The sequence below is a fragment of the Salvelinus alpinus genome, chromosome 20 (genome assembly GCF_045679555.1).
Source record: "Salvelinus alpinus chromosome 20, SLU_Salpinus.1, whole genome shotgun sequence".
NCBI lineage: Eukaryota > Metazoa > Chordata > Actinopteri > Salmoniformes > Salmonidae > Salvelinus > Salvelinus alpinus.
Genome location: NC_092105.1, coordinates 6,463,121 through 6,535,209, shown reverse-complemented (window position 1 = coordinate 6,535,209; position 72,089 = coordinate 6,463,121). Strand labels below are relative to the sequence as shown.

Here is a 72,089-nt window from a genome sequence, read left to right as displayed (position 1 = left end):
AATATTCAGTGAGATGTTCTCTCACTTAAATGTCTGGAAGTAGCTAGCATGTTAGCTTGGGTGCTTGACTGCTGTTGTTAGTAAGTCGCTCTGGATAAGAGCGTCTGCTAAATGACTTAAATGTAATGTAATGTAAATGTTAGTACAGAATGCTTGGATCAACCCTTAAAGAGATGGGTGTGGCTTAAGAGGGTGTGAACTATGCTGAATGGGTGTAGACAAAGAAGAGCTCTCCAGTAGGTACCAAAGCATTCAAAGGCCATTTTCTCAGAAATGAGTTTACAAGTTAATCAACTTTCAAAGCAGAATTCCTTTCCCAACTGTAGTGTATGAAATACCATTTTGTAGCTCGGAGTCTCTACTTTTATCCAATGTAAAAAAAAAAATACAATTTCAAATTTTGCTACATACTGTAAGACCGATTTGAGCCAGTCGGTTACAAATGCTCAGATGTTGACACTGGCTTCTGTCTTTTGACTGAGATGTGAAACTGATAGCAAACAGAAATAGATTGTTTACTTCAGGATCAGTTCCGCAACAGTGCAGATAGTTTAACCACTTTAACCACTTCCCTCTGATGGCAAGCAGCAGTATGAGTAAGCTCTTGTTCAAATCAAATAAAATGTTATTTGTCACATGCGCCGAATACAACAGGTTTAGACCCTTACAGTGAAATGCTACTCACGAGCCCCTAACCGAACAAAGCAGTTTAAAAAAAGGAAAAAAGAAAAGACGAATAAGAAATAAAAGTAACAAGTAATTAAAAGAGCAGCAGTAAAATAACAATAGCGAGACTATATACAGGGGGGGGGTACCGGTACAGAGTCAATCTGAAGATCCAGTTTGACTCTTTTTCCAGACAAAGTACGACTTATTTTTTACTACAGTAACTAATATAACACTCAATGTCGATAGAAAGTATTATGAGTAGATGCAATGAAAAACACATCTCACGGTTAAATGTCATTTTTATTCAATGCGAGCTGAAAATAAAAGATTTTCAGTTGCTAGAAAGACCTGTACAATAAAGTGGGTGGTGGTGAGCTCTATGTAAGCCTTTAAACCTACTGTATGTGCATATTTACTATATATACATAACCTTCTAGAAGGTTCTCTCATCTCCACAGAGGAACTCTGGAACTCTGTCAGAGTGACCATAACTCTAGGAAGATGAAACTACAGAATAACTAGCTCTCTGTCTGTCTCAATGGTGTGAAACAGATTGATCAAATCATAGGTATGAAACTACAGAATAACTAGCTCTCTGTCTGTCTCAATGGTGTGAAACAGATTGATCAAATCATAGGTATGAAACTACAGAATAACTAGCTCTCTGTCTGTCTCAATGGTGTGAAACAGATTGATCAAATCATAGGTATGAAACTACAGAATAACTAGCTCTCTGTCTGTCTCAATGGTGTGAAAAAGGGGGTAAATCTTTTTCAGATTGATCAAAGTCGACATCAAAAGTGTAAATATGCCGCCTTTTCGCTGCATCATAGAAGGAGACCTGTCCCTCCTCTATATCCAGATAGACCCCTACCTTTGAGGGTACAACCTGGTTCAGTATAGTGACTGGTGCAGTTGCACCCGTCATGAGTTGTCCAAGCTGCAGACGCAGAGTCCAGTAACCTCTCTTTGGACTCAGGTCAAAAAAGCCTTGTCATGTTGCTGACTCTCTAACCACCCCTATCCTCCACTCTGCCTTGCCCCTGACCCCCACCTCCCAGTAATGCCTTCCTGAGTTAAAACCTTTTGTCCCCAGTACACACCACCAACCATTGTACATTTTGGGAGTCATTTCATGGCAATCCCAGGGGTTCTCAATGATGGTGTTAATTTTCACTCTTTTCCTGTCAGGGGACAGTAGGAGACTTGGGTTGGCTGTTTTTTAATCCCGTGTGATCTTAGCTGGAAGGAGATAAATCAAATGAAGTTAGAAATTAGAAAGATAGTAGCAGGAGAAACCTTACTGTTTGTGACAAGATTTTTATGATGGTAATAAAAAAAAACTTCCTAGTTATATCATCCTAGATACACAGGCAACCAATTAAGTTTCTGTTCATACTAGAACACTGAAACTAGTTTTTGCATGTTATTAACTCGTTTGAATAAATATTTGCGTTGGCAATGAACCATACCAACCTGATGCTTTCAAAATCCATTTCCAAACTAATGAAACAGACAAGACATTTAGAATCATGTTAGCAATGAACAACTACAAAAATTATGTTTATTAAAAGAAAACAGACGTTATAACTGTGGAATTTGACGTACCCGAGTCAGGAATGTGATTCAGAGTCACTAAGGGAAAAATATTAAGAGAAAAACAAAACATATTAGATAAATTAACTGATTAATACAATGTATATGTTGACTTCTATAATAACACACAATGGTAGCAGACACTAACCTCTGCTTCTGAACCACTGCTTTGCAATAGAGACCTGTAAAATCGACAGCCATGTTATTCTACAGTTCAACAATGGAGCCCTGTAAATCAACAGCCATGTTATTCTACAGTTCAACAATGGAGCCCTGTAAATCAACAGCCATGTTATTCTACAGTTCAACAATGGAGCCCTGTAAATCAACAGCCATGTTATTCTATAGTTCAACAATGGAGCCCTGTAAAATCAACAGCCATGTTATTCTATAGTTCAACAATAGAGCCCTGTAAAATCAACAGCCATGTTAATCTACAGTTCAACAATGGAGCCCTGTAAAATCAACAGCCATGTTATTCTATTGTTCAACAATGGAGCCCTGTAAAATCAACAGCCATGTTATTCTACAGTTCAACAATGGAGTCCTGTAAAACAACAGCCATGTTATTCTATGTTCAACAATGGAGCCCTGTAAAATCAACAGCCATGTTATTCTATGTTCAACAATGGAGCCCTGTAAATCAACAGCCATGTTATTCTATGTTCAACAATGGAGCCCTGTAAATCAACAGCCATGTTATTCTATAGTTCAACAATGGAGCCCTGCAAATCAACAGCCATGTTATTCTATAGTTCAACAATGGAGCTCTGTAAATCAATAGCCATGTTATTCTATAGTTCAACAATGGAGCCCTGTAAAATCAACAGCCTGGTTAATCTACAGTTCAACTTTATATAAATGTCACTCATAGAGACATGAAACATGTCTGGTCCCTGTTGATCTAGAGTTTCCTCACTTCTGTCTCTTGTGAATTTCCCAGCTGGTATCTAGTAAACAACAGGTCAGGTGATTTATTACAATACTCTCTGTTTGCATTTCCCAACAGTAAATCACGTGTTACTTCCTCAAGAGCAACTGACTGTCAACACTGTTTGCACATGATGTGTGCTGTGTACAGTATGACTGTTGTATTAAAACCGGTTCCAGGTTTAGCTGGGCGGTTTCCCCGGATACAGATTCATTTAAATCCTGGATCTCCATGGAATATTATTTTTAGTCTAGGACTAAAATGTATTTTGTGTCCGTTTTAATTGCCCCATGGTGTATTTACCTGTCCAGTCTGTGGTGACTGCCCCGTGATGTATGTACCTGTCCAGTCTGTGGTGACTGCCCCGTGGTGTATTTACCTGTCCAGTCTGTGGTGACTGCCCCGTGGTGTATGTACCTGTCCAGTCTGTGGTGACTGCCCCATGGTGTATGTACCTGTCCAGTCTGTGGTGACTGCCCCGTGGTGTATTTACCTGTCCAGTCTGTGGTGACTGCCCCATTGTGTATTTACCTGTCCAGTCTGTGGTGACTGCACCATGGTGTATTTACCTGTCCAGTCTGCGGTGACTGCCCCCTGGTGTATGTACCTTTCCAGTCTGTGGTGACTGCCCCATGGTGTATTTACCTGTCCAGTCTGTGGTGACTGCCCCATGGTGCATTTACCTGGCCAGTCTGTGGTGACTGCACCATGGTGTATATACCTGTCCAGTCTGTGGAAACTGCACCATGGTGTAATTACCTGTCCAGTCTGTGGTGAGTGGTTCAGTTCCTCAGCCCACTGCAGTATGAAGTCTTGACGCTCCTCTTGACAAGATCCTTCCTCAGTCACTCTGGTCAGAAGGGAGATGTTTCTGATCTGTGAGGACTGGTACAGGACAACTGATTATGACTCATGACCATGTAAGATAAGGTCACATACGTTATTTTCACTACACAGAGGGACATACCTGAACTACCCTGCTCAGTTCAGCAGCAAGTTCTCTGTTGATTAATTTTGACTCATCAAAGGTGAAAACATCTTTCTCTTTGTCAGTTCCCTGGGGAAAGAGGGACAGTGATTGTGTGTGCTGAAAGGGATTATGTGGCAGTCTACTCCCCATCATTGTGATACTGCTGTGGAAGGTCTACTTTGTCTAAGCAGTAGACAAACCATGTATTTAATTCACCTTACCTCTCTGTGTGCCAACAACTCAAGCACTTTACGCCTGAGGCCTTCCTTCACCTTTGAAAACTGTTGAATAGAACCAAGTACGGGCATTACAACGCCGACTGCGTTGGACAAACAAGACGTAGCATACAGACAGAGCAACATAGAACAAAAAGCAGCAAGACAAAATTCATAAAAGCAACAAAGTGTTTCCACACCTCACAAGTTACTTCTTAGATTGCTTCAGAAAATAGTGTTTGAACTGTGGAAGGATGTCCAGATACTTGACAGGAATAATCAAAGTATTGACTAATAGAACAAAAAGAACGTTCTGCATAGTGGAGCTCCTTCATAATATATTAATGGTCATTTAAAGCTACGTTATTACGGCCCAAGTTTCAATGACCTTTTTAGTGGGGTTCCTGTTTCTGTCAGATGAGACCGTCATGACCCGAAACGTTGGTTTCGTGTGACCCGTGTCAAGAAAGGTGCATCGCATATCTGTCCGTTGAATCAAAACTTGAAATTGAAACCTCCCCATACCTGTTTCTGACAAGAGTTGTTTACCAGACACACACAGCACATAATGACAGGGTGAGGGCATGTCTGAGCATCTAAAACACATCAAATCTTATCTATGACACAGACTAATTTTAATCCCTCTTCAGCTGAGAAGTAATGCTCATTCTACTGAGATGCACAGTGCACGCATAGGCAGTTACAACTAAAATGCAACCCACTATGAGGGGAATTTCTACCACAAAATGTGACTGCGATATTCAGGTCCAAGACGACGACCGGCAAGTTCAGCATGGTGGCAGCACTTTAACTTTATGTGTTTGTTTTAAATGTCACTGGAAATAATTGCATCTGCAATCTAGATGAAAGAATAGTAAATTCTCAGCAACTTCTCAGTCACACAAACACTTTTGATGGAATTCAGCACTTCTTATTTGAAAGGAATGCTATATACACTAAACTTTCATAGCACCTTGGCACAAACCAAAACGATCATCGAAGGCCCGTCTGATATCGCAAATTAATGGTGGAGATCTTATAATAACTATATGCCTTCTCTTATCAGGGGTGATATCCATCAATTCCCCTGGACCTCACTTTATCACCAACCCCATCAAACGGCCTGGACCTCAGTTTATCACCAACCCCATCAAACGGCCTGGACCTCAGTTTAACACCAACCCCATCAATGCCCTGGACCTCAGTTTAACACCAACCCCATCAAACGCCCTGGACCTCAGTATAACACCAACCCCATCAATGCCCTGGACCTCAGTTTAACACCAACCCCCATCAATGCCCTGGTCCTCAGTTTATCACCAACCCCATCAAACGGCCCGGACCTCAGTTTAACACCAACCCCATCAAACGGCCTGTGCACCCATGTTCCTCTTGCGAACGGTGGATAAAGAGTAACAGAAAAGCTTTCGTGTGTTATTAAATGTGCGCAGTGGATTCATCTAAAAATGCAGCGATCCTAGCTTTGGACATGGGGTCAATGAAGCTTACCGTTGCTGTCGGTGTGCTGTACCCGCGGGGGGTGTCAGCATTGAAGGTGGAGTTGGACCAGAGGACTTACCGAGGGTGGAGAGTGCACCGGAGGAGGGGGGGTCCACAGCGGAGCGGAGACCACCAGAGGCGAGTGACGGGGTACACGGTGGTGAGGTAAAATTAGTAGCACCTGGGGAGGGGTGTTCCATGGCAACAGAGAGGCCACCTGAGGCAGTGCAGTGGCAAGATGGTAGCGCAGTGAGAGGCGAGTTACAAGTGGATTGGGAATTCAATGAGGCCTTTGGGAAGAAGGGCCTACATTTTGTGCACTTCAACGGCCGAAGCCTACTACCGAAGATCGATGAGATACGCCTGTTGGTTTGCAAATCAGAGATGGGTGTCTTGTGTTTTATGGTTGGATTCATCTGTTTGTGACTCAGAAATTGAGATAACCTTTTCTCAATAGGGGGGGCGCTGTTTTCACTTTGTAAAAAATCGTTCCCAAATTAAACTGCCTCGTACTCAATTCTTGCTTGTACAATATGCATATTATTATTACTATTGGATAGAAAACACTCTCTAGTTTCTAAAACCGTTTGAATTATATCTGTGAGTAAAACAGAACTCATTTTGCAGCAAACTTCCTGTCAGGAACTGAAATCGGGGGCTCTGTTCCAGGGTCAGCCTATTAATTTGCATGAGATCTATGAGTCTACATGCACTGCATACGCCTTCCACTAGATGTCAGTAGGCAGTGAGAATTGGAATGGGGTGTATAGCTCTATCTGAGGCCGAACAAGAGCTCTTGGAACCGTGGGTCTAGTCTTTTCACCGTTCGGCTTGGCGCGAGACGGACCTCAGGATTGTGTTCTGAAAAGCTTTCGTTATCGACGTTAGATATATCCGGCTCTGATTTTATTTGATATATGTGTTAAAAACATCATAAACTAGTTATTTTAAACCGACTTATATCAGTTTATATCAGTTTATTGCGATTTTCTGGAATTTCTTTGTCTTGCGTTATGGTGATTTGGACACTGCTGCGCCACATGGCTAGCGTTGGCTGCAAAGTCTACAGATGAAGAGGGCATTCTACAACCAAACAATGATTATTCTGGACAAAGGACCCCTTGTACAAGATTCTGATGGAAGATCATCAAAAGTAGGAACCATTTATGATGTTATTTCGTATTTCTATCGAAAATGTGTCGTCGTAATTTGGGCGCTGATTTTGGGTGCTGTCTCGCTATAACGTAAGCTGTATGTCGTACTAAAGTTATTTAAAAAAAAATCTAACACAGCGGTTGCATTAAGAACTAGTGTATCTTTCATTTGCTGTCCAACCTGTATTTTTTAGTAAAGTTTATGATTAGTTATTTGATTAGGATTAGGTGAGTATCAGAAATATATCCGGATAATTTTGTGCAGTTTGGCTACGTATTCACATTGTTCAACCACGAATTGTACCGCTAAATATGCACATTTTCGAACAAACCATATATGTATTGTGTAATATGATGTTATAGGACTGTCATCTGATGAAGTTTATGAAGGTTAGTGAAATAATTAATATCTTTTGCTGGTTTTGTCGCCAATCGCTACCGTTGCCTTGAATCAATGCTGTTGTGTGGTTGGATATTGTAGTAAGCTAATATAATGCTATATTGTGTTTACGCTGTAAAACACTTAAAAAATCTGAAATATTGGCTGCATTCACAAGATGTTTGTCTTTAATTTGCTGTACAGCATGTATTTTTCATAAATGTTTTATGATGAGTATTTAGGTATTTCACGTTGGTCTCTGTAGTTATTCTAGCTGCTTTGGTGAGATTTTGTAATAGTGGCTGCAATGTAAAACTATGATTTATACCTGAAATATGCACATTCTTCGAACAAAACATATGCTATACAATAAATATGTTATCAGACTGTCATCTGATGAAGTTGTTTCTTGGTTAGTGACTATTTATATCTTTATTTGGTCGAATTTGTGATAGCTACCTATGCGGTAAAAAAATTGTGAAAATATGCGGTTGAGACTTTTGCTATGGCGGTTAGCTAATAGAAATACATATTGTGTTTTCCCTGTAAAACATTTTAAAAATCGGAAATGATGGCTGGATTCACAAGATGTGTATCTTTCATCTGGTGTCTTGGACTTGTGATTTCATGATATTTAGATGCTAGTATTTACTTGTGGCGCTATGCTAGGCTATGCTAGTCAGCTTTTTTACTGATGAGGGTGCTCCCGGATCCGGGATTGTGACCAAGTAGAAGTTGAGATAAGTAACTCTGTTGTCAGGAAGGATCGGAACGGTGCGTTTGTGCGTTTGTAAGATCAGACATTACTTTTAACGTCAGATCAGATTTAAACGCTGATCTGGAGATTGTCTGGCTGGATATCTGCCTTCCCAAAACCAAGCCGATTGTGTTGGGGGTGTGTTATAGGCCGCCGAAGCAGAATGCATTCTATGAAGGTCTTGAAATTGTGTTGTCAAACTGTAATGATTCCCTGTTGAAGGAAATACTTATGTTAGGGGATTTCAATACTGATGTCTGCAAAAAGAATAGCCCGACCCACAATGTCTTTATGCACTGTTGTAGATCACTTGCTCTGACCTAAATGATAAAAGATCCCACCAGGATATGTGAAACAGTGCAAAGTACAATTGACTTAATATTGGGGTCTGATTAATCTAAAATATCGCAGAGTGGAGTAATAGTATATGTAATCAGTGATCATTTTATTATATTTTGCACAAGGAGGATTTTTTAAGATATATTTAAGTGTCACAAAACCGTTAGAATCAGAGGATTCAAAAAATACTGTGTTGAAAAGTTTAGGGAGAAAGTGGGTAAAATTGACTGGTCACCTGTGTTGGATAGTGTAGGGGTAGACAGTGCCTGGGAAGCTTTTAAATGTAGATTCCTTGATGTGGTGAATGTGATGGCTCCCATTAGACGGGTCAGGGTAAAGCAGAGGATTCCTTGATGTGGTGAATGTGATGGCTCCCATTAGACGGGTCAGGGTAAAGCAGAGATCTAGCCCTTGGTTTAATCAGGAGATTCTAGAATCTATCCAAGCAAGGAATAAGGCCTTTAAGAAATGTAAGAACTGTCAAGAGCAGCGTGATTTTGTCCTATATAAACGTTACAGAAATGAAGCACAGAGCAGGATGGATGAGGCTAAGAGGGGTTACTTTGCTGAGAAAATAAATGAGAACAAAAATGACCCTAAAAAGCTTTGGAAATCATTTAAAGAACTAGGTTGTAGTAGTACTACCAAAAACAAACTAAACAGTATCGGACTGAACATCAGAGGGGAGATGGTATATGAAAAAGCAGAAATTGCCAATGGTTTCAACTCTTTTTTTACTTCTGTTGCCAGCAAGCTGGTTAGCCAGCTGCTCACCAGTTCTGGTTTGTATGGAAGCAACCAAGTGAAGAAGTATTATGTAGAGTTAGGGGTTCAGCCAAACTCTTTTTCTTTTGCAAAGGTAGCAACAATGCCAGGACAACATTTTTGGCTAGAAATCCAAGCTGCTTGATAAGGACTCCTCATTCCATGCCATTTTGACTATGCTAGTACTTCCTGGTTTGGGGGCTTATCTAAACGTATGAAGGGGAAGCTCCAGATAGCCCAGAATAAGCTGATCAGGGTAGTATTGAAGGCAGGAGCTGCTTTCAGGAACTAAACTGGCTGCTTGTTGAGGCTAGGGTGTCCCAGATTAGACTAGGTTTCGATTACAGGAATATTTATGGTCCTGCGCCCAGATATCTAAGTGATTACTGTCCTCGTGTTACTGGATGCACACAATCACAGCACCAGATCAGGTGTTACTGATGTGTGCTTATACAGGTTCAGGAGTAATGCTGGGAAAGGTACTCTCTTGTATACTGGAGCCTCAGAGTGGAATGAGTTGCCTCTGCCTATAAAAACAATGTCCTCTCTGGGCAGCTTTAAAAATTAAGTAAAAATATGTTTGATGTCTTCTGTGCCCATCTGAATAACCCCTATGATGTAACTGGAATGATGAGATAGATGTTCTTCTTCTCTGTTTTATTATTTCACTGCCATACTGTGTTTAACTGTGTTCGATCTTGCCTAGACATCTTGTCTCAAAAAGGACCTCAATGGAAATAAGTCCCAGACTTTATTATTTTTTATCCTCTGATTTTACTCACGTGCATGTAAAGGCTTTTTCAAGTTTTTATGTGTGCTTGTTTTTTTTTTTAATGATCGAATTAATAAACTTATCTAAACTAAATGATGTAAACTCATTCTTGGTTTGATGAAAGGTTGTGATGAACAGGTTCTGGTATTGTTCTCTCTTTTTGTTCTCGTCTGGAAAAGATGCACTTTGCACTCTTTGTTGGTCTACTTCTAGCAGCTATTTTATGAAGCAACTTCAGATAACAACTGTTATCGCTGCTGTAAATGTGAGAAGCTACATTTCAAACTACCAGCCGTCTGTGATGCCATCTTTGTCCTATAATGATGTCCTAATACGCAGTGAGAGTATAGAATGCAGAATCCTTCCTGTTGTTCATCTCCATCCAGAGAATGAAGAACTTGTTTTGTTCATGGTATGTATAGTCTCAGAGACTCCACCCTCTAGCACTACCTCCAACCTCCAACCAGTCTTTTGAGCTTCTAGTCATGAAATCTATGCAGCCTACTCAATCACTTTTTATAGCTACTGTTTACAGGCCTCCTGGGCCATATACAGCGTTCCTCTCTGAGTTCCCTGAATTCCTAGCAGACCTTGTAGTCATAGCAGATAATATTCAAATTTTTGGTGATTTTAATATTCATATGGAAAAGTCCACAGACCCACTCCAAAAGGCTTTCGGAGCCATCATCGACTCAGTGGGTTTTGTCCAACATGTCTCTGGACCTACTCACTGCCACAGTCATACTCTGGACCTAGTTTTGTCCCATGGAATAAATGTTGTAGATCTTAATGTTTTTCCTCATAATCCTGGACTATCGGACCACCATTTTATTACATTTGAAATCGCAACAAATAATCTGCTCAGACTCCAACCAAGGAGCATCAAAAGTCGTGCTATAAATTCTCAGACAACACAAAAATTCCTTGATGCCCTTCCAGACTCCTTCTGCCTACCCAAGGACGTCAGAGGACAAAAATCAGTTAACCACCTAACTGAGGAACTCAATTTAACCTTGCGCAATACCCTAGATGCAGTTGCACCCCTAAAAACGAAAAACATTTGTCATAAGAAACTAGCTCCCTGGTATACAGAAAATACCCGAGCTCAGAAGCAAGCTTCCAGAAAATTGGAACGGAAATGGCGCCACACCAAACTGGAAGTCTTCCGACTAGCTTGGAAAGACAGTACCGTGCAGTATCGAAGAGCACTCACTGCTGCTCGATCATCCTACTTTTCCAACTTAATTGAGGAAAATAAGAACAATCCAAAATTTATTTTTGATACTGTTGCAAAGCTAACTAAAAAGCAGCATTCCCCAAGAGAGGATGGCTTTCACTTCAGCAGTAATAAATTCATGAACTTCTTTGAGGAAAAGATCATGATCATTAGAAAGCAAATTACGGACTCCTCTTTAAATCTGCGTATTCCTCCAGGGCTTAGCTGTCCTGGATCTGCACAGCTCTGCCAGGGCCTGGGATCGGGAGAGACACTTAAGTGTTTTAGTACTATATCTCTTGACACAATGATGAAAATAATCATGGCCTCTAAACCTTCAAGCTGCATACTGGATCCTATTCCTACTAAACTACTGAAAGAGCTGCTTCCTGTGCTTGGCCCTCCTATGTTGAACATAATAAACGGCTCTCTATCCACCGGATGTGTACCAAACTCACTAAAAGTGGCAGTAATAAAGCCTCTCTTGAAAAAGCCAAACCTTGACCCGGAAAATATAAAAAACTATCGGCCTATATCGAATCTTCCATTCCTCTCAAAAATTTTAGAAAAAGCTGTTGCGCAGCAACTCACTGCCTTCCTGAAGACAAACAATGTATACGAAATGCTTCAGTCTGGTTTTAGACCCCATCATAGCACTGAGACTGCACTTGTGAAGGTGGTAAATGACCTTTTAATGGCGTCAGACCGAGGCTCTGCATCTGTCCTCGTGCTACTAGACCTTAGTGCTGCCTTTGACACCATCGATCACCACATTTTTTTGGAGAGACTGGAAACCCAAATTGGTCTACACGGACAAGTTCTGGCCTGGTTTAAATCTTATCTGTCGGAAAGATATCAGTTTGTCTCTGTGAATGGTTTGTCCTCTGACAAATCAACTGTACATTTCGGTGTTCCTCAAGGTTCCGTTTTAGGACCACTATTGTTTTCACTATATATTTTACCTCTTGGGGATGTCATTCGAAAACATAATGTTAACTTTCACTGCTATGCGGATGACACACAGCTGTACATTTCAATGAAACATGGTGAAGCCCCAAAATTGCCCTCGCTAGTAGCCTGTGTTTCAGACATCAGGAAGTGGATGGCTGAAAACTTTCTACTTTTAAACTCGGACAAAACAGAGATGCTTGTTCTAGGTCCCAAGAAACAAAGAGATCTTCTGTTAAATCTGACAATTCATCTTGATGGTTGTAAAGTCGTCTCAAATAAAACTGTGAAGGACCTCGGCGTTACTCTTGACCCTGATCTCTCTTTTGACGAACATATCAAGACTGTTTCAAGGACAGCTTTTTTCCATCTACGTAACATTGCAAAAATCAGAAATGTTCTGTCCAAAAATGATGCAGAAAAGTTAATCCATGCATTTGTTACTTCTAGGTTAGACTACTGCAATGCTCTACTTTCCGGCTACCCGGATAAAGCACTAAATAAACTTCAGTTAGTGCTAAATATGGCTGCTAGAATCCTGACTAGAACCAAGAAATTTGATCATATTACTCCAGTGCTAGCTTCCCTACACTGGCTTCCTGTTAAGGCAAGGGCTGATTTCAAGGTTTTACTGTTAACCTATAAAGCGTTACATGGGCTTGCTCCTACCTATCTTTCCGAGTTGGTCCTGCCGTACATACCTACACGTACGCTACGGTCACAAGACGCAGGCCTCCTAATTGTCCCTAGAATTTATAAGCAAACAGCTGGAGGCAGGGCTTTCTCCTATAGATCTCCATTTTTATGGAATGGTCTGCCTACCCATGTGAGAGACGCAGACTCTGTCTCAACCTTTAAGTCTTTACTGAAGACTTATCTCTTCAGTAGGTCATATGATTGAGTGTAGTCTGGCCCAGGAGTGTGAAGGTGAACGGAAAGGCTCTGGAGCAACGAACCACCCTTGCTGTCTCTGCCTGGCCGGTTCCCCTCCACTGGGATTCTCTACCTCTAACCCTATTACAGGGGCTGAGTCACTGGCTTACTGGTGCTCTTCATGCCTTCCCTAGGAGGGGTGCGTCACTTGAGTGGGTTGAGTTACTGACGTGATCTTCCTGTCTGGGTTGGTGCCCCCCCTTGGTTTGTGCTGTGGTGGAGATCTTTGTGGGCTATACTCAGCCTTGTCTCAGGATTGTAAGTTGGTGGTTGAAGGTATCCCTCTAGTGGTGCGGGGGCTGTGCTTTGGCAAAGTGGGTGGGGTTATATCCTTCCTGTTTGGCCCTGTCCGGGGGTATCTTCGGATGGGGCCACAGTGTCTCCTGACCCCTCCTGTCTCAGCCTCCAGTATTTATGCTGCAGTAGTTTGTGTCGGGGGGCTAGGGCCAGTTGGTTATATCTGGAGTACTTCTCCTGTCTTATCCAGTGTCCTGTGTGAATTTAAGTATGCTCTCTCTAATTCTCTCCTTCTTTCTCTCTCTCGGAGGAACTGAGCCCTAGGACCATACGTCAGGACTACCGGGCATGATGACTCCTTGCTGTCCCCAGTCCACCTGGCCTTGCTGCTGTTCCAGTTTCAACTGTTCTGCCTGCGGTTATGGAACCCCTACCTGTCCCAGACCTGCTGTTTTCAACGCTTAAATTATCGGCTATGAAAAGCCAACTGAAATGTATTCCTGATTATTATTTGACCATGCTTGTCATTTATGAACATTTTGAACATCTTGGCCATGTTCTGTTATAATCTCCACCCGGCACAGCCAGAAGAGGACTGGCCACCCCTCATAGCCTGGTTCCTCTCTAGGTTTCTTCCTAGGTTTTGGCCTTTCTAGGGAGTTTTTCCAAGCCACCGTGCTTCTACACCTGCATTGCTTGCTGTTTGGGGTTTTAGGCTGGGTTTTTTGTACAGCACTTCGAGATATTAGCTGATGTACGAAGGGCTATATAAAATAAACTTGATTGATTGATTGAACCAGTCTCAGAGACTCCACCCTCTAGCACTACCTCCAACCAGCCTGAGACTCTACCTTCTCTGCACTACCTCCAACCAGTCTCACACTCCACCCTCTCAGCACCACCTCAACCAATCTCAGAGACTCCTCCCTCTCTACACTACCTCAACCAGTCTCAGAGACTCCACCTTCTCTGCACTACCTCAACCAGTCTCAGACTCTACCCTCTCTGCACTACCTCAACCAGTCTCAGACTCCTCCCTCTCTGCACTACCTCCAACCAGTCTCAGACTCCACCCTCTCTGCACTACCTCCAATCAGTCTCAGAGACTCCTTCCTCTCTGCACTACCTCCAACCAGTCTCAGAGATTATACCCTCTCTGCACTACCTCCAACCAGTCTCAGAGATTATACCCTCTCTGCACTACCTCCAACCAGTCTCAGAGACTCTACCCTCTCTGCACCACCTCAACCAGTCTCAGAGACTCCTCCCTCTCTGCACTACCTCCAACCAGTCTCAGAGACTCCACCCTCTCTGCACCACCTCAACCAGTCTCAGAGACTCCTCCCTCTCTGCACTACCTCCAACCAGTCTCAGAGACTCCTCCCTCTCTGCACTACCTCCAACCAGTCTCAAACTCCACCCTCTCTGCACTACCTCCAATCAGTCTCAGAGACTCCTCCCTCTCTGCACTACCTCCAACCAGTCTCAGAGACTCTACCCTCTCTGCACTACCTCCAACCAGTCTCAGAGACTCCTCCCTCTCTACACTACCTCAACCAGTCTGAGACTCCACCCTCTCTGCACTACCTCCAACCAGTCTCAGAGACTCTACCCTCTCTGCACTACCTCCTACCAGTCTCAGAGACTCCTCCCTCTCTGCACTACCTCCTACCAGTCTCAGAGACTCTACCCTCTCTGCTGCCCCTCCACCAGTTGTCCATTTCACACATTGTTTTTTAAATGAATGATACAGAAAGTGAAATGAAGTGTCACTACAATATACAGCCATCTAATAAATATTACAATACTGTACAATTGAAACATGGTGATCTCAATGAAAGTTGTTCATGACAACTCAGATATAAATGAGAAATCATGCCACCTAGACTCAGAAACGCAGAAATGTCAGACTAGGGAACTCGTTGTAGAAAGATGAGCTCTGAGTTTCCCGCTTGGAAAGTATCAGAATTAACCAATAGGAAGCTCTATGCAAAAAAACATATGCACATTTTTACTTGGAGGTTGTGCGTTGTCTTGGAAGCACCAAATTGTTGTGAAACCAATACGAAGAAAACCAGGATGATATCGTGTGTTTGTAGACAAAATGGGAATTTGTATTTAGTCATTAAAGAATGGCAAATAGTTCAAATGAAACACGTTTTATATATATACACAGTTGAAGTCAGAGGTTTACATACACTTAGGTTGGAGTCATTAAAACTCTATTTTAAACCACTCCACAGATTTCTTGTTTACGAACTATAGTTTTGGCAAGTCGGTTAGGACATCTACTTTGTGCATGACACAAGTCATTTTTCCAACAATTGTTTACAGACATATTATTTCCCTTATAATTCACTGTATCACTATTCCAGTGGGTCAGAAGTTTACATACACTAAGTTGACTGTGCCTTTAAACAGCTTGGAAAATTCCAGAAAATGATGTCATGGCTTTAGAAGCTTCTGATAGGCTAATTGACATAATTTGAGTCAATTGGAGGTGTACCTGTGGATGTATTTCAAGGCCTACCTTCAAACTCAGTGCCTCTTTGCTTGACATCATGGGGAAATCATAAGAAATCAGCCGAGACCTCAGAAAACAATTGTAGACCTCCACAAGTCTGGTTCATTCTTGGGAGCAATTTCCAAAGGCCTGAAGGCACCACATTCATCTGTACAAACAATAGTATAAACACCATGGGACCATGCAGCAGTCATACCACTCAGGAAGGAGACGCGTTCTGCGCCTAGAGATGAACGTACTTTGGTGCAAATCAATCCCAGAACAACAGCAAAGAACCTTGTGAATATGCTGGAGGAAACCAGTACAAAAGTGTCTATATCCACAGTAAAACGAGTCCTAGATCGACATAACCTGAAAGGCCGCTCAGCAAGGAGAAAGCCACTGCTCCAAAACCGCCATATAAAAGCCCGACTACGATTTGCAACTGCACATGGGGACAAAGATCGTACTTTTTGGAGAAATGTCCTCTGGTCTGATGAAACAAAAATAGAACTGTTTGGCCATAATGACCATCGTTATGTTTGGAGGAACAAGGGGGAGGCTTGCAAGCCGAAGAACACCATCCCAACCGTGAAGCACGGGGGTGGCAGCATCATGTTGTGGGGGTGCTTTGCTGCAGGAGGGACTGGTGCACTTCACAAAATAGATGGCAACATGGGGAAAGAAAATTATGTGGATATATTGAAGCAACATCTCAAGACATCAGTCAGGAAGTTAAAGCTTGGTTGCAAATGGGTCTTCCAAATGGACAATGACCCCAAGCATACTTCCAAAAATATGGCAAAATGGCTTAACCTGTCTGGCCCCGGGGTTCCGCTAGCGGAACTCCTCCCACATTCCACTGAATATTCAAAAAATATTTTTGAGAAATATTTAACTTTCACACATTAACAAGTCCAATACAGCAAATGAAAGATAAACATCTTGTGAATCCAGTCAACATGTCCGATTTTTTAAATGTTTTACAGCGAAAACACCACGTATATTTATGTTAGCTCACCACCAAATACAAAAAAGCACAGACATTTCTTTCACAGCACAGGTTGCTTGCAGAAAACCAACCAAACTAACCAAGAACCAACCAAACTAACCAAGAAACAACGTCATCAGATGACAGTCTTATAACATGTTACACAATAAATCTATGTTTTGTTCGAAAAATGTGCATATTTGAGCTATAAATCAGTTTTACATTGCAGCTACCATCACAGCTACCATCAACAATAGGACCGAAGCAGCCAGAGTAATTATAGAGACCAACGTGGAATACTTAAATACTCATCATAAAACATTTCTGAAAAATGCATGGTGTACAGCAAATGAAAGACAAGCATCTTGTGAATCCAGCCAATATTTCAGATTTTTTAAGTGTTTTACAGCGAAAACACAATATAGCATTATATTAGCTTACCACAATAGCCAGAAACACAAGCCATTTACCAGCAGCAAAAGTTAGCGATCGTAACAAACCAGCAAAAGATATATAATTTTTGACTAACCTTGATAAGCTTCATCAGATGACAGTCCTATAACATCAGGTTATACATACACTTATGTTTTGTTCGAAAATGTGCATATTTAGAGCTGAAATCAGTGGTTATACATTGTGCTAACGTAGCATCTTTTTCCCAGAATGTGCTGATATTTTTCTAAAACTCACCTATTCTGACCAAATAACTATAAATAAACATGACTAAAAAATACATGTTGCATAGGAAATGATAGATACACTAGTTCTTAATGGAATCGCCGTGTTAGAATTCTAAAAATAACTTCATTACGACATCCAGCTTATGTTATAGCGAGAGCCTGCCCAAAATCTGGGCGCTAACTACTAGTACACATGTTCGACAGATATATGAAATAGCATCATAAAATGGGTCCTACTTTTGATGATCCTCCATCAGAATGTTGTACAAGGGGTCCTTTATCCAGAACAATCGTTGTTTGGTTTTAGAATGGCCTTTTTCCCTCGCGAATTAGCAAGCAAAACTAGCCAAGTGGCGCTAAGCTGTCCATCTTCACCAAACGCAAAGAACGCAACACGTCTAAACTCCCGAAAAAATTTCAATAATCTAATAAAACTATATTGAAAAAACATACTTTACGATGAAATCTTCACATTTATCAAATAAAATCAAAGCCGGAGATATAAGACGTCTATAACGATTGCTTTTCAGAAGCCAATACTGGTGACCTTTATGCGCTTCCTGAACAAAGGAATTCTGGGGTCATGTCATTCCAAGCTGTCTCTTTTGACCATAGAAAGCGATTGAGACCCCATTTCACCTTTCACAGCCTATTGACATCTAGTGGAAGGCGTATGAAGTGCATGTATAGTCATAAATCTCAAGCAAAATGATAGGGAGCCCCTGGAACAGAGCCTCGATTTGAGATTTTTCACTTTCTGACAGGAAGTTTGCTGCAAAATGAGTTCTGTTTTACTCACAGATATAATTCAAACGGTTTTAGAAACTTGAGAGTGTTTTCTATCCAATAGCAATAATAATATGCATATTGTACGAGCAAGAATAGAGTACGAGGCCGTTTAAATTGGGCACGATTTTCCCCCAAAGTGAAAATAGCGCCCTCTGTCCTCAACAGGTTTTAAGGACAACAAAGTCAAAGTATTTGAGTGGCCATCACAAAGCCCTGACCTAAAGCCTATAGAACATTTGTGGGCAGAACTGAAAAAGTGTGTGCAATCAAGGAGGCCTATAAACCTTACTCAGTTACACCAGCTCTGTCAGGAGGAATGGGCCAAAATTCACCCAACTTATTGTGGGAAGCTTGTGGAAGGCTACCCGAAACGTTTGACCTAAGTTAAACAATTTAAAGGCAATGCTACCAAATACTAATTGAGTGTATGTAAACTTCTGACCCACTGGGAATGTGATGAAAGAAATAAAAGCTGAAATAAATCATTCTCCCAACTATTATTCTGACATTTCACATTCTTAAATAAAGTGGTGATCCTAACTGACCTAAGACGGAATATTTAATGGGATGAAATGTCAGGAATTGTGAAAAACTGAGTTTAAATGTATTTGCCTAAGGTGTATGTAAACTTCCTACTTCAACTGTATATAGTACTAGTCAAAAGTTTGGACACACCTACTCATTCAAGGGTTTTTCTTTATTTTTAATACTTTCACGTTGTACAGTAATAGTGAAGACGTCGAACTCTGAAATAGTTTGTAAGGAATTCTAGGTCAGGTGAACAAAAAGACTTCCTGTAGAGTTCCTGTATGTTGTTATGATCACACCATGATTCGTTAATCATAAGCCATACACCCCCGCCCTTCTTCTTACCAGAGAGTTGTTTGTTTCTGTCGGGAGCGATGCGTGAAGAAACCGGGTGGCTGTACCGACTCTGATAACGAGTGAGCCACTTTAATAATAAAATATTGGATGTAATAAATGTATCACTAGGTCACTTTAAACAATGCCACTATATAAAATCTTTACATACCCTACATTACTCATCTCAAATGTATGTACTGTACTCTATACCATCTACTGCATCTTGCCATCTTTATGTAATACATGTATCACTAGCCACTTTAAACAATGCCACTTTATATGTTTACATACCCTACATTCCTCATCTCATATGTATATACTGTACTCTATACCATCTACTGCATCTTGCCTATGCCGTTCTGTACCATCACTCATTCATATATTTATATGTACATATTCATATTCATTCCTTTACACTTGTGTGTATAAGGTAGTTGTTGTGAAATTGTTAGGTTAGGTTACTCGTTGGATATTACTGCATTGTCGGAAACTAGAAGCACAAGCATTTCGCTACACTCGCATTAACATCTGCTAACCATGTGTATGTGACAAATTTTATTTTATTTTATTTGACATAGACAGACTTACCTGAATTACACAGCACACAGTGACAGGGTCTGAGCACATCAATAATGGTCAGCCTCTATAGAGAGAACCTGTCCTCACGAAAACTATGCAGTTAGCGACACCTTGTGGTGAAACAAAACAATGTCTATTTGTATTTTTTCTTCTTTTTTTTCTCTAATGCATACATTCAACCACTAGATGGCACTGTGAGGTAATTATTTATAAGGTATCTCCAGCCAAATGGCATCGTTGGGTTCAATTCAGTTTTCAGATCAGCAAGGAGGATGTGGATCGAAATGACATTTTTAATTAAAGAATCCTCGTAGAAAAACAAAAGTGTTTTCTATTCACTTCTTGACTTGACCCCAACCAGCTACCCCCAGCCCCCAGTCTCTCCCTCAAACCTCCACACAGATCCTTACTGTAACTCAACTTAGTACATGTCCTAAAGTTGTGTCATGTGGGAAACCACACAGCACATGGTCAGATTGCATAACATCACCCAGTAGCAATACCATTACACCCTCCCCCAGGCTCCAGGAAGTACTGTAGGATGTCAATACCATTACACCCTCCCCCCAGCTTCAGGAAGTAGTGTAGGATGTCAATACCATTACACCCTCCCCCCAGCTTCAGGAAGTACTGTAGGATGTCAATACCATTACACCCTCCCCCCAGCTTCAGGAAGTAGTGTAGGATGTCAATACCATTACACCCTCCCCCCAGCTTCAGGAAGTAGTGTAGGATGTCAATACCATTACACCCTCCCCCCAGCTTCAGGAAGTAGTGTAGGATGTATATACCATTACACCCTCCCCCCAGCTTCAGGAAGTAGTGTAGGATGTCAATACCATTACACCCTCCCCCCAGTTTCAGGAAGTACTGTAGGATGTCAATACCATTACACCCTCCCCCCAGCTTCAGGAAGTACTGTAGGATGTCAATACCATTACACCCTCCCCCCAGCTTCAGGAAGTAGTGTAGGATGTCAATACCATTACACCCTCCCCCCAGCTTCAGGAAGTAGTGTAGGATGTCAATACCATTACACCCTCCCCCCAGCTTCAGGAAGTACTGTAGGATGTCATACCAACAGTCGTGCTTTTCATTCAAACATCAAAGATCCACCACCATATTTTACAGTAGGGATGAGGTATTTTCCACCTATGCATTGTTCTTTTCAGTGGACAAACCCACCCCTGGTGGGCGTGGCCAAAGAGCTCTATTTTGTCATATGACCAAAGCACCAGTTCCAATCCAAGTGCTAATGCCATTTAGCAAACTCCAGGAAGTGATATGGTGAGATGACATGAAAATAGGTCTTTGGCCACGCACACAAATCCTGTATTGTCTCTCATTCAAACATGACATTGCCTGGGTCTCAGTCAAGCTTATTTCTCTTCATATGACAAGGATTAAAAAGGATTTGACAGTAGATTGTCGACTTGATGACAACTGATAATGACTGCTAGCTAAGACTTTGAAAGTAAGATGTTGACATGATCAGTCCAATCAAAGCTACTGTAGATAGAACGTGATTTGATGTCATTCTATCTGTGGCCAATGACCTTGAGCCTTCTTGGCATGGGCACTTTTAATAGAACTCTATGGCCGAACCCAAAGTGCAAAAATTTTCGAGCTCTAACCTTAGAATTGGGGATGACGTACTGTCCCATGAGTGACAGAAATCTGAGCCAATCAAAACGCTCTGTTTTATCTGCTGGCTAGCCCCATCACCACAGAAAGCACTGAGCTAGGCTGAAACACCTGCATTTTGGAGCTGTCTTCCTCAAGAAAACAAAAAAGAGACCATGTTTGAATGCGGCTTTATTAACTAAATTATATATATTTTTTTTTATTACATTGTTTGCAAACTGATATGTGACACATATTAATGCCAAAATAACAAGCAAAACAGCCAAGCCCCCCCCAAAAAATGTATATACATATTTTTTTCTTACCTAAAAGTGCGGTGCTCAAAACAGGTGCCCTGAATGACGGGTCGCCACTGATAATAAGTGATATCCGTATCGCCGAAGACTACACCACTGCTGTCATCCTCTACCTCCAAGCGTTTATTCAAGGTGGATAATCTTTGGATGCCGACAGCGGTCGCACCATTGGAAGACATAGCTTGGATCGCAGCCTATAAAAATCTATTCCTGCTCTTTTCCCCGCGACCCATCAAACACATTTGGTGTGTCATCATAATGGTCTCTGATTGGTGGTCAGACTCGCTCAGGTGGAACAAACTTAAACCTTTTTTCAATGCTGATTTGAATGTCATTGAGAAAAGTGCCAAAGAATTTATTTCTCTCGCAAACATCCTTTCTGAATTTTTAAAAGTAATCCTTGAAGTAATCATCTCATTTTCAAAAGTATCTGTAATCTGATTACAATATTTTTTGCTGGTAACGTAACAGATTACAGTTGCCGTTTTTTTGTAATACCTTACATGTAACGGATTACATGTAATCCGTTACTCCCCAACCCTGCAGGGTTACGAGTCAGAAGGTCGAGGGTTCGCTGACCACCACAGACGAGCTCACTCTCCCCGCTTCATACACTGCAACCAGAGATGGCTGCAGACAATGATTATCTAGGGGGAAATTGATGCCATTTTATAATTATAATTATATCAAATATGTGCAACAAATTTTCCACTGACAGGTTTCTGTGCCAATGCACCACACAACCAGTAAACAAAGTATACCGACTTCCGGCACTTCTATATCATGGTTTACGTTTTCAACACCGCAATAAAAATACTATGTAAATCTGGACAAAACAGAAAATACATCCCTCCCTACCTTGTAGGACAATCTCTGAATGTCATTCAACTTTTTGGTGTTCAGTAACAGGTGTCTCTTTCCATTCACCAATCTCTGAATGTCATTCAACTTCTTGGTGTTCAGTATCAGGTGTCTCTTTCCATTCACCAATCGGCCGCTGCACACTTTGGATTGATTGTCTGTTTATATTTGAAAATAAAATTAAATACATATATGCACAAAGATTTTTAAATTGATGGGGATCAGACTTATTTCCATTGTGGTGCCTATTTTTTACAAAGTGCATTCGGGAAAAGTGACTTTTTCCACGTTTTGTTACGTTACGGCATTATTATAAAATAGATTAAATGTTTTTTTTTCTCATTAATGTACAATAGCCCGTAATAACAAAGCAAAAACAGAAATAACTTATTTACATAAGTATCTATGCATAGTCACTTTAATAACTCTACCTACATGTACATATTACCACAATAACCTTGACTAACCGGTGCCCCCCTGTATATAGCCTCCACAATGACTCTGTACCGGTACCCCCTGTATATAGCCTCCACATTGACTCTGTACCGTAACACCCTGTATATAGTCTCCACATTGACTCTGTACCGGTACCCCCTGTATATAGTCTCCACATTGACTCTGTACCGTAACACCCTGTATATAGCCTCCACATTGACTCTGTACCGTAACACCCTGTATATAGTCTCCACATTGACTCTCTACCGGTACCATCTGTATATAGTCTCCACATTGACTCTGTACCGGTACCCCCTGTATATAGTCTCCACATTGACTCTGTACCGTAACACCCTGTATATAGCCTCCACATTGACTCTGTACCTTAAAACCCTGTATATAGTCTCCTCATTGACTCTGTATCGGTACCCCCTGTATATAGCCTCCACATTGACTCTGTACCGGTACCCCCTGTATATAGCCTCCACATTGACTCTGTACCGGTACCCCCTGTATATAGCCTCCACATTGACTCTGTACCGGTACCCCCTGTATATAGTCTCACTATTGTTATTTTACTGCTGCTGTTTAATTATTTGTTACTTATATTTCCTATTCATGTTTTTTAAACTGCATTGTTGGTTAAGGCCTTGTAAGTAAGCATTTCACTGTAAGGTCTACACCTGCTGTATTCAGCGCATGTGACTAATAACTTTTTTATTTATTTAATTCAGACCCTTTACTCTGAGATTCTAAATTGAGCTCAGGTGCATCCTGTTTCCATTGATCATCCTTGAGATGTTTCTAGAACTTGATTGGAGTCCACCTGTGGTAAATTCATTTGATTGGACATGATTTGGAAAGGCACACACCTGTCTATATAATGTCCCACAGTTGACAGTGCAGTGCAAAAACCAAGCCATGAGATCGAAGGAATTGTCCGTAGAGCTCCAAGACAGGATTGTGTCGAGGCACAGTTCTGGGGAAGAGTAACAAAAAATATGTGCAACATTTAAGGTCCCCAAGAACACAACACATCATTCTTAAATGGAAGAAGTTTGGAACCACCAAGACTCTTCCTAGAGCTGGTCACCAGGCCAAACTGAGCAATCAGGGGAGAAATGCCTTGGTCAGGAAGGTGACCAAGTACCCGACGGTCACTCTGACAGAGCTCCAAAGTTCCTCTGTGGAGATGGGAGAACCTTCCAGAAGGACAACCATCTCTGCAGCACTCCACCAATCAGGCCTTTATGGTACAGTGGCCAGACAGAAGCCACTCCCTAGTAAATGGCAGGACAGCCCTCTTGGAGTTTGCCAAAAGGCACTTAAAGACTCTCAGACCATGAGAAACCAGATTCTCGGGTCTGATGAAAACAAGATTAAACTCTTTGGCCTGAATGCCAAGCGTCACGTCTGGAGGAAACCTGGCACCATCCACACGGTGAAGCATGGTGGTGGCAGCATCAGTCTAGTCAGGATCGAGGGAAAGATGAACGGAGCAAAGTAGAGAGAGATCCTTGATGAAAACCTGCTCCAGAGAACTCAGGACCTCAGACTGGGGCGAAGGTTTACCTTCCAACAGGACAACGACCCTTAGCACACAGCCAAGACAACACAGGACTGGCTTTGAGATAAGTCTCTGAATGTCCTTGAGTGGCCCAGCCAGAACCCGGACTTGAACCCTATCGAACATCTCTGGAGAGACCTGAAAATAGCTGTGCAGCAAAGGTCTGCATCCAACCTGACAGAGCTTGAGAGGATCTGCAGAGAAGAATGGGAGAAACTCCCCAAGTACAGGTGTGCCAAGCCTGTAGCGTCATACCCAAGAAGACTTGAGGCTGTAATCACTGGCAACAGTGCTGAACAAAGGGTCTATTTTTAATACATTTAGAAAGAATCCTAAACCGTGTTTTTGCTTGGTCATTATGGGGTTTTGTGTGTAGATTGATGAGGGGGGAAAAAATTATTGAATCCATTTTAGAATAAGGCTGTAACGTAACAAAATGTGGAAAAACTCAAGAGGTCTGAATCCCTTCTGAATGCACTGTAAATACACATACAAATACAGAGATAGAGACTAACAAATGCTCAACCTCCAGTTGAGTTTAAGTACAATTCTTACAAGCTTGTTTAGGATCGTCAGTAGCTTCTTCTTTAGATGTCTGTGGCTGTTGGTGAACCATGATGTGCAGGCATAATCAAAGTGATACTGGACTAGCGCACTTGCCAGAGTCGTTAGGATGTCTATAGCTAGGTTTCCATCCATTTAGCGACCGATTTTCATGTTACTATTGTAAAATCTTCATAAAAATAATATGCCATTTCAGAGTTTCCTTTAGGAAAAGTTGGTGCCGGACAGGGAAGAGTTTAATTTACCAGACATTTATTAAGAAATGTAATAGATAATCCGTATGCATTAAGATCCAACCTGGTTACAGCCAGCGCCATCACAATACACAAGGGATGTTGGCCAAATGAGCCACATTTACGTGTCCTTAAAAAACAGCCTATGAAAAAATTACAAAATGCTATTCCTTGTGTTTCGATTTTTCCAGGGGGGGGAGGAGGGTTTACTTTCCTAAAACAATAATCATCCACCTCACGGTTCAGCTGTCAGAGATTTGATCACTAAATGTATCAGTGCATTGCATGCAAAGACCTATAGTGTTAGGTGAATGATATTAATATTATAATAAAGAAATGTGTATACAAATTCAGCAAAAAAAAGAAACAGCCCTTTTTCAGGACACTGTCTTTCAAAGATAATTCGTAAAAAATCCAAATAACTTCACAGATCTTCATTGTAAAGGGTTTAAACACTGTTTCCCATGCTTGTTCAATGAACCATAAACAATTAATGAACATGCACCTGTGGAACGTTCGTTAAGACACTAACAGTTTACAGACAGAAGGCAATTAGTATCTACAGGTTAACAGCAGTATATTCAGGTTAACCCCACAGTATCTACAGATTAACAGCAGTATCTACAGATTAACAGCAGTATCTACAGATTAACAACAGTATCTACAGGTCAACAACAGTATATTCAGGTTAACCCCACAGTATCTACAGATTAACAACAGTATCTACAGATTAACAACAGTATCTACAGGTTAACAACAGTATCTACAGATTAACAGCAGTATCTACAGATTAACAACAGTATCTACAGGTTAACAACAGTATCTACAGATTAACAGCAGTATCTACAGATTAACAGCAGTATCTACAGATTAACAACAGTATCTACAGATTAACAACAGTATCTACAGGTTAACAACAGTATCTACAGATTAACAACAGTATCTACAGATTAACAACAGTATCTACAAATTAACAACAGTATCTACAGGTTAACAACAGTATCTACAGATTAACAACAGTATCTACAGATTAACAACAGTATCTACAGGTTAACAACAGTATCTACAGGTTAACAGCAGTATCTACAGATTAACAACAGTATCTACAGATTAACAGCAGTATCTACAGATTAACAACAGTATCTACAGATTAACAACAGTATCTACAGGTTAACAACAGTATCTACAGATTAACAGCAGTATCTACAGATTAACAACAGTATCTACAGATTAACAACAGTATCTACAGATTAACAGCAGTATCTACAGGTTAACAACAGTATCTACAGATTAACAACAGTATCTACAGGTTAACAGCAGTATCTACAGGTTAACAACAGTATCTACTGAATGAATCCAAGATGGCGTAGCAGTCGGACGTGTGTTTGTCTTGTCTTGTCCCGTGTAAATAGTCCTCGTATTTTTCGTATACATTTCGTATATATTTTAATTTCACTTTCCATCTAGGAACTGAATATACATTCCTACATTCCGCCTCACCCAATGTGGTACGGACCTGCTATTTTTTATACTTTAGAACCGTAACCCCAATCAGAAGCTAGCCAGATAACTAGCTACTAGCTAGTAGTCAGTTAGCCACTGCTGCGGTCTTCACCCTTAACTCGGACACAGCCAGCTTCAGCTCGGGCCAATACCTGCCAGTCTGCAAGCGCGATATCAACCCAGAGCATATAGGACTGCTTTTTCTCTACCACATCACCGGATTCCTGACGCAAGCTCTGGACAATTACACCGTATCATCACAGCTAGCTAGCTGCAACCGAGTGGCTACTACTGGCTAACACCTCTGTCCCGAAGCAAGCACCAGTTAGCCTTGAGCTAGCCTCGAGCTAGGCCCATCTGCCGGCTAGCCGAAGAGGTCTACCAGCGAATTCTTGGGCTACAATACCTCTTTTGCCAATTGGACTGGACCTTTTTTTTGCCGACACAGAGCCCTGCCAATCCATCACAACTGGTCTAAATCAGCTACAAGCTAATTTAGCCATTTTTTGCCGCTGCTAGCAGCTTTTACCTTCTGCACAGACACCAGCCCTGTTATTAGCCTGGATATTACTCACCAATTTACCAGCATCGGACTGTCTCTCGACAACAACGCCGGATTCCTGCCGTAATCCCTGAGCCACTACTTCTGATCCTCACAGCTAGCTTGCAGCTAGCGCAGCTAGCGCCACTGCCACGAAGCTAGCACCAGTTAGCAAACACAATTCTACAATTCACAACCTCTCTTTCGCCATCGCCATCCGGCTTGGATTCTCTGTCGACACGACCACGTCTGAGCAGACCCCCTCCGTCTGAGCAGACCACCCCCCGGGCTACTAACTTTAAACGCCGCGTGCTAGCTTAGTGGAGGCCTCCCTGCTCCATCTACGGCTGCCCCCTGGACACTATGATCACTTGGCTACATAGCTGATGCCTGCTTGACTGTCCATTAATTCACGGTACTCCATTCTGTTTATTTGTGTTTTATCTGTCGGCTCTGTGCTTTAACTCAGGATCTGTGTGTAGTTAATCCGACCCTCTCTGCCTAGTCGTCGCCATTTTTACCTGTTGTTGCTGTGTTAGACTAGCACCCTGTTATTGCTGCTGTTATCTTACCTGTTGTTTTAGCTAGCTCTCCCAATCAAGACCTGCAATCACTTTATGCCTTATTGTATGTCTCTCTCAAATATCAATATGCCTTGCATACTGTTGTTCAGGCTAGTTATCATTATCATTGTTTTGGTTTGCAATGGACCCCGTAGTTCCACTCTCCGTACCTCTGATACCTCCTTTGTCCCACCCCCCACACATGCGGTGACCTCACCCATTGAGACCAGCATGTCCAGAGATACAACCTCTCTTATCATCACCCAGTGCCTGGGCTTGCCTCCGCTGTACCCGTGCACCACCATACCCCTGTCTGCACATTATGCCCAGAATCTATTCTACCACGCCCATAAATCTGCTCCTTTTATTCTTTGTCCCCAACGCTCTAGGCGACCAGTTTTGATAGCCTTTAGCCGCACCCTCATCCTACTACTCCTCTGTTCCTCGGGTGATGTGGAGGTAAACCCAGGCCCTGCATGTCCCCAGTCACCCTCATTTGTTGACTTCTGTGATCGAAAAAGCCTTGGCCTCATGCATGTCAACATCAGAAGCCTCCTCCCTAAGTTTGCCTTACTCACCGCTTTAGCACACTCTGCCAACCCTGATGTCCTTGCCGTGTCCGAATCCTGGCTTAGGAAGGCCACCAAAAATTCTGGGATTTCCATACCCAACTATAACACTTTCCGTCAAGATAGAACTGCCAAAGGGGGAGGAGTTGCAATCTACTGCAGAGATAGCCTGCAAAGTTCTGTCATACTTTCCAGGTCTATGCCCAAAGAGTTCGAACTTCTAATTTTAAAAATTAATCTCTCCAGAAATAAGTCTCTCACTGTTGCCGCCTGCTACCGACCCCCCTCAGCTCCCAGCTGTGCCCTGGACACCATCTGTGAATTGATCGCTCCCCATCTAGCTTCAGAGTTTGTTCTGTTAGGTGACCTAAACTGGGATATGCTTAACACCCCGGCAGTCCTACAATCCAAGCTTGATGCCCTCAATCTCACACAAATCATCAAGGAACCCACCAGGTACAACCCTAAATCCGTAAACATGGGCACCCTAATAGACATTATCCTGACCAACCTGCCCTCCAAATACACCTCTGCTGTCTTCAATCAAGATCTCAGCGATCACTGCCTCATTGCCTGTATCCGCCACGGGTCCGCGGTCAAACGACCACCCCTCATCACTGTCAAACGCTCCCTAAAACACTTCTGCGAGCAGGCCTTTCTAATCGACCTGGCCCGGGTACCCTGGAAGGATATTGACCTCATCCCGTCAGTTGAGGATGCCTGGTCATTCTTTAAAAGTTACTTCCTCACCATATTAGACAAGCATGCTCCGTTCAAAAAATGCAGAACCAAGAACAGATATAGCCCTTGGTTCACTCCAGACCTGACTGCCCTCGACCAGCACAAAAACATCCTGTGGCGAACTGCAATAGCATCGAAGAGCCCCCGCGATATGCAACTGTTCAGGGAAGTCAGGAACCAATACACGCAGTCAGTCAGGAAAGCAAAGGCCAGCTTTTTCAAGCAAAAATTTGCATCCTGTAGCTCTAACTCCAAAAAGTTCTGGGATACTGTAAAGTCCATGGAAAACAAGAGCACCTCCTCCCAGCTGCCCACTGCACTGAGGCTAGGTAACACGGTCACCACTGATAAGTCCGTGATAATCGAAAACTTCAACAAACATTTCTCAATGGCTGGCCATGCCTTCCTCCTGGCGACTCCAACCTTGGCCAACAGCCCCGCCCCCCCCGCTGCTACTCGCCCAAGCCTCCCCAGCTTCTCCTTTACCCATATCCAGATAGCAGATGTTCTGAAAGAGCTGGAAAACCTGGACCCATACAAATCAGCTGGGCTTGACAATCTGGACCCCCTATTTCTGAAACTGTCCGCCGCCATTGTCGCACCCCCTATTACCAGCCTGTTCAACCTCTCCTTCGTATCATCTGAGATCCCCAAGGATTGGAAAGCTGCCGCGGTCATCCCCCTCTTCAAAGGGGGAGACACCCTGGACCCAAACTGTTACAGACCTATATCCATCCTGCCCTGCCTATCTAAGGTCTTCGAAAGCCAAGTCAACAAACAGATCACTGACCATCTCGAATCCCACCGTACCTTCTCCGCTGTGCAATCCGGTTTCCGAGCCGGTCACGGGTGCACCTCAGCCACGCTCAAGGTACTAAACGATATCATAACCGCCATCGATAAAAGACATTACTGTGCAGCCGTCTTCATCGACCTGGCCAAGGCTTTCGACTCTGTCAATCACCATATTCTTATCGGCAGACTCAGTAGCCTCGGTTTTTCTAATGACTGCCTTGCCTGGTTCACCAACTACTTTGCAGACAGAGTTCAGTGTGTCAAATCGGAGGGCATGCTGTCCGGTCCTCTGGCAGTCTCTATGGGGGTACCACAGGGTTCAATTCTCGGGCCGACTCTTTTCTCTGTATACATCAATGATGTTGCTCTTGCTGCGGGCGATTCCCTGACCCACCTCTACGCAGACGACACCATTCTATATACTTCCGGCCCTTCCTTGGACACTGTGCTATCTAACCTCCAAACGAGCTTCAATGCCATACAACACTCCTTCCGTGGCCTCCAACTGCTCTTAAACGCTAGTAAAACCAAATGCATGCTTTTCAACCGTTCGCTGCCTGCACCCGCACGCCCGACTAGCATCACCACCCTGGACGGTTCCGACCTAGAATATGTGGACATCTATAAGTACCTAGGTGTCTGGCTAGACTGCAAACTCTCCTTCCAGACTCATATCAAACATCTCCAATCCAAAATCAAATCAAGAATCGGCTTTCTATTCCGCAACAAAGCCTCCTTCACTCACGCCGCCAAACTTACCCTAGTAAAACTGACTATCCTACCGATCCTCGACTTCGGCGATGTCATCTACAAAATAGCTTCCAATACTCTACTCAGCAAACTGGATGCAGTTTATCACAGTGCCATTCGTTTTGTTACTAAAGCACCTTATACGACCCACCACTGCGACCTGTATGCCCTAGTCGGCTGGCCCTCGCTACATGTTCGTCGTCAGACCCACTGGCTCCAGGTCATCTACAAGGCTATGCTAGGTAAAGTGCCGCCTTATCTCAGTTCACTGGTCACGATGGCTACACCCACCCGCAGCACGCGCTCCAGCAGGTGTATCTCACTGATCATCCCTAAAGCCAAAACCTCATTTGGACGCCTTTCCTTCCAGTTCTCTGCTGCCTGCGACTGGAACGAATTGCAAAAATCTCTGAAGTTGGAGACTTTTATCTCCCTCAACAACTTTAAAAATCTGCTATCCGAGCAGCTAACCGATCGCTGCAGCTGCACATAGTCCATCTGTAAACTACCCACCCAATTTACCTACCTCACCCCCATACTGCTTTTATTTATTTACTTTTCTGCTCTTTTGCACACCAGTATCTCTTCTTGCACATGATCATCTGATGATTTATCACTCCAGTGTTAATCTGCTAAATTGTAATTATTCGATTTATTGCCTACCTCATGCCTTTTGCACACATTGTATATAGATTCTCTTTTTTTCTACCATGTTATTGACTTGTTTATTGTTTACTCCATGTGTAACTCTGTGTTGTCTGTTCACACTGCTATGCTTTATCTTGGCCAGGTCGCAGTTGCAAATGAGAACTTGTTCTCAACTAGCCTACCTGGTTAAATAAAGGTGGAATAAAAAAAATAAAAAATAAAAATAAAAATAAAACATTTATGAAAAATACATGTTGTACAGCAAATTAAAGATAAACATCTTGTGAATCCAGCCAATATTTCAATTTTTTTTAATGTTTTACAGCGAAAACACAATATATATTTATATTAGCTCACCACAATAGCCAAACACACAACGCCATTTATTCACCGCCAACATAGCTTTCACAAAACCCACAAATAGAGATAAAATTAATCACTAACCTTTGAACAACTTCATCAGATGACAGTCTTATAACATCATGTTATACATTACATTTATGTTTTGTTCGAAAATGTGCATATTTAGAGCTACAAATCGTGGTTTTACATTGTGAATACGTAGCCATAATGCACCAAATTGTCCGGAGAAATTTTGGACAGTCACCTAATCTAACCAAAAATCTCATCATAAACTTTACTAAAAAATACATGTTGTACAGCAAATGAAAGATACACTGATTCTTAACTTCTCACGAGTCAGCAACCCTGATCCGGTAGCACCCCCCAACTCACCCCACTGATTAGCACAGCTAGCATAGCGTCACAAGTAACTTGTAGCATCTAAATATCATTAAATCACAAGTCCAAGACACCAGATGAAAGATACAGGTCTTGTGAATAAAGCCACCATTTCAGATTTTTAAAATGTTTTACAGGGAAGACAGAATATGTAAATCTATTAGCTAACCACGTTAGCGGAGGACACGATATTTTTACCAGGCAGATTCGGCTGGGCGCCCACGGCAAGATCACATGCACAACAGATATGATATAACATCGTAAATTGGGTCTTACTATGGCTGATCTTTCATCAGAATGTTGATCAAAGTGTCCTTTGTCAAGATGAGTTGTTGGTTCCGTTAAGTGTCGTTCCTTTCCCAATCCATTTAGCACAGGTACCGGTCGAGTGGCACGGATTTCTCAAACGATACTAAAATCTAACAACGGAACACCGAAAAACTCCCTATAAAATTCAAATAATCTGATTAAACTATATTGAAAAAACATACATTACGATGATCTGGTCACATGTATCAAACAAACTTCGACACGGAGATAATAATGGCCGCACAACACAAGAAAAACGTAGCTCAAATTCCATCCAATCGAGAACCGGAAGTTGTCGGTCATGCCAAAGATTTTGCTCTCATTTCACGTCAGTCCCAGATAGACAAGAAATTTTTCCTCTGACGTCCTCTAGACACCCAGAGGAAGGCCAGTGAGTTGTGTTTCGGGTCATAGGGGGCACGACCATATATAGGCAGAGCTTTGAAGCCAGCATAACACATCTTGATTTTATGTTCTTGGTCATGGAAAGTGCTGTTGAATGACTTCTGTATCACTCAGAGATAAAATTGAAACGGATTTAGAAACTAGGGATTGTTTTCTTTCCAATGGTATGATTCATATGCATATAGTAAGAGCAATAATTGAATAAGAGGCAGTTTAATCTGTAGAGCAAATTATGCTAATGCGAAAATATTACCCCCTGTATTCTCAAGAGGTTAATGCAACCGCTGTGTTAGATTTTTTAAAATAACTTTACATTTAAGTACAACTTGTACTAAACTTTACACTTTAGTACAACGTACAGCATGCAATATTGTGAGACAGCGCACAGCAATTCTCCGCCTTGTTGGAGCCAACATAAACCACAGAAATACGAAATAACATCATAAATATTCTCTTACCTTTGATGATCTTCCATCAGAATGTAGTGCAAGGAGTCCTAGTTCCAGAATAAATCGTTGTTTTGTTTTAGAATGTCCATTTCTTCTGTCGAATTAGCAACTTTGGCTAGCCATGTGGAGCGCACATGTCCAAGAACTCTTCGCGCATGGAACGAAAAATTCCAAAATTCACAATAAACGTCGAATAAACTGGTCAAACTCGGTTGAAAATCCATCTTTATGATGTTTTTCTCATATGTATCCAATAAAATCAGAGCCGGAGCATTTCGTCGTGTATACATAACGCATTTCAGAAGACAATGTGGGGTTCCCTGGTGCGCAGTTGAATACTGCCAATAGGGTGGACCTGTCACTCCAAAAGCTCTCATTCGGTCTCACATCAAGCTAGACACCCCATTCAACATTCTACTGCCTGTTGACATCTAGTGGAAGGCGTATGAAGTGCATACAGATCCATAAATATAAGCCAGTTGAATAGGCAGGCCCTGACACAGAGCCCCATTTTCAGAATTTTCACTTCCTGTTTGGAAGTTTGCTGCCAAATGAGTTCTGTTTTACTCACAGATATAATTCAAACAGTTTTAGAAACTTCAGAGTGTTTTCTATCCAATAGTAATAATACTATGCATATTGTATGATCTAGAACAGAGTACGAGGCCGTTTAATTTGGGCACGATTTTTTTCCCAAAGTGAAAATAGCGCCCCATATTAAGAAGAAGGGTTTTCAAGCCTTGCCACAATTTAGGATAAAACATTTTAAAAAACGTATCACTTTATTTAACTAGGCAAATTCTTATTTACAATGACGGCACTACCCCGGCCAAACCCTAACCCGGACGATGCTTGGCCAATTGTGTGCCGCCCTATGGGACTCCCAATCACGGGCCGGATGTGATACAGCCTGGATGTATGAATTGTGTATGTGTGCCGTTCAGAGGGTGAATGGGCAAGACAAAAAATGTAAGTACCTTTGAACGGGGCATGGTAGTAAGTGCCAGGCGCTCCAGTTTGTGTCAAGAACTGCAATGCTGCTTGTTTTTTTTTTACGCTCAACAGTTTCCCTTGTTTATCAAGAATGGTCCACCACCCAAAGGACATCCAGCCAACTTGACACAACTGTGGGAAGCATTGGAGTCAACATGGACCAACATCCCTGTGGAACGCTTTCGACACCTTGTAGAGTCCATGCCCTGACGAGTTGAGGCTGTTCCTAATGTGTACTCAGTGTAGAGTCTGCTGGTGAATGGGCAGAAACTGACCAAAAGTACCCAAAACATTACATAACAACCACAAACAGGTACCCAAAACAACGCAAAAGTACCCAAAAAATCCCAAAAGTACCCACAACAATCCAAAAGTACCCAAAACAACCACAAACAGGTACCCAAAACAACCCAAAAGTACCCAAAACAACACAAAAGTACCCAAAACTACATAAAGGTACCCAAAACAACCACAAACGGTCTTTGGTTTAATCTCTCTGTTAGCATGTGGTTTAATCTCCCTGTTAGCATGTGGTGTAATCTCTCTGTTAGCATGTGGTGTAATCTCTCTGTTAGCATGTGGTATAATCTCTCTGTTAGCATGTGGTTTAATCTCTCTGTTAGCATGTGGTGTAATCTCTCTGTTAGCATGTAGTGTAATATCTCTGTTAGCATGTGGTATAATCTCTCTGTTAGCATGTAGTATAATCTCTCTGTTAGCATGTAGTATAATCTCTCTGTTAGCATGTAGTATAATCTCTCTGTTAGCATGTAGTATAATCCCTCTGTTAGCATGTAGTATAATCTCTCTGTTAGCATGTAGTATAATCTCTCTGTTAGCATGGAGTATAATCTCTCTGTTAGCATTCTGTAATAAACCTTTCCTTTTACTGTCTTTACATCCTTGTTCAATCTTATCTCTTATTCTACACTTCACATCTGAAGCTGAAAATTCCCAATAAATCTTTTAGGAATGCCATTTTCAAGCAATGCACTCACTGACCTTCATACCCAGAATGCCTCAGAGAAGAAGTGCAAGGCCATTTCTGGAGAAGCTGTCTGATCCGATGGATCTGTGGATGAAGGATGGGATCTGTGGATGAAGGATGGGATCTGTGGATGAAGGATGGGATCTGTGGATGAAGGATGGGATCTATACCACACCAGGAAGCTTTGCTCTTATACAAAAAAGGAATATGAAAACATTATGGCGCAGTACCGGGACGAGCCCAACAAAGGAGTTAAGGTCTGAGCTTCAAGTAGAAAACCAAACAAGAGCAGCAACAACAGTGTATTAGAGAATCAAAAACATTCATCATTAGTCACTAATCACCGATTACGTATTTCAGTCAGCTGGTTACGGTTTAAATGAAAATTGAAAGGAATGTCTTCATCAGTACATTTAGTAATCGCTTGCTTTATTTAAAGTCTAGCAACCATGCCAGCTAAGATAGTAAGACAAGCTAGTCAAATGGCGTATTTACACACATGATTGACCCCAGTGATTTACCTAAAAAGGCTCAGACTTTTTTATTTGTCCATCTACGCAGGCTGGGACCCGTGTCTCACTGGGCCATGACTCCGGAGAACCTGCTCAGCTTTCATTTACATGACGATGGCTAAGTGTCAACTACACCTTTTCACAAAGCAACGGTTTTGATTATGCCGAGGTGGTAGAGTCAGCTCTAAACTATGGAAACACAATTTCCCTCCGTATAACATAAGGGTGTATGCACTAGGTGTTACACTGGTGTTGCAGTCAGAAAAAGCAGCAGAACTTGATTGATAGCCTGAAAATGGTAGCTCGTTAAGAGGTAAGGAGATGTGGAACCTATCTAGCTGGCTAGCTAAAGCAAACTTCAAAAAGAAATAGCTAGGAATCAATAAGTTACATATCTTGATGAAATGAACACACAACTACTGAAAAATCCTGCCCAGCACATCAAACACTGTGTCTTTGCTCCATGGCACACCTTGGAATACCCCTGACAGGGGAGGGAAATCAGTCAGTTTACAATAAAACGTGGGTTTTAAAATTAAGCTTAGTAATTTAACATCTGAAAAAAAATATTTATACACGGCAATTCTAAGGGGCAAGTGACACCTCTGGCCACTTTCATTGTGTGATCGATTCGCAAGCAAGACAGGTTTATTATAGCGTCAATCAATCCCTTATGGCACCTGACGGTGAAGGAAAATCCAGACCCGGTTTTTAAAAGTAAAACTTTATTGCAATGTGCATTGTCACATTCATCTTTGCACAACAGAACGGAGGCACCCAACCCCATTTAGCAAGAAAAGACAAAAACAAGGGGAAAAAAAAAATCTAATAAAACATTAAATCATGACAACAACAAATACAATTAAATCTGTGTAGTTTAAAACATTTTAAACTACTAAGATAAGTGTCCTTTTCTTTCCATACCCAGAATGAGGATTTAGATTTCATATTAGATTTTACATACGTTACATTAGTTCAAGAAAATGTATACGATCACTATACATAACAAGGTCCATACCATGCTTCTCTGTATCAACGTCTGAAAAGCACATTGGACAGATTAATTTCCTCTTTACAACAGTCTGACCTGTAATCATTTCTCAGTAAATTTATAACATTTAGATAAAAGTGACAGATTTAGTTATTTCTTGCCTTTACATTGATCCCCCTTTCATTATCAATTGATAAATCTCTTGCAAAAAAACATTACTGTTAATTGATTTTTAAAAAAGCATTTACATTAGCGCATTGTACCCATACCATGACCTCCACATGCAAATCAATCATTATAAAGTGCTCTAAGGACAAGACAATTCATGATCAATAATGACTAGGAAGTAATATACTTGTCCTCGACGACTGAAAAACAGAAAATAGGTCTTATGAAGCGTATTGTACAGTTAAAACTTCCACTTACAACTTAAGAAGAAAATGTGTTTCACAGACCTTTCATTATCCAATGGTGATCCCTTTCAAAAAGCTTTATCGTTATTTAATTATTATTTTTTAAATACAGAAAAATGTCCCTTTAAAAACCAGAGCATCATATCATGCACTCGACACGCAAATCAATAATTATAAAGTGCTGTAAGGACCCTGCGATGCTTTTCATTCAGAGGTTCCTTCAAGTGGACCCACATATAGCTAGGTATATCTACGATCAGAGTCTTCAAGTGGACCCACATACAACTAGGATACAACTAGGTACATCTACGATCATCAGAGTCTTCAAGTGGACCCACCATATAGCTAGGTATATCTACGATCATCAGAGTCTTCAAATGGACCCACCATATAGCTAGGTATATCTACGATCATCAGAGTCTTCAAGTGGACCCACCATATAGCTAGGTATATCTACGATCATCAGAGTCTTCAAGTGGACCCACCATATAGCTAGGTATATCTACGATCATCAGAGTCTTCAAGTGGACCCACATATAGCTAGGTATATCTACGATCAGAGTAGCAAACCATCTCTCAGCAGGCCTTCCATTCCACATTATAGCCATGTAGCCTACAACATTCTCACGACACTTGTTCAAATGGTGGCGCTATTACTAACCAGTGTAATTAATTAGTATTTTAAAAAATGTACAGTGTCACCATTTGTTAAAATGACCAAGCACAACATATGACACAAACATTCAAATATTATCTGCTTAATAAATTCATAGAAAACCAGACATGATAGGATGTTTTTTTTTTCTTCCACAGGAGAATCAGTCTCTTCCATCACAGTTCAGTCACACAGTAGAGTTCCATCAATTGATTCCATCTTTTGATATGTGGGCCTTTCTTCCAAGATAAGGTTCACAGGTAGGGTCCTTGTCCACGAGACTAAGAGGACGGGGCTGAGTACATGTACAGGAGGCAACCGGATGTGGACTAGGAATGCTCTCAGGGAGAAGGAAGTCCACAGCATGCCCAAACAGCCATCAGATGTAGGTGCTATGTGGACCTATGGAGGGATGGGTGTTACATTCTGTATGTTCCCCTCTCTTCAACTCCATATGTATCCTCAAAAAGGTTCCTAGTGTTAGCTCAGATCCTACTAGTGGTGTCCTGTGTGATGACAGAGAGAAGAAGAGGGTGACAGGTTTAGATGAGAGAAAAAGGAGACTGATATTTTAATGAAAATAAAACTACAATCTTCAACTCATGGAATTTATAGTAGCGGCTGAAGAATATATGCATTAAGGTATTAGTGGTACTTGAGTTAGGTAGCATGCCCCATGTTGGGCAGGTTACAGTTGTTGCACATGGAGGAAGAGATTCCTCATGTAAAAAAAGGGACTTTCTAGTTAAATTCAGGGTTTAGTCAACAAGTATTTTGGATATGGTAGTTTTAGAATGGAGAAGAGAGGCCCCCAGGCTGTCACAGTCAGCCTCTATAGAGAGAGAGAGGCCCCCAGGCTGTCACAGTCAGCCTCTATAGAGAGAGAGAGGCCCCCGGGCTGTCACAGTCAGCCTCTATAGAGAGAGAGAGGCCCCCGGGCTGTCACAGTCAGCCTCTATAGAGAGAGAGAGTCCCCCAGGCTGTCACAGTCAGCCTCTATAGAGAGAGAGAGTCCCCCAGGCTGTCACAGTCAGCCTCTATAGAGAGAGAGAGGCCCCCAGGCTGTCACAGTCAGCCTCTATAGAGAGAGAGAGGCCCCCGGGCTGTCACAGTCAGCCTCTATAGAGAGAGAGAGGCCCCCAGGCTGTCACAGTCAGCCTCTATAGAGAGAGAGGCCCCCAGGCTGTCACAGTCAGCCTCTATAGAGAGAGAGAGGCCCCCGGGCTGTCACAGTCAGCCTCTATAGAGAGAGAGAGGCCCCCGGGCTGTCACAGTCAGCCTCTAGAGAGAGAGAGAGGCCCCCGGGCTATCAAATGGGTGTGCTCAATGCTCACCGTTCCCATTGCTGATTGGACCGTTCCCATTGCTGATTGGACCGTTCCCATTGCTGATTGGACCGTTCCCATTGCTGATTGGACCGTTCCCATTGCTGATTGGACCGTTCCCATTGCTGATTGGACCGTTCCCATTGCTGATTGGACCGTTCCCATTGCTGATTGGACCGTTCCCATTGCTGATTGCACCGTTCCCATTGCTGATTGCACCGTTCCCATTGCTGATGGGCTCCGTGGTCTCCCAATTCATGGCCTTCTGGACGGCCTTCTTCCAGCGTGCGAACCGGAACTCACTCTCTACAGGAGAAACAGAGGGACAGACACGTTACATTGGAGACTCCTATCCTCATGGTAACTGCAGTACATACATATAACCACTAGATGTCAGTGTGTTAAACTCACTCTCTACAGGAGAAACAGAGGGACAGACCAGTTACATCAGATGCTCCTATCCTCAAGGTAACTGCAGTACATATATATAACCACTAGATGTCAGTGTGTTAAACTCACTCTCTACAGGAGAAACAGAGGGACAGACACGTTACATTGGAGGCTCCTATCCTCAAGGTAACTGCAGTACATATATATAACCACTAGATGTCAGTGTGTTAAACTCACTCTACCAAATAGAAATTGTAGAGAGCCTGTCGTGTAAACCCCGACCTTAAAGCAACACAGTGACTAGGGTCTGGTTTCAACGATGAACTCTTGGCATGGCGGAACTATGTCACATCCTCAGTTGATACTGGATAAAACATTTTTCCGGGGACTCTGCCAACAAAATCACAAGGCAGACATGCCAGAACGTCACGATTCAAAACTAAAGTTTCCAAAACCTTTGGCAGTGGTTTTTAAAGTGGAGGTGGTGGATGCAAATTAGCCACATGTGAAATGCACTCACTAAAAATAACCTCCGTTGATGTCCATCTTGGCAGCTACTATTTTATTCAAGGGGATAAGGCAGTGACCTGGGCAGTGACCTGGTCAGTGACCTGGTCAGTGACCTGGGCAGTGACCTAGGCAGTGACCTGGGCAGTGACCTAATCCATGGTGGTCCATTAGTGAAACCAAACCCTAGTCACTGTTGTCTAAGGTCGGGTTTGAGAAATATAAACTGAACGTCTTTAAAATGTAAAGAGACATTTAACCACCAGATGACAGTATGACATAAATATTGATTATGGTATCTGAAATCATGGTCATGCCTCATGGTGACAGGGTTAGGGGTCAACTCAGTTTTACAAATAAGTCATTTCAAGAAGTGGATTTTAAATCAATATTAATGAATTGTCAAATTAAAAATAAATTTTAAAAAACCCGGCATTTTCAATTCACTTTGACCCCGACCCTGGCTACTGATCGAAGTCTGACGCTGTTCTCTCACCCTCAAGATTGATCATGGGTTGGTATTTGTCAGTGGGGATGGTTGTGAGGTTACCAGGGGTCAGACTCCAGACACCCACCCCCTCTGCTGCTCCTGCTGCCATGGCTGCACCCAGAGCCGTGGTCTCCGACATGGACGGCTTCACTGAGGGAACACATACAGAAATCCAATACTTGAGCCGTCCTCGGGAGTATGTGTATTTGGGTAAAAGGTTCATGTTAGAGTGTGTACTGTGGCAGCTGTGTCTGCCTGTATTAGGTGTTTGAGTTTACTGGAGTGCATGATGTCAACGTATCTGTATGTTCTTGTAAAGTAGACATAAAATGTGTGTGTCGTTGAGTCAAAAGTTCAAATGAGAGATTCCCGAGTGCATGTTCTTTACCTCAATGCAGTGTGTATGTGTTGGGGCGGCAGGGTAGCCTAGTGGTCAGAGCGTTGGACTAGTAACCGAAAGGTTGCAAGTTCAAATCCCCGAGCTGACAAGGTACAAATCTGTCGTTCTGCCCCCTGAACAAGGCAGTTAACCCACTGTTCCTAGACCAGTTGACCCACTGTTCCTAGACCAGTTGACCCACTGTTCCCCGGTAGGCCTTCATTGAAAATAAGAGTTTGTTCTTAACTGACTTGCCTAGTTAAATAAAAGGTACCTACCCACAGGGATGCAGAGTACATCAGCCTGGAGCTGCATCAATAGTCTGTTGGAGGTCATGCCTCCATCCACCTGGAGCTGGCTCAAAGGAACCCCATAATCCTGATTCATAGCCTCCAGGATCTGGACAATAATAATAAATACATTTATAATTATATTAGGTTCATAGCAGAGTTCTGTTTGACTAAGGGGAAGGGTCTGAGTTTCCAGCCAGAGCAGCGAAAGCCTAGGTGTGAACTGAGTCAGGCTTACCTCTCTAGTCTGAAAACAGACTGCCTCCAGCGCAGCGAAGGCCAGGTGAGATCTGTTAGTGAACTGAGTCAGGCCACAGATGATACTGTCGAAACGAGAGAGAGAGAGATAGATGAAAATCAGGCTGGAAACAAACTGGCAGGTCTGTTGAAAATGGAGGACAGAATACACGTGTTAACTTTAAAAAAAAAAAACTCAAATCTAGTGACATTTCGTCACATAAAACCCAAGAATGCATGACGTCTGAAGCTTCAAGGATTGTTTCACAATTAGGTGCAAGTGGCCTACCCTCGTGCACTGGGCTCCCAGTAGGGGGCGTACAGCCCGGAGAAGGCAGGAACAAAGTAACATCCATAGGACGAGCCCACATCGCCTGCCAGCTTCTCTGTGAGAGGAAGAGGGGGGAGGATGAGGACGGTCTTAAAGCAAATATGAAAAATCAACCTAAAAACGTACAGTGTGTTGCAGAGCAGAGCTCACCGATCTCTGCAGAGGACTGGATGATTCCCAGGTTGTCTTTCAGCCAGCGTACCACCGCCCCAGCTATGGCCACCGACCCCTGGAATAGACCAATCACAGGTCAGCACCAGCATAGCGGAGCCAATCACAACCGTGACAAATATACTGCAGGGCTTTATTTCAGACGGGGCAAAACAGGACTAGTACAACATGACTAGTACAGCAGGACTAGTAAAACAGGACTAGTACAGTGGCTTGCAAAAGTATTCGTCCCCCTTGGCGTTTATCCTATTTTGTTGCATTACAACCTGTAATTTAAATAGATTTTTGGGGGGATTCCATGTAATGAACATACACAAAATAGTCCAAATTGGCACTGTATAACAGGACTAGCGCACCAGGACTAGCGCACCAGGACTAGCATACCAGGACTAGCATACCAGGACTAGCATACCAGGACTAGCGCAACAGGACTAGCATAACAGGACTAGCATAACAGGACTAGCATAACAGGACTAGCATAACAGGACTAGCATAACAGGACTAGCATAACAGGACTAGCATAACAGGACTGCATACCAGGACTAGCATACCAGGACTAGCATAACAGGACTAGCATAACAGGACTAGCATAACAGATAACAGGACTAGCATAACAGATAACAGGACTAGCATAACAGATAACAGGACTAGCATAACAGATAACAGGACTAGCGCACCAGGACTAGCGCACCAGGACTAGCGCAACAGGACTAGCGCAACAGGACTAGCGCAACAGGACTAGCGCAACAGGACTAGCGCAACAGGACTAGCGCAACAGGACTAGCGCAACAGGACGTGTACCTCGAGAGCATAGTAGGCTGGTGCGTCCTTCCCCAGTTTGTAGGCCAGTGTGGTCAGGAGGCCGTGATCTGACATCACTGGCTGAGACGAAAGAGAGAGGGTGTCATTTTAGAGCAACAGACACCATTTTGGGAAGAAAAATAAAATAAAATAAAAATAATACATTATTGAAGTCCATTTTACCTTGATCCCTGTGTTTCTCAGCAGGAAGCAGCCCGTTCCGTACCTTTAATAGAAACAAGGGGACGGTTTTAAAAAGGAGATGGAGTCGGACCATAAAAATACAATCTCTCTCTGTTCTTCTCATAGAGGAAGACTTGGGGACATCTCTGAAAATCAAATCAAACTTTATTTGTCACATGCGCTGAATACAAGTGTAGACTTTACCATGAAATGCTTACTTTACAAGCCCTTAACCAACAGTGCAGTTCAAGAAAGAGTTAAAAATATAAAAAAAATACCAAATAAACTAAAGTAAAAAATTATAAAAAGTAACACAATAAAATAACAATAACGAGGCTATATACAGGGGGTATCGGTACTGAGTCAGTGTGCGGGGGGTACAGGTTAGTTGAGGTGATTTGTACATGTAGGTAGGGGTGAGGTGACTATGTATAGATAATAAAACAGCGAGTAGCAGCAGTGTACAAAACAAATGGAGGGGGGGTCAATGTAAATAGTCCAGTGGCCATTTGATTAATTGTTCGGAAGTCTTATGGCTTGGGGTTAGAAGCTGTTAAGGAGCTTCTACCACCCCAAACCACTTGGTGATGCGTTTACCATGTTCATATAAAATCAAAATCGCTAAAGTAGTTTAGAAATCCCTTTTTACATCAGCAGTTGTCACAAAGTACTTTAGAGATACCCAGCCTAAAAAAAAACTAAGAGCAACCAATACAGAGACAGGAGAAACACAGGGACACTCTCCCTAGAAGTCAGGAACCTAGGAAGAAACCTAGAGAGGAGCCAGGCTCGTACATAACATTCTACTGACTAAAATATTCTAAAAACGGCTGTGTTTCTGAGTGATGACGACCTAAACCAGCACGTCCAGTTCCACAGAGAAAGAGAGTGTCTGCTAGATCATATACCCAACCAAACTACACCATAGCTGTGAACACAACAAGCAGGCCACAGGCAGAAAGCAGAGATACAGAGCTGTGTGGTCAGGCTCCCAAACAATGGCAGAGTCAAAGGCCCCTCTCCTTTCTTTACAACTGACTGATACATGGACAGTCTAAGGATAACATGTTTACACACACCAGCACCTTTTAGTGTTATGTACCTCTGAATAAAATGATATGAATGAATATCACTGTCAGTTCTTTCCAAGTAAAGGAGAGAAGACCTGTCTTGGAGGAGAACTTACGTGTTTTTAGCCTGTCCATCCTGGAAGCACATTTGACCAACCAGAGCAGCGGACTGGTCCCCGAGACACTGTGACATCAAGAACCACAACAGCGTTTAGTCATCACACACACACACACACTAACCTCTGTCAGTCATTACTGTCAAAGCTAGGACATTGATTCACTCCAACCAGGGCAAATCACACACACTGAATTGTTTTGATGCAGTAACAACGAGGGAGAACTCCTTACCCCGGAGATGGGAACTCCTGCCAGAGAACCAGAGTTCTAGAAGAGGATGAAATAAACAGACATGATGAGAGTGAAGTTACTGATCCAGGACCTGTGTCAAATCTCAACTAAGTCCATTAAAAAAAGTCCTCATAAAAATCAGCCACATTTATCAAATCAGAACTAATGAGTAGTAGCAACAGGATCGGGGTCAACCAGGTCGTACTTAAACAGGGCTGCCCAACCCTCTTCCTGGACATCTACCGTCCTGTGGGTTTTCAGTCCAACCCCCCAAAAAATGTAAACACACTTGATTCTACTAATTAGCTGCTCAACAAGACCAGGTCATACTAAAACATAAACCAGGCCATCTGTCCAAATCATCTCTACAGCCAAACCAAAAATCAGCTGTTAAGGCCATCACGAGACGCTCCTGTCCAAATAACTGGCATAGCTATAGCCACACACTCTCCACAGTGTCGTTCTACGGACGCCACAGGAGTCACGAGCGTCTCAAATGGTGTAATGGAAAAAAAGAGCGGGCAGCCAAAGGCCTGGCATTCTCTCCACGGACCTTACCAAACCTCCATCTGGTGGACGTGAGGTAGAAGGCTGAGGTGAGAGAGTGAGAGTGAGAAAGGACATTTTGGGGACGACGGGCAGCCATTTTAGGAGACAGTGGCAGAACATATCAGAAGGAGGAGGAGGAGCAACCAGCTCACTGAATGACCTCTGGACACCAGGGCAAGGTGCACACTTTGTTGACAGCAGTGCAGCAACCATGACACAGTCACAGGAGATAACACACACACACACTTCTTGTGTACGCGTTCTATTCATTAGAGAGTATGTAGTTGTTAATTTGACCCATTTAAAACAACTGTCACAAGATGATATATCACTTTATATCACTTTCTCTGAATATACAGTGCATTCAGAAAGTATTCAGACCCCTTTGACTTTTTTCAACATTTTGTTACGTTACAGCCTTATTCTAAAATGGATTCATATAAAACATTTCCCCCTCAATCTACACACAATATCCCATAATGACAAAGCGAAAAGTTTATTTAAGTATTCAGACCCTTTGCGAGGAGACTCGAAATTGAGCTCAGGTGCATCCTGTTTCCATTGATCATCCTTGAGATGTTTCTACATCTTGATTGGAATCCAAGTGTGGTAAATTCATTTCATTGGACATGATTTGGAAAGGCACACACTATATATGTCTATATAAAGGTCCCACAGTTGACAGTGCATGTCTGAGCAAAAACCAAGCCATAAAGGCCAAGGAATTGTCCGTAGAGCTCCGAGACAGGATTGTATCGAGGCACAGATCTGGGGAACTGTACCAAAAACATTTCTGCAGCATTGAAGGTTCCCAAGAACACAGTGGCCTCCATCATTATTAAAAATGGATGAAGTTTGGAACCACCAAGACTCTTCCTAGAGCTGGTCACCAGGCCAAACTGAGTAATCGGGGTAGAAGGGCCTTGGTCAGTGGAGGTGACAGAGCTCCTCTGTGGAGATGGGAGAACCTTCCAGAAGAACAACCATCTCTGCAGCAATCCACCAATCAGGCCTTTTTGGTAGAGTGCCAGACAGAAGCCACTCCTCAGTAAAAAGCACATGACAGCCAGCTTGGAGTTTGACAAAAGGCCCCTAAAGGACTCTTAGACCATGAGAAACAAGATTCTCTGGTCTGATGAAACCAAGATTGAACTCTTTGGCCTGAATGCCAAGCGTCACGTCTGGAGGAAACCTGGCACCATCCCTACGGTGAAGCATGGTGGTGGCAGCATCAAGTTGTGGGGATGTTTTTGGGAGGCTAGTCAGAATCGAGGGAAAGATGAACGGAGCAAAGTAGAGAGATCCTTAATGAAAACCTGCTCCAAAGCACTCAGGACCTCAGACTGGGGCGAAGGTTCACCTTCCAACAGGACAATGACCCTAAGCACACAGCCAAGACATCGCAGGAGTGGCTTTGGAACAAGTCTCTGAATGTCCTTGAGTGGCCCAGCCAAAGCCTGGACTTTAACCTGATCGAACATCTCTGGAGAGACCTGAAAATAGCTGTGCAGCGACACTCCCCATCCAACCTGACAGAGCTTGAGAGGATCTGCAGAGAAGAATGGGAGAAACTCCCCAAATGCAGGTGTGCCAAACTTGTAGCATCATACCCAAGAAGACTCAAGGTTGTAATCGCTGCCAAAGGTGCTTCAACAAAGTACTGAGTAGAGGGTCTGAATACTTATGTAAATGTGATATTAAATTTGCAAAAAAATATCTGAAAACCTGTTTTTGTTTTGTCAGTGTGTGTAGATTGATGAAAAACTCTTTTTTTATTTTTTTTATCTATTTTAGAATAAGGCTGTAACGTAAAATGTGGAAAAGGTCAAGGGGTCTGAATACTTTCCAAAAACGCACTGTATGTCGTCACGTCTGATCAACAGTGTCTGAGGAACGAACCAAGAAAACAATATTTATCCCTGTGACCTTGACCCCACCGTTACTTAGTCTGACAGTCAACTGGAATCTTATCAGGTCAGCTTTGACGCAGTTGGAACTAAACACTAAGTCATAAAACCAAATGACCTGCTTTGATTAGTCACTTAAAATCACATACTTGAGCATAAACATCTTTATGGTTACCTTCTACTGAAAAATGATAGGACTTAACCTGGATAGGTGGGTTAATGTTTAAAACATGGTTCGGGAAGTGTTTCAAATCCAAAACATTACATACACACACACACAGACACACAAGCTAGATCCGAAGGTATCAACTCACCATTGAACCGTATATTTCTGAGGAGCTCTTCACTTGGGGTAGAATTTCCATTGGGACATCAAAATATCTACAACCAACAAATAAATATGTTTAAAATAATAATAATAATAAATATATAGTAACATTTTGTACAAAAATATAATTAACTCATGTAGATATGTCTATGCAAACATGTTCAAGTGTGTGTGTGTGTGTGTGTGTGTGTGTGTGTGTGTGTGTGTGTGTGTGTGTGTGTTCCTACTTGCAGAGCTCGGGGTCCCAGTCCAGGGTGTGTATATTGAAGAGCATGGTGCGACTTGCGTTGGTCACATCTGTGACGTGCACCCCTCCACTCTTCCCCCCTGTCAGACACTGGGGTTTGAGAGGACCACACCGCCACAGAAGATAATTATAAAAATATTGATACAGAACCACTATGGAAATAAGTCTTGAATTTGAGTCATCCCTGACAAGTTTAAAAAGTGTAGATTCTCTGTGTCTTCAAAACTGTCAAATCAATCATCTGGATGATTAATCATTTATCACAGATAAACAATCTGAACAGGAACTGATCACCAACTCCGATCCGGAGTACCTGTGCAGGTTTTTGTACCAGCCCAGTACCAGCCCAGCGTTGGGCCCAGTCTTACCCAGATAAGCCAGGAGTCGACAGTGCCGAACATGGCTCTGTTTGTCAGGATAGCCTCAGCGACCTCCTCCACGTTGTCCATGAGCCAACGCAGCTTCACAGCACTGAAGTATGTACTGATGGGCAGACCGGTCTTGTGCTGGGGACGAGATAGATGGAGAGAATAAGAAAGAGATGGAGAGATAGACGCTGTATCACATCCGGCTGTGATTGGGTGTCCCATAGGGTGGCGCACAATTGGCCCAGCGTCGTCCGGGTTTGGCCGGGGGGGGGGTTTTGTTCTTCACTGACTTGCCTCGTTAAAAAGGTTTAAAAATGTTAACAAGTAAAAATGAAGGGAGAGAGAAAGAGAGAGAGCGTGGTAGAGAAATAATAAAACGTGATGACCACGTTGATGTCACCCATCAGAGATTACGGTAAAGATGTGTCAGATTGTTCACACCTAATCTTCTCATCCCCACAGGTGCCTATAGGCTAGGGTCAATGGTGGGGTAGGGGCAATGAAGTAGGGTCTAGGGCAGGGGTGGGCAATTCCAGTCCTCGAGGGCCTGATTAGTGTCACAGTTTCGCCCCCAGGGCCCCAGCTAACACACCTGACTCCAATAATCACCTAATCATGATCTTCAGTTTAGAATGCAATTAGTTTAAAAATCAGCTGTGTTTGCATGAGGATGGAGGGGAAAGTGTGACTCCAATCAGGCCCTGGAGGAGTTGCCCACCCCTGGTTTAGGGGTTGGTTTGGGACAGGGCTCTCCTCTTACCTTCAGATGGTTCTTATTCTTTCCCGGGGTGCTGTTGATCAGCCTCTCCACCGTGGACTGTGTACGCAGGTCCAGCCAAACTGCAGGGATAACCAGCACACAAAGAGTTAAAAATCACTGCTAAAAACTTCAATTGAAAAATATATATATATAAAAATATATATATATATATATAAAAAAATATTTAAAAAAAATCGCCCAGAGATAATATATTATAAACACACACTGTATCTTACAATGTTCAACAATAGACAGACAGTGGTGGAACTGGCAGAATGAAAAGCACGACTGTTGATATTGACATCCTACACTACTTCCTGAAGCTGGGGGGAGGGTGTCATGGTATTACAACAATGCTACTGGATGATGGTTATGCAATCTGGCCATGTGCTGTGTGGTTTCCCACATGACACAACTTTAGGATGTACTAAGTTGAGTTACAGTAAGGATCTGTGTGGAGGTTTGAGGGAGCGACTGGGGGGGCTGAGGGTAGCTGGTTGAGTCAGACTGGAAAAAAGTGTGTGTGTCCAAGCCAATGAATTGGACTGGTTCCTAAACCTACGACTGAATTAGAACTCTGATCCCTAAAAAAGTGAACAGACCGTTCCTTTCCATAGTCTTCTAAATGGGGACGGTGACCCCGTACTTTCTGGCACATACGTTTGTGACTACCAATGAGCTTGATAATACCCACCAATGGCATTGTAGAGCGGTTCCCCTGTCTCTTTGTCCCAAACCAGCGTAGTCTCTCTCTGATTGGTCACGCCGACAGCTGGGTAAACACAAACAAAAATGGTAAACAAACACCCACACACCCCCTTGCTGCATCCAATGGAGTCCTGAGAACCACTGTAGGTACAAGAGAGTTTTCATACCCCTTGACTTGTTCTACATTTTGTTGTGTTACAGCCTGAACTCAAAATGGATTAAATAGATTATTTTTCACACACAAAATCCCATAATGACAAAGTCAAAACATGTTTTTATAAATGTTTGCAATTTTTGGGAAAATTAAATACATCATTATCTAATTCAGATAAGTATTCACACTCATGACTCAATACATTGTAGAAGTACCTTTGGCTGTGATTACAGCTGTGAGTCTTTCTGGGTAAGTCTCTATGAGCTTTCCACACCTGGATTGTGCAACATTTGCCCATTATTCTTCAAACTCTGTCAAATTGGTAGTTGATCATTGCTAGACAGCCATTTAAGTCTTGCCATTGATTTTCAAGCTGATTTAAGTTAAAACTGTAACTCAGCCATTCAGGAAGATTCACTGTCTTCTTGGTAAACAACTCGTGTATATTTGGCCTTGTGCTTTAGGTTATTGTCCTGCTGAAAGGTGAATTCATCTCCCAGTGGTTGGTGGAAAGCAGACTGAACCAGGTTCCTCTAGGATTTAGCCTGTGTTGAGCTCCATTCTGTTTCTTTTAATCCTACAAAAACTCCCCAGTCCTTATCGATTACAAGCATACCCATAACATGATGCAGCCACCACTATGCGAGAGAGGTACTCTGTAATGTGTTGTATTTTCCCCCAAACATAACACATTGCATTCAGGACAAAAAGCTAATTGCTTTGCCACATTTTTTTGCAGTATTACTTTAGATCCTTGTTGCAAACAGGATGAATGTTTTGTAATACTATTCATTCTGTACGTCCTTCTTTTCACTCTGTCATTTAGGTTAGTATTGTGGAGTAACTACAATGTTGTTGATCCATCCTCAGTTTTCTCCTATCACAGCCATTCAACTCTGTAATTGCTTTTTATTTTATTTTTTAAGTCATCAATTGTCCTGAGAGGTTTCCTTCCTTTCCGGCAACGGAGTTAGAAGGGACACCTGTGTCTTTGGATGGTGTATCAATATATCCCAGTCACTGCAAAGTGTAATTAATAACTTCACCATGCTCAAAGGGATATTCAATGTCTGCTTTTATTTTTTATTTATTTTTTTAACCAAGCTACCAATAGGTGCCCTTATTTGCGAGGCGTTGGAAAACCTCCCTGGTCTTTGTGGGTTCTAGCGTTGGAAAACCTCCCTGGTCTTTGTGGTTGAATCTGTTTGAAATTCACTGTTCGACTGAGGGACCTTACAATTAATTGTATGTGTGGGGTACAGAGATGAGGTAGTCATTCAAAATCACGTTTAACACTGTTATTGTACACAGAGTGAGTCCATGCAACTTATTATGTGACTTGTTAAGCACATTTTTACTCCTGAACATATTTAGGCTCCTTGTCATAACAAAGGGGTTGAATACTTATTGACTCAATACATTTCAGCTTTTCATTTGTAATTAATATGTAAACATTTTGAAAAATATAATTCCACTGACATTATAGGGTATTGTGTGTAGGTCAGTGACAAAAAAAAATAAATACATTTAATATGTAATCCATTTTCAATTCAGGCTGTAACAACAAAATGTGGACAAAGTCCAGGGGTGTGAATAATTTCTGAAGGCACTAATATACACTGGGGAGAAGAAGTGTTTGATAACCTGCTTACAAAGCAGTATCCTACTTACAAAGCATGTAGAGGTCTGTAATTTTTTATCATAGGTACACTTCAACTGTGAGAGACGGAATCTAAAACAAAAATCCAGAAAATCACATTGTATGATTTTTAAGTAATTAATTTACATTTTATTGCATGACATAAGTATTTGATCACCTATCAACCAGTAAGAATTCCGGCTCTCACAGACCTGTTAGTTTTTCTTTAAGAAGCCCTCCTGTTCTCCACTCATTACCTGTATTAACTGCACCTGTTTGAACTCGTTACCTGTATAAAAGACACCTGTCCACACACTCAATCAAACAGACTCCAACCTCTCCACAATGGCTGGCCAAGAACAGTGAGCTGTGTAAGGACATCAGGGATAAAATTGTAGACCTGCAAAAGGCTGCGATGGGCTACAGGACAATAGGCAAGCAGCTTGGTGAGAAGGCAACAACTGTTTGCGCAATTATTAGAAAATGTAAGAAGTTCAAGATGACGGTCAATCACCCTCGGTCTGGGGCTCCATGCAAGATCTCACCTCATGGGGCATCAATGATCATGAGGAAGGTGAGGGATCAGCCCAGAACTACACGGCAGGACCTGGTCAATGACCTGAAGAGAGCTGGGGCCACAGTCTCAAAGAAAACCATTAGTAACACACTACGCCGTCATGGATTAAAATCCTGCAGCGCACGCAAGGTCCCCCTGTTCAAGCCAGTGCATGTCCAGGCCCGTCTGAAGTTTGCCAATGACCATCTGAATTATCCAGAGGAGGAATGGGAGGTCATGTGGTCTGATGAGACAAAAATATAGCTTTTTGGTCTAAACTCCACTCGCCGTGTTTGGAGGAAGAAGAAGGATGAGTACAACCCCAAGAACACCATCCCAACCGTGAAGCATGGAGGTGGAAACATCATTCTTTGGGGATGCTTTTCTGCAAAGGGGACAGGACGACTGCACCGTATTGAGCGGAGGATGGATGGGGCCATGTATCGCGAGATCTTGGCCAACAACCTCCTTCCCTCAGTAAGAGCATTGAAGATGGGTCGTGGCTGGGTCTTCCAGCATGACAACGACCCGAAACACACAGCCAGGGCAACTAAGGAGTGGCTCCGTAAGAAGCATCTCAAGGTCCTGGAGTGGCCTAGCCAGTCTCCAGACCTGAACCCAATAGAAAATCTTTGGAGGGAGCTGAAAGTCCGTATTGCCCAGCGACAGCCCCGAAACCTGAAGGATCTGGAGGTCTGTATGGAGGAGTGGGCCAAAATCCCTGCTGCAGTGTGTGCAAACCTGGTCAAGGACTACAGGAAACGTATGATCTCTGTAATTGCAAACAAAGGTTTCTGTACCAAATATTAAGTTCTGCTTTTCTGATGTATCAAATACTTATGTCATGCAATAAAATGCTAATTAATTACTTAATCATACAAATGTGATTTTCTGGATTTTTGTTTTAGATTCCGTCTCACAGTTGAAGTGTACCTATGATAAAAATTACAGACCTCTACATGCTTTGTAAGTAGGAAAACCTGCAAAATCGGCAGTGTATCAAATACTTGTTCTCCCCACTGTATATACACATACATGTACATAAACACACACACCACTGTACCTTTAATGTTGGAGATGTCTATGTTGAGCTGGCCGAGCTTCTCACAGGTCCTCTCCATACACTCATAGACTGACTGAAGAATCTCCTTAGGGTCCTCTTCTACCCAGCTGACACACACACAGTTCAACTAGGTGTTAGAAAAGGGTTTTACCAGTGTTCGAAAGTAGCATTTCAGAACAAACATGGTGAAAATGTGGAATGACAAGTGTCATATTTCAGCTTTGTGTTGTGCGTTCAATCCCTGATGATCACTGTACAACAGCTACTGACACTTAGTCTTTCACTCGTACGTGGTCAAATTCCCCTCTTTTCTACTGGTCCTCGTCAGGGTCAAAAGACAATTGTTGTTGTTTTTTTGTTTTTTTTAAAGGTCCTGACCCGGTCAAAGAGTCTTTCCAAAATAACCCAGGTCCATAGTGAATAGTAGCTTCTCTGCATACAAGGCATTTGGGAAAGTATTCAGACCCATTCTCCACATTTTGTTACATTCCAACCTTATTCTAAAATTGATTCAATATTATTATTATTTTTCATCAATCTACACACAATACCCGATAATGACAAAGCAAAAACAGGTTTAAGAATTTTGGGCAAATGTATTCAAATTAAAAAAACAGAAATACCTATATACATAAGTATTCAGACGCTTTGCTATGAAACTCGAAATTGAGCTCAGGTGAATCCTGTTTCCATTGATCATTCTTGAGATGTTTCTACAACTTGAAGTCCACCTGTGGTAAATTCAATTGATTGGACATGATTTGGAAATACACACCTGTCTATATAAAAAGGTCCCACAGTTGACAGTGCATTTCAGAGCAAAAACCAAGCCATAAGGTCGAAGCAATTGTCCATAGAGCTCTGAGACAGGATTGTGTCAAGGTACAGATCTGGGGAAGGATACCAAAACATTTCCGCAGAATTGAAGGTCCCCAAGAACAGTGGCCTCCATCATTCTTAAAAATGGAAGAAGTTGGGAACCACCAAGACTCTTCCTAGAGCTGGTCACCAGGCCAAACTGAGTAATCGGGGTAGAAGGGCCTTGGACAAGGGAGGTGACCAAGAACCTGATGGTCACTGACAGAGCTCCAGAGTTCCTCTGTGGAGATGGGAGAACCTTCCAGAAGGAAAACCCATCTCTGCAGCACTCCACCAATCAGGCCTTTATGGTAGAGTGGCCAAACGGAAGCCACTCCTCAGTAAAAGGCACATGACAGCCCACTTGGAGTTTGCCAAAAGGCACCTAAAGGACTCTCAGACCATGCGAAACAAGATTCTCTGGTCTGATGAAACCAAGATTGAACTCTTTGGCCTGAATGCCAAGCGTCACGTCTGGTGGAAACCTGGCACCATCCCTACGGTGAAGCAGCATCATGCTGTGGGGATGTTTTTCAGCGGCAGGGAGACTAGTCAGGATCGAGGGAAAGATGAACGGAGCAAAGTACAGAGTGATCCTTGATGAAAACCTGCTCCAGGGCGCTCAGGACCTCAGACTGGGGTGAAGGTTCACCTTCCAACAGGACAACGAGTTTAAGCACACAGTCAAGACAACGCAGGAGTGGCTTCGGGACAAGTCTCTGAATGTCCTTGAGTGGCTCAGCCAGAACCTGGACTTGAACATATCTGGAGAGACCTGAAAATAGATGTGCAGCAACGCTCCCCATCCAACCTGACAGCGCTTGAGAGGATCTGCAGAGAAGAATGGGTGAAACTCCCCAAATACAGGTGTGCCAAGCTTGTAGCGTAACACCCAAGAAGACTCAAGGCTGTAATAGCTGCCAAAGGTGCTTCAACAAAGTACTGAGTAAAAGGTCTGAATACTTATGGAAATGTAATATCATTGTTTTGTTTTTTGTAAAAATGTCACCTGTTTTTGCTTTGTCATTATGGAGGTATTGTGTGTAGATTGATGGGGGGGGGGGGGGGGCAATTTATTCAATTTTAGAATAAGGCTGTAACGTAGCTTTACGAATGCACTGTAAGTTCCCCAAATAAGGCTTTAGTAGCCCAGAGAACCCCACCGCCCGCCTAGCCCACAGAACACCACCGCCCGCCTAGCCCACAGAACCCCACCGCCCACAGAACCCCACCGCCCGCCTAGCCCACAGAACCCCACCGTCCGCCTAGCCCACAGAACCCCACCGTCCGCCTAGCCAACAGAACCCCACCGTCCGCCTAGCCAACAGAACACCACCGCCCGCCTAGCCAACAGAACACCACCGCCCGCCTAGCCCACAGAACACCACCGCCCGCCTAGCCCACAGAACCCCACCGCCCGCCTAGCCCACAGAACCCCACCGCCCGCCTAGCCCACAGAACCCCACCGCCCGCCTAGCCAACAGAACACCACCGTCCGCCTAGCCCACAGAACCCCACCGCCCGCCTAGCCCACAGAACCCCACCGCCCGCCTAGCCCACAGAACACCACCGCCCGCCTAGCCAACAGAACACCACCGCCCGCCTAGCCCACAGAACACCACCGTCCGCCTAGCCCACAGAACCCCACCGCCCGCCTAGCCCACAGAACCCCACCGCCCGCCTAGCCCACAGAACCCCACCGCCCGCCTAGCCAACAGAACCCCACCGTCTGTGTATCCAATAGAACACCAATATCTGTCTAATGTAAATAAGCCCTGGACATTGGACTCTGACAGCTCATGCATCCAGCTAAAGGGGGGGAAAAAACCTCTTCATTAAAGTGTAACCTCAGTTCTTAGTACTCAGTATTGACTCAACCCAGGGAGGGGATTTGGTAAATGTTGACATACTCATAAAAGATCCACCTTCCAGATTTCCCTCTTTCCATTCTTCCTGTCATCACGGACCAATCCTGAATCCGAATTCACCTCAGAAGGGTGGCGGCAGGTAGCCTATAGCGTTGGACTAGTAACCGAAAGGTTGCTAGATCGAATCCCCCGAGCTGACAAGGTTAAAATCTATCGTTCCTGAACAAGGCAGTTAACCCATTGTTCCCCAGTAGGCTGTCATTATAAATAAGAATTTGTTCTTAACTGACTTGCCTAGTTAAATAAAGGTTAAATTTTAAAAAAGGTGAGGAGAATAGAAGGCATGCTCATAAAAGTATTGGTACTGGGCCTTGCAAGCGGACTGTATTGCATTGAGATGTCAGGTGTGGGCACTCACCCCTCTTTAGGGAAACTCTGCTTTATCCCAACCTGGTGATGACTAAGCAGCTCTGCCGTTTTAGAATTGAACACCTGAGGAAAGGAGACAGAGTTAGAGTGGTTCCTACTGTGCAAGTGATCTTAAAAATCAGAGTTATACTGAACAAAAAAAATATATTTTTAAAAGTGACCTACAACAATTTCAAATGATAACACCGATTTACAGTTCATAAGGAAAATCAGTCAATTAAAATTAATTCTTTAGACCCTAAATCTATGGATTTCACGACTGGGAGTACAGATATGAATCGGTTGGTCACACACTTTTATTTTTTTTATCAAAAAAGTAGGGGTGTGGATCAGAAAACCAGTCAGTATCTGGTGTGACCACCATTTGCCTCATGCAGCACAACACATCTCCTTCACTTAGAGTTGATGAGGGCTCTTTGTGGCCTGTGGAATGTTGTCCCACTCCTCTTCAATGGCTGTGCAACGTTGATAGATATTGGAGGGAACTGGAACACGCTGTCCTACACGTCGATCCAGAGCATCCCAAAAATGCTCAATGGGTGACATGTCTGGTGTGTATGCAGACCATGGAAGAACTGAGACGTTTTCAGCTTCTAGGAATTGTGTAGAGATCTTTGCGACATGGGGCCGTGCATTATCATGCTGAAACATGAGATGATGGCGGAGGATGAATGGCACGACAATGGGCCTCAGGATCTCATCACGGTATCTCTGTGCATTCAAATTGCTATCGATAAAATGCGATTGTGTCCAATGTCCGTAGTTTATGCCGAGCCATACCATAAGCCCACTGCCACCACGGGGCACTCTGTTCACAACGTTGACGTCAGCAAACCGCTCACCCACAGAACGCCATTAAAGTGGTCTGCAGTTTTGAGGCCAGTTGGACATACTGCCAGATTCTCGAAATTGACATTGGAGGGGGCTTAGGGTCGAGAAATAAACATTCAATTTTATCGCAACAGCTCTGGTGGACATTCCAGCAGTCCCCAGCACAAGGTGCACCTATGTAATTATCATGCTGTTTAATCAGCTTCTTGATATGCCACACCTGTCAGGTGGATGGATTATCTTGGCAAAAGAGAAATGCTCACGAACAAGGATGTAAAAGAAATTCTGGACAAAATTTGAAATTAATAAACTTTGTGCGTATGGAACATTACTGGGATTTTTTATTTCAGCTCATGAAACCAACACTTTACATGTTGCATTTATGTTTTTGTTCAATGTAGGATTCAATATGCTAGATCTCAATCAATTAAAAATAGATAGAAATTCTGGCGCTCCTAGATTATATGTTGTGCTCCTAACTTTTAGCACCAGTGCTACCAACGAAAATGCTTAATTTAGATCCAGCTCCAGGACGATTCACATATTGTTTATGAACACTTATCTTACTATCAAAAAAATATATATAAATTTAAAAAACAATACTGCCACGTACGAGAAAAGCATTTAAGCATATATTTTCCAAGATAATCTTCGACATAATTTGTCAAGAGTTCAACAATCGGTTCTGTAACAGTCTGAAGAACACACATCAGAACATTCAGCATTCTGAAGCTAAATCAATATCCATCACATTAACAAAAGAGAAACTCAGTATGGACTATATAAAACCATGATGAAAACTTTACAGACATAGTTAAGAAGATACAAAAAAAACATTATGGATGTTACATTTGGTCTGTATTGCTTTAAAAATAAACATTTCCAGCACATCCCCAACATGTGAAAATAGCACGTTTCTATGTTTCATAGTCAAAAAGATAAGTGTTTCCAATGGCAACCAATTAGTAGGCAATTCCTGCTCATGATTGGTTAAAGTCACATGACGCACACCGATGATGTCATTAGAAACACTTAACTTCCTTTTGTTTTTTACTACAAAACATAGAAACACGTGATTTTCTCATATGGTGCTCTTGAAGAGGTGCTGGAGACGAACAGGAAGTTCAAAGATGGTGAAATTTTCCTTTAACCCCTAACACTATGGATAGGGCTACATTGAAATGTTTAACAGAAAGAATTGTATGCAGGGTAGCAATTAAAAAAGGGGAACAGTTTGGAGATTACGGCAAAAAAAAGGCGAGGAAGCAACAGTTTGACAAGACAAGACACTTGATTTTACATTCACTGTACTTTTAGCCGTATTTGTTGATAATGAAATCTGAAAATACTCCAGATACATTCAGTAACATGATAAGAATATTCCTGGAAAATGTAGGGTAAAGGGCAACATAAGACAAAACATATACAAGGGTTTGAATAAGAGGTCAAACCCGGTTGTTGTCCACAGTTCCTAAATCATTTCAACACACTTTTAGGACTCAAAGAAGAGTCTTCAACTAGGTGTTTTTGTTGAGCTCTCGGTGCCGTTGAGGAACACACCTGTAGTTGTTCGGAACGAAAAAGTGTGCACCACGACGTCGCACAATTACTGTTGTTGTTTACACCCTCCCAAAAACAGCCATTATATAAAATCACAGTCTGGGTCAGGTGGGCATCGTTTCAAACGCTTTTTCTATTGCCAACATGAGTAGCTAAATTTTTTTTTTTAAATATGATCTTACAGTGCGTTAGGCTTTCACAAAGCAATTCAGAGAATCAGATCGTCATTTTTTTGTGCACATTGATGGAACGCGTTCAGATGTGTGGTCCGCAGCAAATATTCTTCACAAAACAACAAACATAAACTATAAACGCCATGTCATCCTTGTAACTGTACATCAAACAGTATTCATAAACTTTGATACTGTTTATGAGATTTACTGTATATTCCATGAGATGTATGATGTTATATGATTAAAGTGCACATTTGGACTCAACAGGTGTATGGCTTGCTTGTATGACCTCAACGCGGTATTTATTATAATCCTCAACGTATCATCTTTCAAAATACATAGAGTCCTCGTAATTTACAGCATTTCCCCTTACTCAGACAACACCATTTATTTTTTTGCAAATGTTTCCCCAATTAGCGGGAGGGATGGGGGCAACTTGTTGTGCGCCGTGCTCAAGTTTAGAACGTCTGTCCGGCAAAACCCACACAGCGCTGTGAAGCAGAGACCCTGAGCTCTGATGTCATACAGTGGGGAGAACAAGTATTTGATACACTGCCGATTTTGCAGGTTTTCCTACTTACAAAGCATGTAGAGGTCTGTAATTTTTATCATAGGTACACTTCAACTGTGAGAGACGGAATCTAAAACAAAAATCCAGAAAATCACATTGTATAATTTTTAAGTAATTAATTTGCATTTTATTGCATGACATAAGTATTTGATCACCTACCAACCAGTAAGAATTCTGGCTCTCACAGACCTGTTAGTTTTTCTTTAAGAAGCCCTCCTGTTCTCCACTCATTACCTGTATTAACTGCACCTGTTTGAACTCGTTACCTGTATAAAAGACACCTGTCCACAACCTCAATCAAACAGACTCCAACCTCTCCACAATGGCCAAGACCAGAGAGCTGTGTAAGGATATCAGGGTTAAATTGTAGACCTGCACAAGGCTGGGATGGGCTACAGGACAATAGGCAAGCAGCTTGGTGAGAAGGCAACAACTGTTGGCGCAATTATTAGAAAATGGAAGAAGTTCAAGATGATGGTCAATCACCCTCGGTCTGGGGCTCCATGCAAGATCTCACCTCGTGGGGCATCAATGATCATGAGGAAGGTGAGGGATCAGCCAGAACTACACGGCAGGACCTGGTCAATGACCTGAAGAGAGCTGGGACCACAGTCTCAAAGAAAACCATTAGTAACACACTACGCCGTCACGGATAAAAATCCTGCAGCGCACGCAAGGTCCCCCTGCTCAAGCCAGCGCATGTCCAGGCCCGTCTGAAGTTTGCCAATGACCATCTGGATGATCCAGAGGAGGAATGGGAGAAGGTCATGTGGTCTGTTGAGACAAAAATAGAGCTTTTTGGTCTAAACTCCACTCGCCGTGTTTGGAGGAAGAAGAAGGATGAGTACAACCCCAAGATCACCATCCCAACCGTGAAGCATGGAGGTGGAAACATCATTCTTTGGGGATGCTTTTCTGTAAAGGGGACAGGACGACTGCACCGTATTGAGGGGAGGATGGATGGGGCCATGTATCGCGAGATCTTGGCCAACAACCTCCTTCCCTCAGTAAGAGCATTGAAGATGGGTCGTGGCTGGGTCTTCCAGCATGACAACGACCCGAAACACACAGCCAGGGCAACTAAGGAGTGGCTCCATAAGAAGCATCTCAAGGTCCTGGAGTGGCCTAGCCAGTCTCCAGACCTGAACCCAATAGAAAATCTTTGGAGGGAGCTGAAAGTCCGTATTGCCCAGCGACAGCCCCGAAACCTGAAGGATCTGGAGAAGGTCTGTATGGAGGAGTGGGCCAAAATCCCTGCTGCAGTGTGTGCAAACCTGGTCAAGAACTACAGGAAACGTATGATCTCTGTAATTGCAAACAAAGGTTTCTGTACCAAATATTAAGTTCTGCTTTTCTGATGTATCAAATACTTATGTCATGCAATAAAATGCAAATTAATTACTTAAAAATCATACAATGTGATTTTATGGATTTTTGTTTTAGATTCCGTCTCTCACAGTTGAAGTGTACCTATGATAAAAATGACAGACCTCTACATGCTTTGTAAGTAGGAAAACCTGCAAAATCGGCAGTGTATCAAATACTTGTTCTCCCCACTGTATATAGAATGTTACTGTTCAGCCACTGTGTTCCGATTTAGGAGCTTATTAAAATGACAAAATCTGCCACTTTTCACCCCACATACAGGTAGGAGTGTGAAGGGTTAACATCTCATCTTCATAAATAACACTGTGGGACAGCTGTGAATGAAGAAGCAAGCTCTGTGAGCTCTTTCAAAAAGCCATGAATATGATTTGACTGGTCAGAAGTTTACATACACTAAGTCGACTGTACCTATAAACAGCTTGGAAAATTCCAGAAAATTATGTCATGGCTTTACAACCTTCTGATAGGCTAATTGACATCATTTGAGTAAATTAGAGGTGTACCTTCAAACTCAGTGCCTCTTTGCTTGACATCATGGGAATATCAAAAGAAAATCAACCAAGACCGAAGAAGAAGAAAAAAAGTGTAGACCTCCACAAGTCTGGGTCATCCTTGGGATCAATTTCCAAACGCCTGAAGGTACCACGTTCACCTGTACAAACAATAGTACGCAAGTATAAACACCATGGGACAACGCAGCCGTCATAACGCTCAGGAAGGAGACGTGTTCTGTCTCCTAGCGATGAATGTACTTTGCTGCAAAAAGTGAAAATCAATCCCAGAACAGCAAAGGACATTGTGAAAATGCTGGAGGAAACAGGTACAAAAGTATCCACAGTAAAATTAGTTCTATATCGACATAACCTGAAAGCTCAATCAGCAAGGAAGAAGCCACGGCTCCAAAACAGCCATAAAAAAGCCAGACTACGGTTTGCAACTGCACATGGGGACAAAGATCATACTTTTTGGAGAAATGTCCTCTGGTCTGATGAAACAAATTGAACTGTTTGGCCATAATGACCATCATTATGTTCGGAGGAAAAAGGGGTATGCTTGCAAGCCGAAGAACACCATCCCAACCGTGAAGCATGGGGGTGGCAGCATCATGTTGTGGGGGTGCTTTGCTGCAGGAGGGACTGGTGTACTTCACAAAATAGATGGCATCATGGGGAAAGAATTATGTGGATATATTGAAGCAACATCTCAAGACATCAGTCAGGAAGTTAAAGCTTGGTCGCAAATGGGTCTTCCAAATGGACAATGACCCCAAACATACTTAAAGTTGTGGCAAAATGGCCTAAGGAAAACAAAGTCAAGGTATTGGAGTGGCCATCACAAAGCCCTGACCTCAATCCTATAGAAAATGTGGGCAGAACTGAAAAAGAGTGTGCGAGCAAGGAGGCCTACAAACCTGACTCAGTTACGCCAGCTCTGTCAGGAGGAATGGGCCAAAATTCACCCAACTTATTGTGGGAAGCTTGTGGAAGGCTACCTGAAACGTTTGACCCAAGTTAAACAACTTAACGGCAACGCTTCCAAATACTAATTCAGTGTATGTAAACTTCTGACCCACTGGGAATGTGATGAAAGAAATAAAAACTGAAATAAATAATTCTCTACTATTATTAATCTGACATTTCACATTCTTTTTTTTGTTTTACACATCATGCCAAGCAACAATGTTGACAGAAACAATGTCTGCTTTGTTCGGCACGACTGTCAGGTGTTACATAACTGCAGGACAAGCACTTACCTCAGAGATGGATGACTGTCCTCAGCAGTAGATACAATGGGAATTTACAGAATGAATAAAATAGTGTGAAAAGTAATGCTCATTTGAAATAAATCACTAAAGCAAATTAAAATGTTATTGGTCACATACACGCGATTAGCAGATGTTATTGCGGGTGTAAACAAAATGCTTGTGCTTCTAGTTCCGACAGTGCAGTAATAATCTAACAAGTAATATCTAACAAATTACACAACATATGTCATTTGTATTGTTTTACAGTCCGGGAAAGACAATTGCATAGCGGTTTAGATTGTCAGGTTTTCCCCAGATACTGAAGGTGTGTTTTGTTCATCAATAATTCATGAACGTGTTACTTCATTGTTTTGACATGTTTAAATAGCCAGGGACCAGCTGGACTCCTGTCCTCTATGACCACTTGAAAAAGGAGTGCTTGACCTCTCACCCATAGGATAGTAGTTAATGTGTAGGCTACATTTTACACACACACACACACACACACTTTGGCGAGAGTTAGAAACATTGTCCAAGACTGGATGTCCAGAACTCATGTCGCTTGGAACACTGGATATTTACCTCACGAGTCAAAAAATGCAACACCTTCTACAGAAACGGACAGCTTCTTGTTTTAACCAAGACAAGTGAAACAGTAACTCTTCACAGTTTATTCAGGTAGAGGTATAACTTAGCAGATGGGGGGGGGGGGGGGGTTTATCCCAGTGCTGCCACCAAGGTAGTGGTCAATGGTGAGAGATCAGAGACCTTTTTAAAGGATGACTATCTACATCAAACCTACTGACAGTGGGTCGGACAGGGTCAGACTTGCACTTAATCATGACTCTCAGTTCCATTATATTACACACAAGTCACTGGATGAAGGAGTCTTCTGTAGGGGTGGTGGGGGGGTTAAGAGCTGCGACACTGTCTGAACATTAAGGAAAAGGGGGGATACCTGGTCAGTTATACAACTGAATGCTTTCAACTGAAATGTGTCTTCCTGCATTTAACCCAACCCCTCTGAATCAGGGAGGTGCTGCCTTAAATCTACATCCATGTCTTCAACACCCGGGGAACAGTGGGTTAACTGCCTTGCTGAGGGGCAGAACAACAGAGTTTTACCTTGTCAGCTCAGGGATTGCATCCAGCAACTTTTCGGTTACTGGCCCAACACTCTAACCACTAGGCTACCTGCCGTCCCAACACTCTAACCACTAGGCTACCTGCCGTCCCAACACTCTAACCACTAGGCTACCTGCCGCCCCAACACTCTAACCACTAGGCTACCTGCCGTCCCAACACTCTAACCACTAGGCTACCTGCCGTCCCAACACTCTAACCACTAGGCTACCTGCCGTCCCAACACTCTAACCACTAGGCTACCTGCCGCCCCAACGCTCTAACCACTAGGCTACCTGCCGCCCCTACGCTCTAACCACTAGGCTACCTGCCGCCCCAACACTCTAACCACTAGCCTACCTGCCGTCCCAACACTCTAACCACTAGGCTACCTGCCGCCCCTACACTCTAACCACTAGCCTACCTGCCGCCCCTACACTCTAACCACTAGCCTACCTGCCGCCCCTACACTCTAACCACTAGCCTACCTGCCGCCCCTACACTCTAACCACTAGCCTACCTGCCGCCCCTACACTCTAACCACTAGCCTACCTGCCGCCCCAACACTCTAACCACTAGCCTACCTGCCGTCCCAACACTCTAACCACTAGCCTACCTGCCGCCCCAACACTCTAACCACTAGCCTACCTGCCGCCCCTACACTCTAACCACTAGGCTACCTGCCGTCCCAACACTCTAACCACTAGCCTACCTGCCGCCCCAACACTCTAACCACTAGCCTACCTGCCGTCCCAACACTCTAACCACTAGCCTACCTGCCGCCCCAACACTCTAACCACTAGCCTACCTGCCGCCCCAACACTCTAACCACTAGGCTACCTGCCGCCCCAACACTCTAACCACTAGGCTACCTGCCGCCCCAACACTCTAACCACTAGGCCTCCTGCCGCCCCAACACTCTAACCACTAGGCTACCTGCCGCCCCAACACTCTAACCACTAGGCTACCTGCCGTCCCAACACTCTAACCACTAGCCTACCTGCCGCCCCTTCATTAAGCGTCACTTGGTTTTGGAGGCATAAGGACCTTAGAAATAATTTTCAAAAAACAAGAGGTTAAATCGACACCTTTAGCTAATATGTTTAAGTAAACTGCTGTGTTCGTCCTCATGCTAACTAGCAGTAGCCACAGCAGCCATTAAGGAATGTCCCGTTGAACAACAAAAGGAGCTGATTGGCTGACACTGCCGTTCTAAAATGGCTGCTGTGGCTTCTGGTACCAAGCACGAGGACGAAAACAGCAGTTTACTGGTTGAACAACAACTAGCAGTTGTTCAACCTTCTTGGTGTAACAGTTGAGATAAATGGGACAATTCAGAGTACAACACATTTCTCCTCCCTGGATTGAGGTATGTTTTCCGAGCCATATCTTGCTCCGGCTCCGTGGTGTCTTAATCTACACAGGAAGACTGTCCGACCCTAGCCCAATATTGGACTATGGAAGCCTAATGTTACTCCTTATCGTCCAAGGACCTTACGTGTTCTGTTAAAGGTGAATTGGCTGTGGAAGCCAAAACAGCCAAATCCTCCATCTAAACGTGAATCGATTCTCAATTTCAGTACGATTCTAGAAACAAAATCCCTATACTTTCATTTCACATCCCAAAATATTTTTCACTAATGTGAAAATACACACTTATGCTGACTGTTTTAAAACAGGTTACTGTAGGTTGCAGCTGACAGTATTTTTCAGTGACAACACGTTTGTTGTGTCTGTCTTCAATTTTACACACACACACACGTGTTCAGAGACTCAGATAGCGAATTAGCACAGGTAGTCCACTCTCATTCGTCTGTTTTATACAACTGAATGCTTTCAACTGAAATGTGTCTTCCTGCATTTAACCCAACCCCTCTGAATCAGGGAGGTGCTGCCTTAAATCTACATCCATGTCTTCAACACCCGGGGAACAGTGGGTTAACTGCCTTGCTGAGGGGCAGAACAACAGAGTTTTACCTTGTCAGCTCAGGGATTGCATCCAGCAACTTTTCGGTTACTGGCCCAACACTCTAACCACTAGGCTACCTGCCGTCCCAACACTCTAACCACTAGGCTACCTGCCGTCCCAACACTCTAACCACTAGGCTACCTGCCGTCCCAACACTCTAACCACTAGGCTACCTGCCGTCCCAACACTCTAACCACTAGGCTACCTGCCGTCCCAACACTCTAACCACTAGGCTACCTGCCGTCCCAACACTCTAACCACTAGGCTACCTGCCGCCCCAACACTCTAACCACTAGGCTACCTGCCGCCCCTACGCTCTAACCACTAGGCTACCTGCCGCCCCAACACTCTAACCACTAGCCTACCTGCCGTCCCAACACTCTAACCACTAGGCTACCTGCCGTCCCAACACTCTAACCACTAGGCTACCTGCCGTCCCAACACTCTAACCACTAGGCTACCTGCCGTCCCAACACTCTAACCACTAGGCTACCTGCCGTCCCAACACTCTAACCACTAGGCTACCTGCCGTCCCAACACTCTAACCACTAGCCTACCTGCCGCCCCTACACTCTAACCACTAGCCTACCTGCCGCCCCAACACTCTAACCACTAGGCTACCTGCCGCCCCAACACTCTAACCACTAGGCTACCTGCCGCCCCAACACTCTAACCACTAGGCTACCTGCCGTCCCAACACTCTAACCACTAGGCTACCTGCCGCCCCTACACTCTAACCACTAGCCTACCTGCCGCCCCTACACTCTAACCACTAGCCTACCTGCCGCCCCTACACTCTAACCACTAGCCTACCTGCCGCCCCAACACTCTAACCACTAGCCTACCTGCCGTCCCAACACTCTAACCACTAGCCTACCTGCCGTCCCAACACTCTAACCACTAGGCTACCTGCCGTCCCAACACTCTAACCACTAGGCTACCTGCCGTCCCAACACTCTAACCACTAGGCTACCTGCCGTCCCAACACTCTAACCACTAGCCTACCTGCCGCCCCTACACTCTAACCACTAGCCTACCTGCCGCCCCAACACTCTAACCACTAGGCTACCTGCCGCCCCAACACTCTAACCACTAGGCTACCTGCCGCCCCAACACTCTAACCACTAGGCTACCTGCCGTCCCAACACTCTAACCACTAGGCTACCTGCCGCCCCTACACTCTAACCACTAGGCTACCTGCCGCCCCTACACTCTAACCACTAGCCTACCTGCCGCCCCTTCATTAAGCGTCACTTGGTTTTGGAGGCATAAGGACCTTAGAAATAATTTTCAAAAAACAAGAGGTTAAATCGACACCTTTAGCTAATATGTTTAAGTAAACTGCTGTGTTCGTCCTCATGCTAACTAGCAGTAGCCACAGCAGCCATTAAGGAATGTCCCGTTGAACAACAAAAGGAGCTGATTGGCTGACACTGCCGTTCTAAAATGGCTGCTGTGGCTTCTGGTACCAAGCACGAGGACGAAAACAGCAGTTTACTGGTTGAACAACAACTAGCAGTTGTTCAACCTTCTTGGTGTAACAGTTGAGATAAATGGGACAATTCAGAGTACAACACATTTCTCCTCCCTGGATTGAGGTATGTTTTCCGAGCCATATCTTGCTCCGGCTCCGTGGTGTCTTAATCTACACAGGAAGACTGTCCGACCCTAGCCCAATATTGGACTATGGAAGCCTAATGTTACTCCTTATCGTCCAAGGACCTTACGTGTTCTGTTAAAGGTGAATTGGCTGTGGAAGCCAAAACAGCCAAATCCTCCATCTAAACGTGAATCGATTCTCAATTTCAGTACGATTCTAGAAACAAAATCCCTATACTTTCATTTCACATCCCAAAATATTTTTCACTAATGTGAAAATACACACTTATGCTGACTGTTTTAAAACAGGTTACTGTAGGTTGCAGCTGACAGTATTTTTCAGTGACAACACGTTTGTTGTGTCTGTCTTCAATTTTACACACACACACACGTGTTCAGAGACTCAGATAGCGAATTAGCACAGGTAGTCCACTCTCATTCGTCTGTTTTCTGTAAACAAGAGCTGTAGAAACATGGAAATACACTGAGTGTACAAAACATTAAGAACACTTGGCTGTACAAGGAGTCGAAAGCGTTTCTACAGGGATGTTGACTCCAATGCTCCCCCACAGTTGTGTCAAGTTGTCTGGATGTCCTTTGGGTGGTGGACCATTCTTGACACACGGGAAACGGTTGAGCGTGAAAAATCAAGCAGTGTTGCATTGTTCTTGACAAACTGGTGCGCCTGACACCTACTATCATACCTCGTTCAATGACACTTAAATATTTTGTCTTGCCCATTCCCCCTCTAAATGGCACGCACACGATCCATGTCTCAACGCTAAAAGAAAATCTTTCTTTAACCCGGTCTCCTCCCCTTCATCTACACCTGTTTTGAAGGTGATATCCATAAGGGATCATAGCTTTCACCTGGATTCACCTGGCCAGTCTGTCATGGAAAGAGCAACTGTTCCTAATGTTTTGTCCACTCAGTGTGTGGCAACCCTAACCGTATGTAAAGTCCCTTGTTAAGTGGACCTGTGTGGTTCTGATTCCGGTTCGGACAGACATTCTCCCTTATAAATTGATCTGTGGACACTGTAGATGGAAATGGCTTGCATTGAGCAATAGCCCTGGTTCCCACGGATACGGCAGTATATTTTTTTGTGTTTCCGACTGCCTAGCAACTCCTGGCTGAACCCTACTTCACAGCCACTGACAATTAGCACATGCCTAAAATCCTAATCGTAGCACAGCAGGAGAGAGTGGTTTCATCACTTATAGTACAGTCGGAGATCATTTTATAGCCATTAAATCCCCCCAAAATTATAAATAGATTTGAAACAAAAACACTTTGTTTGGAGTTCAGGAAGCCACAGCTCGGTGTTATGTTCACAGTTGTGGCGGCAGATGTTTTGATTAAGAGATACCGTCAGAATATATGCACATTTTCTATCAAATCAAATGTTTATATAAAGCCCTTCTTACATCAGCTGATATCTCAAAGTGCTGTACAGAAACCCAGCCTAAAACCCCAAACAGCAAGCAATGCAGGTGTAGAAGCACTAAACATACACATGTATTTTACAGTTGTAAGGAAGGTGACATTTTACAGTTTGGTGGTTTTACAATTTGATTATACTATATTTAGAAAACATACAAGTAATTTCAAGCCTTATTCATAGTATTAAATAGGGAATAAATTTTTGTTTTAATCATATTTGTACTTCAGCTTGTGTCCTCAAAAGTGACTCAACAATTATTTTTTATTTTTTTTAAATAACAATTTGCAGAAAGGTGAGACTAACATTGGAGTATGCATTGTGGCGGCAGGTAGCCTAGTGGTTAGAGCGTTGAGCGTAGTAACCGAAAGGTTGCTGGATCGAATCTCCGAGCTGACAAGTTTTTTACCTGTCGTTCTGCCCCTGAACAAGGCCGTCAGTGTAAATAAGAATGTGTTCTTAACTGACTTAAATAAAGGTTAAATTAAAATATAAATTTTAAATCACTAGTTGTTGATGGTTCTCATGATAAATAATTACTTTCGGGGATTAAACGAAGTTACATTTAAGATTATTATTTTTTTTATTTTTTTTAAACAGGAGAACGCAACTCATTCATAACTCAGAAGCTTGTTGCCAACTTACCAGAAACCTCGTCGAGCTCGTGCCTTGATCGATAGCTGCGACGAGGGGCCCCATCGTGATTTGAGTGGACATCCTTCTGTTCGTATCCGTGGTGATCAATTTCTACAAACGCCGGTGAACCGGTGGTCGGCTTTATATTACCCACTGCTGGCAGTCCTGTTGAGACCATGCGAGAATCCTTCCAGTGACGTTGACAAAATCCTATCGGGTTGTGGCAAGTTTATGTTTGACGAGCCGTCAGAAGGCGTTGGCCTAGTGCTGCCCAATCAAATCCGGGGGCACGTCCAAAATAAAAAATAAAAACGTTTAACGAGTTTAAATCACCGGGATAAATGCCGCATTTAAAACAGGTCAGTCCATTGAAGACAACTGGGAACTCGAGAAAAAAAAAAACGAGCACCAATGGGAAAAATATTTTGAATGGTCATCCAACTCGGAATTGGAAGTCGGAAACTCGGATATCTTTCTAGACTTCCGATCTGAAGATCGCTGACGTCACGATTTTTTCCCCCTTCCGAACTCCCAGTTGTCAGAAAAGGATCAAAAGTCACCACCCTTTTTACCCACTGAGGCAGTGGGTTCGTTTTACAGCAGTGATTTGGACATATAAACGTCCAATCATCAATCACTAAAACTGCTATTTGAGCTCATCTGTATCTTATCATAGACTATAACTCTGCAAACTATCAGACAAGCTCAACTTCAAACTACTCAACATTTTATTGACACTCTCCATCCCCTTTTTCAGAAGAAAACTTTATTCTGTAGTTGTCTGTGTTGGATCAGACTAATAGAACGTGATCATTGTTCAGACTGTATATTCTTGTGTCTGACAGTCTCCTTGTGATAAAGAGGACAACCAGAGCCCTAAAATTAGACCACAGCTTTATATTTGGTCGGTTAGGAATCTGCTGCCTCTCAGCTTCTGATGTGCAATGGCTAATTGGGATTCACTTAAAAGTCCAATGTGACTGTTTTCATCTCAATATCAAATCACTTCTGGGTAACCGTTAAGTAAGTACTGTGATTGTTTTCGATTTAAAATGGTGATGTCACCAGGCAGGCCAAAAGTCCATCCTGCAGGCTGAAATCTTTTCAAACAGCTCTTACACTAACAGGGTATTATCATCATTTTCAAAATGTCAACGTATTATTACAACCTCATAGTGTGGAATTATATATAACATTTGTATTGTTTAAAATCTATCAGAGTGGTTGAGTGTTTGAATAATTCCACAGCATGCAAGGAACGTTGTGAATTCAAATTCTCATCTGAACTATTGTGGTCCAGTAGGCCTCGGTCATCATGACACTCAGAGTTGTGTGGAAACAGTGGGAGTTGATCAGACGTGCTGTAACACAATATGGCATCATGTGATGCCAGTGATAGTCTCGGATATGTGTAATGGTCAGGAGTAGCTTGGATAATAATTATGTAATAAGAGAAACCAAGAGGTCAAGAGTCCAAGAAGTGCAAGGAACACCCCCTCTCTCTACCAGACCACCCCCTCTCTACCAGACCACACCCCCTCTCTCTACCAGACCACACCCCCTCTCTCTACCAGACCACACCCCCTCTCTCTACCAGACAACACCCTCTCTCTACCAGACCACACCCTCTCTACCAGACCACACCCCCTCTCTCTACCAGACAACACCCTCTCTCTACCAGACCACCCCCTCTCTACCAGACCACACCCCCTCTCTCTACCAGACCACACCCCCTCTCTCTACCAGACCACACCCCCTCTCTCTACCAGACAACACCCTCTCTCTACCAGACCACACCCTCTCTCTACCAGACCACACCCCCTCTCTCTACCAGACCACCCCCTCTCTCTACCAGACAACACCCTCTCTCACCCAGACCACACCCCCTCTCTCTACCAGACCACACCCCCTCTCTCTACCAGACAACACCCTCTCTCTACCAGACCACACCCTCTCTAACAGACCACACACCACTCTCTACCAGACCACACCCCCTCTCTCTACCAGAACACACCCTCTCTCTACCAGACAACACCCTCTCTCTACCAGACCACACCCTCTCTCTCTACCAGACCACACCCCCTCTCTCTACCAGACCACACCCTCTCTCTACCAGACCACCCCCTCTCTACCAGACCACACCCCCTCTCTCTACCAGACCACACCCCCTCTCTCTACCAGACAACACCCTCTCTCTACCAGACCACACCTCCTCTCTCTCCCAGACCACACCCTCTCTACCAGACCACACCCCCTCTCTCTACCAGACCACACCCCCTCTCTACCAGACCACACCTCCTCTCTCTCCCAGACCACACCTATATTTTTTTTGTTTGGTAATGTGTGTCTGTGTTTTGCTCAGTGATATAATATTGGCATGTTTTTTTTAGGCGAGTGTGTATTTTTGAAACATTTGTAGATTCACGTTCATTGCAATGACCACAAGCTCATAGATGTGTGCCCATTGCTGTTACTACTCTCTATCTCGCTCTTACCTCACAGGGCATCAGAAGGAATCATTTCAGCAGATGTCTGTCTGGAGAGTGGCCTGAGAACCACTCAGGAAGAGAGAGAGAGAGGAACACAGGCGTGAACCACCAAGCTAATCACGTGTAGTCTTGTTGTTTCTCTTTGGTGGGAACTAGCATTCTCCTCTTCCTCTCCTTCTCCTCCTCCTCCTTTTCCTGTCACCCACTGGCCCAGTGATGCTTGAGGCAGGAGTGGGAGGAGGGGGGGTGGCCTGGGGGTCGGAATGGAGACTGACAATGTTAGTTGGGATTCAATTACTCAGAGGGGAGAGACACACACACACACACACACACACACACTGTCACAAACTCAAACCTCATTCCTAACACACACAAAAACAGGCACACATGTAACCAAGGGCTTTATACTGCGTTCATAACAAACTCTGAAAACACTACTGTAAACTGTGAGAAACCAGTTGTGTGCATTCACGTGCTTTAAACTCGTTAACAACGCCTATTGGCTAATGCTAAGCAAAACTAAATCAACACTCGTTAACGACGCCAATTCGCTAATGCTAAGCTAACTGCATCGACCATAAACTAAAAGTATAGCCTGCTAGCTGGCATGGTCCTGTGTGGAGAGTTACTATAGCCTGGTAGCTGGCATGGTCCTGTG

At 43.1% G+C, this 72,089-nt stretch overlaps 1 protein-coding gene, 1 long non-coding RNA gene and 1 pseudogene across 3 annotated transcripts; 1 reads left to right on the top strand and 2 right to left on the bottom strand.

Moving 5' to 3' along the window:
- Nucleotides 1-886: 886 nt before the first annotated feature.
- LOC139547200 (E3 ubiquitin-protein ligase TRIM39-like) lies at nt 887-3,187 on the bottom strand (annotated as a pseudogene).
- A 34,534-nt stretch (nt 3,188-37,721) lies between these two features.
- Nucleotides 37,722-38,032, top strand: LOC139546234 (uncharacterized). The gene is made up of 2 exons (XR_011669182.1): nt 37,722-37,794; nt 37,843-38,032. It is a non-coding gene; the product is annotated as an uncharacterized lncRNA (long non-coding RNA).
- A 162-nt stretch (nt 38,033-38,194) lies between these two features.
- LOC139546233 (glycerol kinase-like) lies at nt 38,195-69,147 on the bottom strand. Of its 2 annotated transcripts, none has more exons than XM_071354368.1 (19): nt 68,952-69,147; nt 55,899-55,972; nt 52,755-52,861; nt 49,329-49,406; nt 48,635-48,714; nt 47,875-48,012; nt 47,487-47,596; nt 47,246-47,312; nt 44,476-44,511; nt 44,244-44,311; nt 43,058-43,100; nt 42,875-42,955; nt 42,053-42,131; nt 41,861-41,957; nt 41,573-41,657; nt 41,323-41,443; nt 40,672-40,815; nt 39,288-39,584; nt 38,195-38,355 (listed from the first exon to the last, which is right to left on the bottom strand). In XM_071354368.1, exons 1-19 carry the CDS (start codon nt 69,021-69,023, stop codon nt 38,333-38,335), a joined length of 1,800 nt encoding a protein of 599 aa, XP_071210469.1. In that variant the 5' UTR covers nt 69,024-69,147; the 3' UTR covers nt 38,195-38,332. The 2 variants fall into 2 exon arrangements, with proteins under 2 accessions (XP_071210469.1, XP_071210470.1); XM_071354369.1 differs by having other exon boundaries at nt 38,317-38,459.
- Between the last annotated feature and the right edge of the window lie 2,942 nt (nt 69,148-72,089).

Bases quoted from the DNA above. Each gene is read 5' to 3' on its own strand.
- LOC139546233 (XM_071354368.1), bottom strand. From the start codon at position 69,023: ATGTCCACTCAAATCACGATGGGGCCCCTCGTCGCAGCTATCGATCAA. The intron at 48,013-48,634 runs GTAAGAGGAGAG...TCTCGTCCCCAG, and splicing joins AGAATAAGAACCATCTGAAG to CACAAGACCGGTCTGCCCAT. The intron at 39,585-40,671 runs GTGAGAGAACAG...TTTCTCCTGTAG, and splicing joins ACCCATGATCAATCTTGAGG to AGAGTGAGTTCCGGTTCGCA.